This window comes from Protomyctophum bolini (assembly GCF_963924005.1).
Source record: "Protomyctophum bolini genome assembly, chromosome: 13".
NCBI classification, from domain to species: domain Eukaryota; kingdom Metazoa; phylum Chordata; class Actinopteri; order Myctophiformes; family Myctophidae; genus Protomyctophum; species Protomyctophum bolini.
This window is the reverse complement of record NC_137874.1, coordinates 19,913,501-19,985,589: the sequence shown is the minus strand read 5'-3', so window position 1 is coordinate 19,985,589 and position 72,089 is coordinate 19,913,501. Positions and strand designations below refer to the sequence as shown.

Here is a 72,089-nt window from a genome sequence, read left to right as displayed (position 1 = left end):
AAAACGGCGTGCTATAGTATGCCGTACGATATGGGCTATAGCCCATGGTCGAAAATGATGAGAAACGAGGCTAACCTTTTTTTTCAAAATTTCAAAAAACATGGGCTATAACCCATGTTTTTTTATTTTTTTTATTTTTTTCAAATCCTCAAAAATGATGAAAAACGGCGTGCTATAGTATGCCGTACGATATGGGCTATAGCCCATGGTCCAAAATGATGAGAAACGAGGCTAACTTATTTTTTCAAAATTTCAAAAAACATGGGCTATAACCCATCGTTTTTTAATTTTTTAATTTTTTTCAAATCCTCCAAAATGATGAAAAACGGCGTGCTATAGTATGCCGTACGATATGGGCTATAGCCCATGGTCCAAAATGATGAGAAACGAGGCTAACTTTTTTTTTCAAAATTTCAAAAAACATGGGCTATAACCCATCGTTTTTTTATTTTTTCATTTTTTTCAAATCCTCCAAAATGATGAAAAACGGCGTGCTATAGTATGCCGTACGATATGGGCTATAGCCCATGGTCCAAAATGATGAGAAACGAGGCTAACTTTTTTTTTCAAAATTTAAAAAAACATGGGCTATAACCCATCGTTTTTTTATTTTTTTCAAATCCTCCAAAATTATGAAAAACGGCGTGCTATAGTATGCCGTACGATATGGGCTATAGCCCATGGTCCAAAATGATGAGAAACGAGGCTAACTTTTTTTTTCAAAATTTAAAAAAACATGGGCTATAACCCATCGTTTTTTCATTTTTTCCAAATCCTCCAAAATGATGAAAAACGGCGTGCTATAGTATGCCGTACGATATGGGCTATAGCCCATGGTCCAAAATGATGAGAAACGAGGCTAACCTTTTTTTTCAAAATTTCAAAAAACATGGGCTATAACCCATGTTTTTTGAATTTTTTTATTTTTTTCAAATCCTCCAAAATGATGAAAAACGGCGTGCTATAGTATGCCGTACGATATGGGCTATAGCCCATGGTCCAAAATGATGAGAAACGAGGCTAACTTTTTTTTTCAAAATTTCAAAAAACATGGGCTATAACCCATCGTTTTTTTATTTTTTTCATTTTTTCAAATCCTCCAAAATGATGAAAAACGGCGTGCTATAGTATGCCGTACGATATGGGCTATAGCCCATGGTCCAAAATGATGAGAAACGAGGCTAACTTTTTTTTCCAAAATTTTAAAAAACATGGGCTATAACCCATCGTTTTTTTATTTTTTTATTTTTTTCAAATCCTCCAAAATGATGAAAAACGGCGTGCTATAGTATGCCGTACGATATGGGCTATAGCCCATGGTCCAAAATGATGAGAAACGAGGCTAACTTTTTTTTTTCAAAATTTCAAAAAACATGGGCTATAACCCATGTTTTTTGATTTTTTTTCAAATCCTCAAATATGATGAAAAACGGCGTGCTATAGTATGCCGTACGATATGGGCTATAGCCCATGGTCCAAAATGATGAGAAACGAGGCTAACTTTTTTTTTCAAAATTTCAAAAAACATGGGCTATAACCCATCGTTTTTTCATTTTTTCATTTTTTTCAAATCCTCAAAAATGATGAAAAACGGCGTGCTATAGTATGCCGTACGATATGGGCTATAGCCCATGGTCAAAATTTCAAAAAACATGGGCTATAACCATTCGTTTTTTAATTTTTTCATTTTTTTCAAATCCTCCAAAATGATGAAAAACGGCGTGCTATAGTATGCCGTACGATATGGGCTATAGCCCATGGTCCAAAATGATGAGAAACGAGGCTAACTTTTTTTTTCAAAATTTCAAAAAACATGGGCTATAACCCATCGTTTTTTTATTTTTTCATTTTTTTCAAATCCTCCAAAATGATGAAAAACGGCGTGCTATAGTATGCCGTACGATATGGGCTATAGCCCATGGTCCAAAATGATGAGAAACGAGGCTAACTTTTTTTTTCAAAATTTAAAAAAACATGGGCTATAACCCATCGTTTTTTTATTTTTTCATTTTTTTCAAATCCTCCAAAATGATGAAAAACGGCGTGCTATAGTATGCCGTACGATATGGGCTATAGCCCATGGTCCAAAATGATGAGAAACGAGGCTAACTTTTTTTTTCAAAATTTCAAAAAACATGGGCTATAACCCATCGTTTTTTCATTTTTTCATTTTTTTCAAATCCTCCAAAATGATGAAAAACGGCGTGCTATAGTATGCCGTACGATATGGGCTATAGCCCATGGTCCAAAATGATGAGAAACGAGGCTAACTTTTTTTTTCAAAATTTCAAAAAACATGGGCTATAACCCATCGTTTTTTTATTTTTTTATTTTTTTCAAATCCTCAAAAATGATGAAAAACGGCGTGCTATAGTATGCCGTACGATATGGGCTATAGCCCATGGTCCAAAATGATGAGAAACGAGGCTAACTTTTTTTTTCAAAATTTCAAAAAACATGGGCTATAACCCATCGTTTTTTAATTTTTTAATTTTTTTCAAATCCTCCAAAATGATGAAAAACGGCGTGCTATAGTATTCCGTACGATATGGGCTATAGCCCATGGTCCAAAATGATGAGAAACGAGGCTAACTTTTTTTTTCAAAATTTCAAAAAACATGGGCTATAACCCATCGTTTTTTTATTTTTTCATTTTTTTTCAAATCCTCCAAAATGATGAAAAACGGCGTGCTATAGTATGCCGTACGATATGGGCTATAGCCCATGGTCCAAAATGATGAGAAACGAGGCTAACTTTTTTTTTCAAAATTTCAAAAAACATGGGCTATAACCCATCGTTTTTTCATTTTTTCATTTTTTTCAAATCCTCCAAAATGATGAAAAACGGCGTGCTATAGTATGCCGTACGATATGGGCTATAGCCCATGGTCCAAAATGATGAGAAACGAGGCTAACTTTTTTTTTCAAAATTTCAAAAAACATGGGCTATAACCCATCGTTTTTTTATTTTTTCATTTTTTTCAAATCCTCCAAAATGATGAAAAACGGCGTGCTATAGTATGCCGTACGATATGGGCTATAGCCCATGGTCGAAAATGATGAGAAACGAGGCTAACCTTTTTTTTCAAAATTTCAAAAAACATGGGCTATAACCCATGTTTTTTTATTTTTTTTATTTTTTTCAAATCCTCAAAAATGATGAAAAACGGCGTGCTATAGTATGCCGTACGATATGGGCTATAGCCCATGGTCCAAAATGATGAGAAACGAGGCTAACTTATTTTTTCAAAATTTCAAAAAACATGGGCTATAACCCATCGTTTTTTAATTTTTTAATTTTTTTCAAATCCTCCAAAATGATGAAAAACGGCGTGCTATAGTATGCCGTACGATATGGGCTATAGCCCATGGTCCAAAATGATGAGAAACGAGGCTAACTTTTTTTTTCAAAATTTCAAAAAACATGGGCTATAACCCATCGTTTTTTTATTTTTTCATTTTTTTCAAATCCTCCAAAATGATGAAAAACGGCGTGCTATAGTATGCCGTACGATATGGGCTATAGCCCATGGTCCAAAATGATGAGAAACGAGGCTAACTTTTTTTTTCAAAATTTAAAAAAACATGGGCTATAACCCATCGTTTTTTTATTTTTTTCAAATCCTCCAAAATTATGAAAAACGGCGTGCTATAGTATGCCGTACGATATGGGCTATAGCCCATGGTCCAAAATGATGAGAAACGAGGCTAACTTTTTTTTTCAAAATTTAAAAAAACATGGGCTATAACCCATCGTTTTTTCATTTTTTCCAAATCCTCCAAAATGATGAAAAACGGCGTGCTATAGTATGCCGTACGATATGGGCTATAGCCCATGGTCCAAAATGATGAGAAACGAGGCTAACCTTTTTTTTCAAAATTTCAAAAAACATGGGCTATAACCCATGTTTTTTGAATTTTTTTATTTTTTTCAAATCCTCCAAAATGATGAAAAACGGCGTGCTATAGTATGCCGTACGATATGGGCTATAGCCCATGGTCCAAAATGATGAGAAACGAGGCTAACTTTTTTTTTCAAAATTTCAAAAAACATGGGCTATAACCCATCGTTTTTTTATTTTTTTCATTTTTTCAAATCCTCCAAAATGATGAAAAACGGCGTGCTATAGTATGCCGTACGATATGGGCTATAGCCCATGGTCCAAAATGATGAGAAACGAGGCTAACTTTTTTTTCCAAAATTTTAAAAAACATGGGCTATAACCCATCGTTTTTTTATTTTTTTATTTTTTTCAAATCCTCCAAAATGATGAAAAACGGCGTGCTATAGTATGCCGTACGATATGGGCTATAGCCCATGGTCCAAAATGATGAGAAACGAGGCTAACTTTTTTTTTTCAAAATTTCAAAAAACATGGGCTATAACCCATGTTTTTTGATTTTTTTTCAAATCCTCAAATATGATGAAAAACGGCGTGCTATAGTATGCCGTACGATATGGGCTATAGCCCATGGTCCAAAATGATGAGAAACGAGGCTAACTTTTTTTTTCAAAATTTCAAAAAACATGGGCTATAACCCATCGTTTTTTCATTTTTTCATTTTTTTCAAATCCTCAAAAATGATGAAAAACGGCGTGCTATAGTATGCCGTACGATATGGGCTATAGCCCATGGTCAAAATTTCAAAAAACATGGGCTATAACCATTCGTTTTTTAATTTTTTCATTTTTTTCAAATCCTCCAAAATGATGAAAAACGGCGTGCTATAGTATGCCGTACGATATGGGCTATAGCCCATGGTCCAAAATGATGAGAAACGAGGCTAACTTTTTTTTTCAAAATTTCAAAAAACATGGGCTATAACCCATCGTTTTTTTATTTTTTCATTTTTTTCAAATCCTCCAAAATGATGAAAAACGGCGTGCTATAGTATGCCGTACGATATGGGCTATAGCCCATGGTCCAAAATGATGAGAAACGAGGCTAACTTTTTTTTTCAAAATTAAAAAAAACATGGGCTATAACCCATCGTTTTTTTATTTTTTCATTTTTTTCAAATCCTCCAAAATGATGAAAAACGGCGTGCTATAGTATGCCGTACGATATGGGCTATAGCCCATGGTCCAAAATGATGAGAAACGAGGCTAACTTTTTTTTTCAAAATTTCAAAAAACATGGGCTATAACCCATCGTTTTTTCATTTTTTCATTTTTTTCAAATCCTCCAAAATGATGAAAAACGGCGTGCTATAGTATGCCGTACGATATGGGCTATAGCCCATGGTCCAAAATGATGAGAAACGAGGCTAACTTTTTTTTTCAAAATTTCAAAAAACATGGGCTATAACCCATCGTTTTTTTATTTTTTTATTTTTTTCAAATCCTCAAAAATGATGAAAAACGGCGTGCTATAGTATGCCGTACGATATGGGCTATAGCCCATGGTCCAAAATGATGAGAAACGAGGCTAACTTTTTTTTTCAAAATTTCAAAAAACATGGGCTATAACCCATCGTTTTTTAATTTTTAAATTTTTTTCAAATCCTCCAAAATGATGAAAAACGGCGTGCTATAGTATTCCGTACGATATGGGCTATAGCCCATGGTCCAAAATGATGAGAAACGAGGCTAACTTTTTTTTTCAAAATTTCAAAAAACATGGCTATAACCCATCGTTTTTTTATTTTTTCATTTTTTTCAAATCCTCCAAAATGATGAAAAACGGCGTGCTATAGTATGCCGTACGATATGGGCTATAGCCCATGGTCCAAAATGATGAGAAACGAGGCTAACTTTTTTTTTCAAAATTTAAAAAAACATGGGCTATAACCCATCGTTTTTTTATTTTTTTCAAATCCTCCAAAATTATGAAAAACGGCGTGCTATAGTATGCCGTACGATATGGGCTATAGCCCATGGTCCAAAATGATGAGAAACGAGGCTAACTTTTTTTTTCAAAATTTAAAAAAACATGGGCTATAACCCATCGTTTTTTCATTTTTTCCAAATCCTCCAAAATGATGAAAAACGGCGTGCTATAGTATGCCGTACGATATGGGCTATAGCCCATGGTCCAAAATGATGAGAAACGAGGCTAACCTTTTTTTTCAAAATTTCAAAAAACATGGGCTATAACCCATGTTTTTTGAATTTTTTTATTTTTTTCAAATCCTCCAAAATGATGAAAAACGGCGTGCTATAGTATGCCGTACGATATGGGCTATAGCCCATGGTCCAAAATGATGAGAAACGAGGCTAACTTTTTTTTTCAAAATTTCAAAAAACATGGGCTATAACCCATCGTTTTTTTATTTTTTCATTTTTTTCAAATCCTCCAAAATGATGAAAAACGGCGTGCTATAGTATGCCGTACGATATGGGCTATAGCCCATGGTCCAAAATGATGAGAAACGAGGCTAACTTTTTTTTCCAAAATTTTAAAAAACATGGGCTATAACCCATCGTTTTTTTATTTTTTTATTTTTTTCAAATCCTCCAAAATGATGAAAAACGGCGTGCTATAGTATGCCGTACGATATGGGCTATAGCCCATGGTCCAAAATGATGAGAAACGAGGCTAACTTTTTTTTTCAAAATTTCAAAAAACATGGGCTATAACCCATGTTTTTTGAATTTTTTTCAAATCCTCAAATATGATGAAAAACGGCGTGCTATAGTATGCCGTACGATATGGGCTATAGCCCATGGTCCAAAATGATGAGAAACGAGGCTAACTTTTTTTTTCAAAATTTCAAAAAACATGGGCTATAACCCATCGTTTTTTCATTTTTTCATTTTTTTCAAATCCTCCAAAATGATGAAAAACGGCGTGCTATAGTATGCCGTACGATATGGGCTATAGCCCATGGTCCAAAATGATGAGAAACGAGGCTAACTTTTTTTTTCAAAATTTCAAAAAACATGGGCTATAACCCATGTTTTTTGAATTTTTGAATTTTTTTCAAATCCTCCAAAATGATGAAAAACGGCGTGCTATAGTATGCCGTACGATATGGGCTATAGCCCATGGTCCAAAATGATGAGAAACGAGGCTAACTTTTTTTTTCAAAATTTCAAAAAACATGGGCTATAACCCATCGTTTTTTTATTTTTTTATTTTTTTCAAATCCTCCAAAATGATGAAAAACGGCGTGCTATAGTATGCCGTACGATATGGGCTATAGCCCATGGTCCAAAATGATGAGAAACGAGGCTAACTTTTTTTTTCAAAATTTCAAAAAACATGGGCTATAACCCATGTTTTTTGAATTTTTTTCAAATCCTCAAATATGATGAAAAACGGCGTGCTATAGTATGCCGTACGATATGGGCTATAGCCCATGGTCCAAAATGATGAGAAACGAGGCTAACTTTTTTTTTCAAAATTTCAAAAAACATGGGCTATAACCCATCGTTTTTTCATTTTTTCATTTTTTTCAAATCCTCCAAAATGATGAAAAACGGCGTGCTATAGTATGCCGTACGATATGGGCTATAGCCCATGGTCCAAAATGATGAGAAACGAGGCTAACTTTTTTTTTCAAAATTTCAAAAAACATGGGCTATAACCCATGTTTTTTGAATTTTTTAATTTTTTTCAAATCCTCAAAAATGATGAAAAACGGCGTGCTATAGTATGCCGTACGATATGGGCTATAGCCCATGGTCCAAAATGATGAGAAATGAGGCTAACTTTTTTTTTTCAAAATTTCAAAAAACATGGGCTATAACCCATCGTTTTTTTATTTTTTCATTTTTTTTTAATCCTCCAAAATGATGAAAAACGGCGTGCTATAGTATGCCGTACGATATGGGCTATAGCCCATGGTCCAAAATGATGAGAAACGAGGCTAACTTTTTTTTTCAAAATTTCAAAAAACATGGGCTATAACCCATCGTTTTTTTTATTTTTTTATTTTTTTCAAATCCTCCAAAATGATGAAAAACGGCGTGCTATAGTATGCCGTACGATATGGGCTAAAGCCCATGGTCCAAAATGATGAGAAACGAGGCTAACCTTTTTTTTCAAAATTTCAAAAAACATGGGCTATAACCCATCGTATTGTTATTTTTTTTATTTTTTTCAAATCCTCCAAAATGATGAAAAACGGCGTGCTATAGTATGCCGTACGATATGGGCTATAGCCCATGGTCCAAAATGATGAGAAACGAGGCTAACTTTTTTTTTCAAAATTTCAAAAAACATGGGCTATAACCCATCGTTTTTTTATTTTTTCATTTTTTTCAAATCCTCCAAAATGATGAAAAACGGCGTGCTATAGTATGCCGTACGATATGGGCTATAGCCCATGGTCCAAAATGATGAGAAACGAGGCTAACTCTTTTTTTCAAAATTTCAAAAAACATGTGCTATAACCCATCGTTTTTTTATTTTTTCATTTATTTCAAATCCTCCAAAATGATGAAAAACGGCGTGCTATAGTATGCCGTACGATATGGGCTAAAGCCCATGGTCCAAAATGATGAGAAACGAGGCTAACCTTTTTTTTCAAAATTTCAAAAAACATGGGCTATAACCCATCGTTTTTTTATTTTTTTATTATTTTCAAATCCTCAAAAATGATGAAAAACGGCGTGCTATAGTATGCCGTACGATATGGGCTATAGCCCATGGTCCAAAATGATGAGAAACGAGGCTAACTTTTTTTTTCAAAATTTCAAAAAACATGGGCTATAACCCATCGTTTTTTAATTTTTTTCAAATCCTCAAAAATGATGAAAAACGGCGTGCTATAGTATGCCGTACGATATGGGCTATAGCCCATGGTCCAAAATGATGAGAAACGAGGCTAACTTTTTTTTTCAAAATTTCAAAAAACATGGGCTATAACCCATCGTTTTTTTATTTTTTCATTTTTTTCAAATCCTCCAAAATGATGAAAAACGGCGTGCTATAGTATGCCGTACGATATGGGCTATAGCCCATGGTCCAAAATGATGAGAAACGAGGCTAACTTTTTTTTTCAAAAACTCAAAAAACGATGGGCTATAACCCATGTTTTTGAAATTTTTAAATTTTTTCAAATCCTCCAAAATGATGAAAAACGGCGTGCTATAGTATGCCGTACGATATGGGCTATAGCCCATGGTCCAAAATGATGAGAAACGAGGCTAACTTCTTTTTCCAAAATTTCAAAAAACATGGGCTATAACCCATCGTTTTTTTATTTTTTCATTTTTTTCAAATCCTCCAAAATGATGAAAAACGGCGTGCTATAGTATGCCGTACGATATGGGCTATAGCCCATGGTCCAAAATGATGAGAAACGAGGCTAACTTTTTTTTTCAAAATTTCCAAAAACATGGGCTATAACCCATGTTTTTTGAATTTTTGAATTTTTTTCAAATCCTCAAAAATGATGAAAAACGGCGTGCTATAGTATGCCGTACGATATGGGCTATAGCCCATGGTCCAAAATGATGAGAAACGAGGCTAACTGTTTTTTTCAAAATTTCAAAAAACATGGGCTATAACCCATCGTCTTTTTTATTTTTTCATTTTTTTCAAATCCTCCAAAATGATGAAAAACGGCGTGCTATAGTATGCCGTACGATATGGGCTATAGCCCATGGTCCAAAATGATGAGAAACGAGGCTAACTTTTTTTTTCAAAAACTCAAAAAACGATGGGCTATAACCCATGTTTTTGAAATTTTGAATTTTTTTCAAATCCTCAAAAATGATGAAAAACGGCGTGCTATAGTATGCCGTACGATATGGGCTATAGCCCATGGTCCAAAATGATGAGAAACGAGGCTAACTTTTTTTTCCAAAATTTCAAAAAACATGGGCTATAACCCATCGTTTTTTTATTTTTTCATTTTTTTCAAATCCTCCAAAATGATGAAAAACGGCGTGCTATAGTATGCCGTACGATATGGGCTATAGCCCATGGTCCAAAATGATGAGAAACGAGGCTAACTCTTTTTTTCAAAATTTCCAAAAACATGGGCTATAACCCATCGTTTTTTTATTTTTTCATTTATTTCAAATCCTCCAAAATGATGAAAAACGGCGTGCTATAGTATGCCGTACGATATGGGCTAAAGCCCATGGTCCAAAATGATGAGAAACGAGGCTAACCTTTTTTTTCAAAATTTCAAAAAACATGGGCTATAACCCATCGTTTTTTTATTTTTTTATTATTTTCAAATCCTCAAAAATGATGAAAAACGGCGTGCTATAGTATGCCGTACGATATGGGCTATAGCCCATGGTCCAAAATGATGAGAAACGAGGCTAACTTTTTTTTTCAAAATTTCAAAAAACATGGGCTATAACCCATCGTTTTTTAATTTTTTTCAAATCCTCAAAAATGATGAAAAACGGCGTGCTATAGTATGCCGTACGATATGGGCTATAGCCCATGGTCCAAAATGATGAGAAACGAGGCTAACTTTTTTTTTCAAAATTTCAAAAAACATGGGCTATAACCCATCGTTTTTTTATTTTTTCATTTTTTTCAAATCCTCCAAAATGATGAAAAACGGCGTGCTATAGTATGCCGTACGATATGGGCTATAGCCCATGGTCCAAAATGATGAGAAACGAGGCTAACTTTTTTTTTCAAAAACTCAAAAAACGATGGGCTATAACCCATGTTTTTGAAATTTTTAAATTTTTTCAAATCCTCCAAAATGATGAAAAACGGCGTGCTATAGTATGCCGTACGATATGGGCTATAGCCCATGGTCCAAAATGATGAGAAACGAGGCTAACTTCTTTTTCCAAAATTTCAAAAAACATGGGCTATAACCCATCGTTTTTTTATTTTTTCATTTTTTTCAAATCCTCCAAAATGATGAAAAACGGCGTGCTATAGTATGCCGTACGATATGGGCTATAGCCCATGGTCCAAAATGATGAGAAACGAGGCTAACTTTTTTTTTCAAAATTTCCAAAAACATGGGCTATAACCCATGTTTTTTGAATTTTTGAATTTTTTTCAAATCCTCAAAAATGATGAAAAACGGCGTGCTATAGTATGCCGTACGATATGGGCTATAGCCCATGGTCCAAAATGATGAGAAACGAGGCTAACTGTTTTTTTCAAAATTTCAAAAAACATGGGCTATAACCCATCGTCTTTTTTATTTTTTCATTTTTTTCAAATCCTCCAAAATGATGAAAAACGGCGTGCTATAGTATGCCGTACGATATGGGCTATAGCCCATGGTCCAAAATGATGAGAAACGAGGCTAACTTTTTTTTTCAAAAACTCAAAAAACGATGGGCTATAACCCATGTTTTTGAAATTTTGAATTTTTTTCAAATCCTCAAAAATGATGAAAAACGGCGTGCTATAGTATGCCGTACGATATGGGCTATAGCCCATGGTCCAAAATGATGAGAAACGAGGCTAACTTTTTTTTCCAAAATTTCAAAAACATGGGCTATAACCCATCGTTTTTTTATTTTTTCATTTTTTTCAAATCCTCCAAAATGATGAAAAACGGCGTGCTATAGTATGCCGTACGATATGGGCTATAGCCCATGGTCCAAAATGATGAGAAACGAGGCTAACTTTTTTTTTTCAAAATTTCCAAAAACATGGGCTATAACCCATGTTTTTTGAATTTTTTTTTTTTTTTCAAATCCTCAAAAATGATGAAAAACGGCGTGCTATAGTATGCCGTACGATATGGGCTATAGCCCATGGTCAAAATTTCAAAAAACATGGGCTATAACCCATCGTTTTTTAATTTTTTCATTTTTTTCAAATCCTCCAAAATGATGAAAAACGGCGTGCTATAGTATGCCGTACGATATGGGCTATAGCCCATGGTCCAAAATGATGAGAAACGAGGCTAACTTTTTTTTCCAAAATTTCAAAAAACATGGGCTATAACCCATCGTTTTTTTATTTTTTCATTTTTTTCAAATCCTCCAAAATGATGAAAAACGGCGTGCTATAGTATGCCGTACGATATGGGCTATAGCCCATGGTCCAAAATGATGAGAAACGAGGCTAACTTTTTTTTTCAAAATTAAAAAAAACATGGGCTATAACCCATCGTTTTTTTATTTTTTCATTTTTTTCAAATCCTCCAAAATGATGAAAAACGGCGTGCTATAGTATGCCGTACGATATGGGCTATAGCCCATGGTCCAAAATGATGAGAAACGAGGCTAACTTTTTTTTTCAAAATTTCAAAAAACATGGGCTATAACCCATCGTTTTTTCATTTTTTCATTTTTTTCAAATCCTCCAAAATGATGAAAAACGGCGTGCTATAGTATGCCGTACGATATGGGCTATAGCCCATGGTCCAAAATGATGAGAAACGAGGCTAACTTTTTTTTTCAAAATTTCAAAAAACATGGGCTATAACCCATCGTTTTTTTATTTTTACATTTTTTTCAAATCCTCCAAAATGATGAAAAACGGCGTGCTATAGTATGCCGTACGATATGGGCTATAGCCCATGGTCGAAAATGATGAGAAACGAGGCTAACCTTTTTTTTCAAAATTTCAAAAAACATGGGCTATAACCCATGTTTTTTTATTTTTTTTATTTTTTTCAAATCCTCAAAAATGATGAAAAACGGCGTGCTATAGTATGCCGTACGATATGGGCTATAGCCCATGGTCCAAAATGATGAGAAACGAGGCTAACTTTTTTTTTCAAAATTTCAAAAAACATGGGCTATAACCCATCGTTTTTTAATTTTTTAATTTTTTTCAAATCCTCCAAAATGATGAAAAACGGCGTGCTATAGTATGCCGTACGATATGGGCTATAGCCCATGGTCCAAAATGATGAGAAACGAGGCTAACTTTTTTTTTCAAAATTTCAAAAAACATGGGCTATAACCCATCGTTTTTTTATTTTTTCATTTTTTTCAAATCCTCCAAAATGATGAAAAACGGCGTGCTATAGTATGCCGTACGATATGGGCTATAGCCCATGGTCCAAAATGATGAGAAACGAGGCTAACTTTTTTTTCCAAAATTTAAAAAAACATGGGCTATAACCCATCGTTTTTTTATTTTTTTCAAATCCTCCAAAATTATGAAAAACGGCGTGCTATAGTATGCCGTACGATATGGGCTATAGCCCATGGTCCAAAATGATGAGAAACGAGGCTAACTTTTTTTTTCAAAATTTAAAAAAACATGGGCTATAACCCATCGTTTTTTCTTTTTTTCCAAATCCTCCAAAATGATGAAAAACGGCGTGCTATAGTATGCCGTACGATATGGGCTATAGCCCATGGTCCAAAATGATGAGAAACGAGGCTAACCTTTTTTTTCAAAATTTCAAAAAACATGGGCTATAACCCATGTTTTTTGAATTTTTTTATTTTTTTCAAATCCTCCAAAATGATGAAAAACGGCGTGCTATAGTATGCCGTACGATATGGGCTATAGCCCATGGTCCAAAATGATGAGAAACGAGGCTAACTTTTTTTTTCAAAATTTCAAAAAACATGGGCTATAACCCATCGTTTTTTTATTTTTTCATTTTTTTCAAATCCTCCAAAATGATGAAAAACGGCGTGCTATAGTATGCCGTACGATATGGGCTATAGCCCATGGTCCAAAATGATGAGAAACGAGGCTAACTTTTTTTTCCAAAATTTTAAAAAACATGGGCTATAACCCATCGTTTTTTTATTTTTTTTTATTTTTTTCAAATCCTCCAAAATGATGAAAAACGGCGTGCTATAGTATGCCGTACGATATGGGCTATAGCCCATGGTCCAAAATGATGAGAAACGAGGCTAACTTTTTTTTTCAAAATTTCAAAAAACATGGGCTATAACCCATGTTTTTTGATTTTTTTTCAAATTCTCAAATATGATGAAAAACGGCGTGCTATAGTATGCCGTACGATATGGGCTATAGCCCATGGTCCAAAATGATGAGAAACGAGGCTAACTTTTTTTTTCAAAATTTCAAAAAACATGGGCTATAACCCATCGTTTTTTCATTTTTTCATTTTTTTCAAATCCTCAAAAATGATGAAAAACGGCGTGCTATAGTATGCCGTACGATATGGGCTATAGCCCATGGTCAAAATTTCAAAAAACATGGGCTATAACCCATCGTTTTTTAATTTTTTCATTTTTTTCAAATCCTCCAAAATGATGAAAAACGGCGTGCTATAGTATGCCGTACGATATGGGCTATAGCCCATGGTCCAAAATGATGAGAAACGAGGCTAACTTTTTTTTTCAAAATTTCAAAAAACATGGGCTATAACCCATCGTTTTTTTATTTTTTCATTTTTTTCAAATCCTCCAAAATGATGAAAAACGGCGTGCTATAGTATGCTTTACGATATGGGCTATAGCCCATGGTCCAAAATGATGAGAAACGAGGCTAACTTTTTTTTTCAAAATTTAAAAAAACATGGGCTATAACCCATCGTTTTTTTATTTTTTCATTTTTTTCAAATCCTCCAAAATGATGAAAACGGCGTGCTATAGTATGCCGTACGATATGGGCTATAGCCCATGGTCCAAAATGATGAGAAACGAGGCTAACTTTTTTTTTCAAAATTTCAAAAAACATGGGCTATAACCCATCGTTTTTTCATTTTTTCATTTTTTTCAAATCCTCCAAAATGATGAAAAACGGCATGCTATAGTATGCCGTACGATATGGGCTATAGCCCATGGTCCAAAATGATGAGAAACGAGGCTAACTTTTTTTTTCAAAATTTCAAAAAACATGGGCTATAACCCATCGTTTTTTTATTTTTTTATTTTTTTCAAATCCTCCAAAATGATGAAAAACGGCGTGCTATAGTATGCCGTACGATATGGGCTATAGCCCATGGTCCAAAATGATGAGAAACGAGGCTAACTTTTTTTTTCAAAATTTAAAAAAACATGGGCTATAACCCATCGTTTTTTTATTTTTTTCAAATCCTCCAAAATTATGAAAAACGGCGTGCTATAGTATGCCGTACGATATGGGCTATAGCCCATGGTCCAAAATGATGAGAAACGAGGCTAACTTTTTTTTTCAAAATTTAAAAAAACATGGGCTATAACCCATCGTTTTTTCATTTTTTCCAAATCCTCCAAAATGATGAAAAACGGCGTGCTATAGTATGCCGTACGATATGGGCTATAGCCCATGGTCCAAAATGATGAGAAACGAGGCTAACCTTTTTTTTCAAAATTTCAAAAAACATGGGCTATAACCCATGTTTTTTGAATTTTTTTATTTTTTTCAAATCCTCCAAAATGATGAAAAACGGCGTGCTATAGTATGCCGTACGATATGGGCTATAGCCCATGGTCCAAAATGATGAGAAACGAGGCTAACTTTTTTTTTCAAAATTTCAAAAAACATGGGCTATAACCCATCGTTTTTTTATTTTTTCATTTTTTTCAAATCCTCCAAAATGATGAAAAACGGCGTGCTATAGTATGCCGTACGATATGGGCTATAGCCCATGGTCCAAAATGATGAGAAACGAGGCTAACTTTTTTTTCCAACATTTTAAAAAACATGGGCTATAACCCATCGTTTTTTTATTTTTTTATTTTTTTCAAATCCTCCAAAATGATGAAAAACGGCGTGCTATAGTATGCCGTACGATATGGGCTATAGCCCATGGTCCAAAATGATGAGAAACGAGGCTAACTTTTTTTTTCAAAATTTCAAAAAACATGGGCTATAACCCATGTTTTTTGATTTTTTTTCAAATCCTCAAATATGATGAAAAACAGCGTGCTATAGTATGCCGTACGATATGGGCTATAGCCCATGGTCCAAAATGATGAGAAACGAGGCTAACTTTTTTTTTCAAAATTTCAAAAAACATGGGCTATAACCCATCGTTTTTTCATTTTTTCATTTTTTTCAAATCCTCCAAAATGATGAAAAACGGCGTGCTATAGTATGCCGTACGATATGGGCTATAGCCCATGGTCCAAAATGATGAGAAACGAGGCTAACTTTTTTTTCAAAATTTCAAAAAACATGGGCTATAACCCATGTTTTTTGAATTTTTGAATTTTTTTCAAATCCTCAAAAATGATGAAAAACGGCGTGCTATAGTATGCCGTACGATATGGGCTATAGCCCATGGTCCAAAATGATGAGAAACGAGGCTAACTTTTTTTTCCAACATTTTAAAAAACATGGGCTATAACCCATCGTTTTTTTATTTTTTTATTTTTTTCAAATCCTCCAAAATGATGAAAAACGGCGTGCTATAGTATGCCGTACGATATGGGCTATAGCCCATGGTCCAAAATGATGAGAAACGAGGCTAACTTTTTTTTTCAAAATTTCAAAAAACATGGGCTATAACCCATGTTTTTTGATTTTTTTTCAAATCCTCAAATATGATGAAAAACAGCGTGCTATAGTATGCCGTACGATATGGGCTATAGCCCATGGTCCAAAATGATGAGAAACGAGGCTAACTTTTTTTTTCAAAATTTCAAAAAACATGGGCTATAACCCATCGTTTTTTCATTTTTTCATTTTTTTCAAATCCTCCAAAATGATGAAAAACGGCGTGCTATAGTATGCCGTACGATATGGGCTATAGCCCATGGTCCAAAATGATGAGAAACGAGGCTAACTTTTTTTTCAAAATTTCAAAAAACATGGGCTATAACCCATGTTTTTTGAATTTTTGAATTTTTTTCAAATCCTCAAAAATGATGAAAAACGGCGTGCTATAGTATGCCGTACGATATGGGCTATAGCCCATGGTCCAAAATGATGAGAAATGAGGCTAACTTTTTTTTTTCAAAATTTCAAAAAACATGGGCTATAACCCATCGTTTTTTTATTTTTTCATTTTTTTTTAATCCTCCAAAATGATGAAAAACGGCGTGCTATAGTATGCCGTACGATATGGGCTATAGCCCATGGTCCAAAATGATGAGAAACGAGGCTAACTTTTTTTTTCAAAATTTCAAAAAACATGGGCTATAACCCATCGTTTTTTTATTTTTTTATTTTTTTCAAATCCTCCAAAATGATGAAAAACGGCGTGCTATAGTATGCCGTACGATATGGGCTAAAGCCCATGGTCCAAAATGATGAGAAACGAGGCTAACCTTTTTTTTCAAAATTTCAAAAAACATGGGCTATAACCCATCGTTTTTTTATTTTTTTTTATTTTTTTCAAATCCTCCAAAATGATGAAAAACGGCGTGCTATAGTATGCCGTACGATATGGGCTATAGCCCATGGTCCAAAATGATGAGAAACGAGGCTAACTTTTTTTTTCAAAATTTCAAAAAACATGGGCTATAACCCATCGTTTTTTTATTTTTTCATTTTTTTCAAATCCTCCAAAATGATGAAAAACGGCGTGCTATAGTATGCCGTACGATATGGGCTATAGCCCATGGTCCAAAATGATGAGAAACGAGGCTAACTCTTTTTTTCAAAATTTCAAAAAACATGTGCTATAACCCATCGTTTTTTTATTTTTTCATTTATTTCAAATCCTCCAAAATGATGAAAAACGGCGTGCTATAGTATGCCGTACGATATGGGCTAAAGCCCATGGTCCAAAATGATGAGAAACGAGGCTAACCTTTTTTTTCAAAATTTCAAAAAACATGGGCTATAACCCATCGTTTTTTTTATTTTTTTTATTTTTTTCAAATCCTCCAAAATGATGAAAAACGGCGTGCTATAGTATGCCGTACGATATGGGCTATAGCCCATGGTCCAAAATGATGAGAAACGAGGCTAACTTTTTTTTTCAAAATTTCAAAAAACATGGGCTATAACCCATCGTTTTTTTATTTTTTCATTTTTTTCAAATCCTCCAAAATGATGAAAAACGGCGTGCTATAGTATGCCGTACGATATGGGCTATAGCCCATGGTCCAAAATGATGAGAAACGAGGCTAACTCTTTTTTTCAAAATTTCAAAAAACATGTGCTATAACCCATCGTTTTTTTATTTTTTCATTTTTTTCAAATCCTCCAAAATGATGAAAAACGGCGTGCTATAGTATGCCGTACGATATGGGCTATAGCCCATGGTCCAAAATGATGAGAAACGAGGCTAACTTTTTTTTTCAAAATTTCAAAAAACATGGGCTATAACACATGTTTTTTTAATTTTTTTCAAATCCTCAAAAATGATGAAAAACGGCGTGCTATAGTATGCCGTACGATATGGGCTATAGCCCATGGTCCAAAATGATGAGAAACGAGGCTAACTGTTTTTTTTCAAAATTAAAAAGAACATGGGCTATAACCCATCGTTTTTTTATTTTTTTTATTTTTTATTTTATTTTTTCAAAAACGGCGTGCCATAGTATGCCGTACGATATGGGCTATAGCCCATGGTCCAAAATGATGAGAAACGAGGCTAACTTTTTTTTTTTAAATTTCAAAAAACATGGGCTATAACCCATCGTTTTTTTATTTTTTCATTTTTTTCAAATCCTCCAAAATGATGAAAAACGGCGTGCTATAGTATGCCGTACGATATGGGCTATAGCCCATGGTCCAAAATGATGAGAAACGAGGCTAACTTTTTTTTTCAAAATTTCAAAAAACATGGGCTATAACCCATCGTTTTTTTATTTTTTCATTTTTTTCAAATCCTCAAAAATGATGAAAAACGGCGTGCTATAGTATGCCGTACGATATGGGCTATAGCCCATGGTCCAAAATGATGAGAAACGAGGCTAACTTTTTTTTTCAAAATTAAAAAGAACATGGGCTATAACCCATCGTTTTTTTATTTTTTCATTTTTTTCAAATCCTCCAAAATGATGAAAAACGGCGTGCCATAGTATGCCGTACGATATGGGCTATAGCCCATGGTCCAAAATGATGAGAAACGAGGCTAACTTTTTTTTTCAAAATTTCAAAAAACATGGGCTATAACCCATCGTTTTTTTATTTTTTCATTTTTTTCAAATCCTCCAAAATGATGAAAAACGGCGTGCTATAGTATGCCGTACGATATGGGCTATAGCCCATGGTCCAAAATGATGAGAAACGAGGCTAACTTTTTTTTTCAAATTTTCAAAAAACATGGGCTATAACCCATGTTTTTTGAATTTTTGAATTTTTTTCAAATCCTCAAAAATGATGAAAAACGGCGTGCTATAGTATGCCGTACGATATGGGCTATAGCCCATGGTCCAAAATGATGAGAAACGAGGCTAACTTTTTTTTTCAAAATTTCAAAAAACATGGGCTATAACCCATCGTTTTTTTATTTTTTCATTTTTTTCAAATCCTCCAAAATGATGAAAAACGGCGTGCTATAGTATGCCGTACGACATGGGCTATAGCCCATGGTCCAAAATGATGAGAAACGAGGATAACTTTTTTTTTCAAAATTTCAAAACCATGTCGTATATATTGTAGTGTTGCAGTTTGGAAGCACTCGTTTTTGTTAACGGGTCGAGCTGCTGCCTCCTGCATTATGTGCAAATTCAAAACAGCTGGTACGCAGGGCCGTTCAGTGACTTACGACGAGTGCTTCCAAACTCCAGCACTTAGAAAAACTATCATCTGCACAGTATTTCTTGACAGAAAGTAGCTCATAACATGTCTACAGTGGATTTTTATGAAAATCAAGCTCGGCAGATTGAAAGAGGATAATTCAAGCATGGACTACAGCTGCAATGTTGGTGAGTTTAACGTTGTTTAAGACAAGCAGATCGCAAACGCAAATTAGATGAGTGGGGAGTCAATGGAGGGTATTGCAACTCTAGATTCACCCCATTATTAAAATAATCTAGAGTTGCAAATTGCAGCTAGTCTGTACTCTGTAGGCTACATTTGAGTTTTCCATCGAGCAGAGATAGACATTAATCTTATGAATGTGTAAATGCTACAGTTACAACTTGTGTTACCATTATGTAGCCTACACGTGTAAAAGTAAAAACATTGGCATCAAAATGTACTTAAAATGACCAAATGTACTCATTATGCAGACTGTCCCATTTAAAATGTTTTAAAAATAAATCTACAAGATCTACAAACTCACAATGTATGCAACACATACATTTTGTGTTATAATAATAAAGAATGAACCAGAAAATAAAACTGGTCTGATGTGATTGAAAATGTAAATATTTCGTAATTAATAAGAATATATTTCTGTATAAAATCGGAAATATGTGCCTCTCATGCACCTGTTACAAAGCGTTCTTAATAAGAAAAATATTAAAGAGCCATCCTAAAAATGTACATTTCATTTTGGCCAAAATCAATGTAATTTAGAATTAATTATATTGTATTTTTAGCACCTTCATAACATAACAGCAGTGAAGCTGCATACTTGGCTTTAGATAAAGTAGAAAACTATTTAAGTTCACATTCACATGTTCAACCACTAGAGGTCACTCTAGTACATGAGCTCATGTTTAAACACAAAAATAATGTAAATACGTGGCAATAAATTACATTGTAACCAATTACTTTTAATTGTAAACTTGTAACAATCGCCCTTTACTCTGGCAAGGCAACTATTACTTAAGGAAAAATTAAGCGGGATCGTGTAGGGTTATGTTCAGAATTATTTATAGAGAGTTAGCCAGACCTGAATGACAGAATCTACAGTAGACAGTACAATTCGCTAGTAACGCCTCTCCCTGTCTCTTTCCCTATTAAACAAAATAAACAAGCATACAAACTTAAACCCACAAACAATAATTACTTCTCAAACCCCCCCAAAGTCAGCAAATAATAATGTCCGCGTCCCCCTCACGATGAGGCGCGCGCACGCGAGCGTCTATATAACATTGTCCCAAACTTTCGACGCAACACAAAGTTCCTCTTCTCCAAAAAACGGTCCAAAGTAAATATCAGAATGCTCGGGGTACCCCTATATTTGTAATCCAATCCACAGAACAACCTCGGAACGGTCTCACCGGTAGCAGTAGTAGTAGCCCTGATAGCCTCCACTCGCCGGCTGGTTATCCTCCGTTCCAACTCCGGTCCCCCTCGGCAGCGGCACCCGTGATGCCCAGTCCGCTGGGCCCGACTGTTCTTTACAACGACAATGGCTGCAGATAAGCTTGTTTACACCTTAAATCGCGGTCGTACTGTAAACGCTATCTGGCGCCTCTCCTCCTCTGTGCAGGCCTGCACTCTGTTTGTTGTGAGATCCCCTGTCCCCGTGTCACTCCCTCTATTCATAACCTTGGGTGGTGACAATCAACCAATCACAGACAGCTGTCACTCACCCCTGTACAAGGCCCATTACCATGCTTGAGAAACAGAAGATAATATTTAAATACTCAGCATCACATGTTACCTTTCTTCACATAAATAATAACATGCATTTGGCGCAAATAAAGCAGAAAAACATTGAAATGTGCTTCGTCACAAACTAATGTAATACTAGAACTGCACTCTGCCGAGTGCATACTTGCTTGTTGCACACTAGTAGGCCATAAATGGCCTACTAGTGCGCAAGCAGAGCGCGCAAGTACTTTCGACCGCTGGAAAGTATCACATCTCAGTATCTCTGTGAAGGAACGTTTGAAATGTATAATCATTATGTGTAACTATTTGCTACCTAACTACTTTTTTACAGAAAAATGAATCATTGATATGTGATGAAAAAAAAAGGTATATAAACTGAATTAAAATATATTATACAGTATAATTATTTTATTACTTATTATAAATTGTCAATTGTCATCTGTATAATCTGGTCCCAGCAGATACCACATTACGTCATCTTTGAGAGCTGGGACCAGAGTACACGGTGTGTATATGTATGACTAGCTCTCAGTGATGACGTAAGAGATATGGTCATCTGTGTAGTCTGGTCCCAGCAGACCAGGCACAGATTTACAAATTACAAATCACATTACAACTACATACAGAGTATGTAGTTGTAATTTGATTAGCAGTATACTGTGGTTACTTGGTTCCAAAAAGTGAAGCCAAGTTTTTTTCAACCGTAAGTCTGTGCCTGGTTTGCTGGGACCAGTTACAACATTACGTCATCGTTGAGAACTGGGACCAGAGTACATGGTGTGTATATGACGTAATGTTGTAACTTGTAACTAGTCCCAGCAAACCAGGCATACACTTACGGTGTATGACTAGCTCTCAGTGATGACGTAAGAGAAATGGTCATCTGTATAATCTGGTCCCACCAGATACCACATTACGTCATCTTTGAGAGCTGGGACCAGAGTACACGGTGTGTATATGTATGACTAGCTCTCAGTGATGACGTAAGAGATATGGTCATCTGTGTAGTCTGGTCCCAGCAGACCAGGCACAGATTTACAAATTACAAATCACATTATAACTACATACAGAGTATGTAGTTGTAATTTGATTAGCAGTATACTGTGGTTACTTGGTTCCAAAAAGTGAAGCCAAGTTTTTTTCAACCGTAGGTTTGTGCCTGGTTTGCTGGGACCAGTTACAACATTACGTCATCGTTGTGAACTGGGACCAGAGTACATGGTGTGTATATGACGTAATGTTGTAACTTGTAACTTGTAACTAGTCCCAGCAAACCAGGCACAGACTGTATGTAGTTGTTCTAGTTACAACTACATACAGAGTATGTAGTTGTAATTTGATTAGCAGTATACTGTGGTTACTTGGTTCCAAAAAGTGAAGCCAAGTTTTCTTCAACGGTAAATCTGTGCCTGGTTTGCTGGGACTAGTTACAACATTACGTCATCCTTGAGAGAGTACATGGTGTGTATATGACGTAATGTTGTAACTTGTAACTTGTAACTTGTAACATTACGTCATATACACACCATGTACTCTCTCAAGGATGACGTAATGTTGTAACTAGTCCCAGCAAACCAGGCACAGATTTACCGTTGAAGAAAACTTGGCTTCACTTCGAAGAGACCAAGCGAAACGATTACTTGCGCGCTCTGCTTGCGCAAGTAATTACATGGTTCAAATAAGTTCCCCAACACCGCCAGGTATTATCAAGACCGCAAGGCCTATTTTCAGTGATATCCTTTTGGACTAATGATGAATTGCATTTTTTATAGTGCTCAAAGCACTTTACAATGGTTCATTCATTCATACATTGGGAGTGTTTGACTGTACACTGTGTACACTGTACAGTAACTGTTTACATTTCTTCCCAGTGCCTAATAAAGTACTCAATCAATCAAACCTCTAGACACAAAGTGAGTGTAATCCACACATTGTGATACGTATAAATTGAGACACTTTATTGAAGTATAAGGGTGTACAGTGACGAGTCTGAAATGAGGATTGCACTACAACAGGCCTGTTTACTGTACTGGGAGAAAGAGAAAACCAACAATTTCATCAGATGCCAAGATAATTCTCTCTAGACATTTTTATATTGCTGGCTACCGTTTTGGATATAGGCTACTACTGTGTGGTAAGGTTAAGATAAAGTGGTTTGAAAATAAATCTGGCTTTGGAGATGTGTGGTAATTTGTGGCAAGAAACTCCAATGTTTCAATTATGTAGCTACAGTAGCTTAATACACAAAAAGCACAAGTAAATAGGCCTACACACAAGCCTTTTTGACTGACATTTCAGACCAGTACCAATGTGGAAATCCGGTACACAATGTTCAATAGTACCAACAATGGACTTAAAGGGAATACAGGACATACTTAATTTAGAATACAGCTACTGTAGATTTAATATTTTTATTGACAGATAAAAATTGACAGAACAGGGGGAACAATGGAGCAATACATTGATTAATAACTGTGTTAACAATGTGTTAACATTCAATAAACCATAGATTACAATGTAAATATTGGAAACACCATTAGAGTGAGTATTTTGGACCAGGTTGTTTGATTTTGCCCATGCGAGTGTCCATCTAGCCTGTATGACTGCATCAGAATGACAAGGGGATGAAATTGTTAATAGTGCATTATTGCGTGTAGAATGTTTCCCATTCACAACTGGTACAATTACTGTATACTGCAAAATGAAAACAAGTAAGGATATATGGAGGTAGAATCAGGAAGAATAGGATGACAATTATAGCTACGTACTGTGCTGTACTGTACACCTAGCTGCACCTGTTGCTGCAGTAGACTGGGCAATGGTAAAAACAAGGATGAGACATGAAATTATCAGCAGCAAAAAAAAAAAAACATAGCGCCACTGATTTGCAAACAATAACATAAGAAAAAAAAAAGGAATGGCACTGGTGTACAAAGTATGACAAAGAAATGCAAGAAAAGGAATGGCACTGATGTTACAACAATAACAAAGAAATGCAAAAAAAACAACAACACAAAGGAATGGCACTCATGTGCAAACAGTGACAAAGAAATGCAAAATAAAACAACACAAAGGAATGGCACTCATGTGCAAACAGTGACAAAGAAATGCAAAAAGGGAATGGCACTGACGTGCAAACAGTAACAGCGTGCCTTAATTAGTGGTTTGCAGAGTACGTGGTTCCAAAAACAAATGAGGGCCATCACTCCACCATAGGCATAGGTTATTATTGGCTCATGTAGTATTCGCTGCATTTCACGTTGAAACTCGTTCAGTTAGCAAAGTGTTCAATAAAACATAGCAGATAGTCACTCATGGAATATTTATAGAATGGATGGTGTGATCAGTCTAAAGTACTATTAAAACCAGAATAAGTATAAAAAAATAATCCAAGAGGAAATAGGAGCATCTCACAGTAATAAAACAAGACAATGGCTTCGTAGGTGATCTTTTTTTCACTTGACTGGAGTTTTACCATCAATCACGTCTTACAACATTAAGACATCTAAGTTAAGGATGGAATGGGGGGATATAACTCGTTTCACATTGGTAAATATTGGAGTGGGGTGCGGAACAAGTGCACAGAATAATACAGGCAAGTACCAAAATAAAGGAAACGCCAACATCAATTGTGTAAAACTCTCGTGGGACATTACCAAAAGTTTGATATGCGGTACACTGACTGTACATGTACAATCCAATGCTATCAGCCTCTTTTATACTGAGTTGCGTTCTGGTGTCGTGCAGATCTACAAGCTCACCACGTGTCACATAACGTGTGGTGAGCTTGTAGATCTGCTATTTAATGCATGCAACACCAGCATGCAACCAAGCATAAATGCGGCTTTCAACCATCGAGTTTCATTTGTTTTGGTAATCGCCTGTAATATCAAAGAAATCTCAACTCTGCTATGTTCGTTCTTTTCTTACGGAGATATATAGGATACAATGTGGCATTAGGACGAGGAAGGGGCTCAGGCCTTCAGGACTGAGTCGTACACCTGGTAGACATACTGGGACACCTCAGGGGCACGGCACTTCAATGACAACTACAGACAGAGAGAGAGACAGAGAAAGAGCGAGTGAGGCAGAGAGAGAGATTGGATGGAATCCCAAAACGTCCTTTTACATCCACGGTATTTCCATTTTTATTCACCAAATATCATGTTAGAGGAGCCCAACTGTGTGCAATCAAATTTAAACCATTAAGAACTGAGGCCGACTCTACAAATGCCTTCTCATCAATATAGACGGGAGTTCCAACCGCGCCTCTAGCCTATAGCAGGCCAGTCTGGTGCATCTCAGAAGCAGGACAGGACCTTCTAATCAATAGTTCACAATCAAGATTGTCTTTAGCACCGCAGCATGCACTGTGCGATTGTAGATCTGCTATTTTTGAATAGCAAACGCCAATATCTAAAACGAGTCCAAACGAACATGATTTTAATAGGTTAATTATAATTAATCTAACATGCAAAAGCATCAAGTAATTGAAAGGTCTAAAAATTGGTTTTGTGAACTTTGATGATGGAAAGTGGACACAAACGATAAAACTGACAAACGAGCATTAACTAGTGTCCCATGGTAATGTATGTTCCCTTCCCAGACATGACAGCTGTGAGAAGATGTCAGCACCCCAAAGGTGGACCCTTACCGTGTAGTTGGGATTGCCCGGCTGAATTCGGAGCTCAGCCAAGATCCAGATACCATTGGTGAGTTTGAGGGACTGGTAGAGCATGTCCTGTCCTTCCACGTTCCTCTTGGCAATAGTGTAGATATTGTTGCTCTGCAGCTTCCCCGACACAGTATCTATAAGACCAGAGTCATGTTTATTACTGTGGCCCCTTTTCCACCGGTTGGTTCCCAGTGGGAACCGGTTCAGTTCTTTTTGGTTCTTAGTCCATGAGCCAGAGCTCCAAAATTGAAACGTTAATTATGAATTGAGTGTGCAAAACCATACCTATATTAGATTGTTATCACCATTAAACTTCCCCAATTGAGTACTTACACGAAGACAATGATTTATTGTATTACAAATTTTACATTTTTAAATATGCAAATGAGGCATTATGTAGGAAAATATGCAAAATAATCAAAAATAAATAAAAGCTACTACTGTGGAACGATAATCATGTATTAATTTACTTGTATTGATCTTATAAACAATTTAATATAGGGTATAGTTTGCCCACCAATTTTGGAGCTCTGGCTCATGGACTAAAAACCAAAAAGAACTGAACCGGTTCCCATTGGGAACCAACCGGTGGAAAAGGGGTCTGTGTGTATATAGAGATAATATATATATATATATATATATATATATATATATATGCTGTCGGGAAGAAACCACCGAACTCCAAAATATGATATTTTTCAGAAAATGAAAACCATTTATTTTGAAAACAAAGCAACACTGCCTCATCAAAGTTGGTGTTGTGACTTTATATATTTGCGAACGCAGTGAGCACTTACTATGAGACCTAGCAGATCATGTCTGTCCGTGCGTGCGTGTGTCTGTGTGTCCCCCCTTTGTGCCCATATATGGAGCTGAGTGACACTCCATATTTGGACGTATAGCTACTTACTATGACGAGACCTAGCAGATCATGTCTGTCCGTGCGTGCGTGTGTCTGTGTGTCCCCCCTTTGTGCCCATATATGGAGCTGAGTGACACTCCATATTTGGACGTATAGCTGCTTTGGGGACTCCTTATATGGTTATGGCTAAGTTAAAAACGTAACTTAAAAATAACTTAACTTAAAAAAATTATAACTTAAAAATAAATCTTAAAAAAAACCAAATATGTACGAGCTGCGTTCGCTTCCCGCGTTTGCGCATCTTACTGGTGTCAATTACTTTAATGAGAGGGGGTGAGGTGGTGGAGTTAGCCGTTTTAGCAGACCGTTTGAGGGTCTAATGGAGTAAAGAGGTTTTGTCCGAAGCGATTTTTACTACTTTTCATTGGTGCAATATGTTTTTAACCAACACACAGACTTGAAGGGTGTTCAATAGCACTGAAAACAATTCTAAAAAATGGAGTTAGGTGGTTTCCTCCTGACAGCAACATAAAATGTACTGAGTTGATTTAAATCGGAAGAATGTACAATTGGTACATTATCTGGGTTAATATTCCGGATTTGCCAGTGTATCGACTGACACTATTTGGGGACTAGTCTGACTCAACTGACTGGTCTAGTGGGATTTGGGACACACGACTGGTCTATACTAATGGGATTTCAACCACACATGCTACAACTACCAGAAAACCTGACTGTGGAGCCATCTGTGGCTGTGTGCTATATAGCAAGACTTCTAAGAACTGCCGCCATTGCGTTGGCGTCCACTGGTTGTGGACACTAGCAGGATTATGAGAGGCTTCTGAAAGGAAGGAGGGGGTTTGAGCCGGCTCCTTCAGGCATAGGAGAAGTGAAAGGTCACCAAGAAGACATGCATGCGGATGGAGAGAGAACAGAAGAAAAACTAAATCAAGCTGGTGTCTGACTACAGGGATCCCTGTTTGTCCATCATTGTTAAGTACTGTATCTCTGCAACAAAAACAACTGGTAAGACTATAATAACTATTGTTTATTCAAACAATTGTTACCGTAATTAAAATGCTAATGAAATGTATGTACTAAAAGTAATTAGGACAGCAAGTAAACATTATAGACAAAGTTATTACTTATGCAATCACACTTTCCAATACAGACCAAATGCCATGTTCATTTCTTCAAATAAAACTATGACTTTGTCATGTTCGTCGACTGCCTTTTTTCACTGACGAAGACTAATAAAAACTAAGCTATGATGACTAAAACTGAGACTAAATATATTGACAATTTCATCAACAAATAAAAACTAGATGAAAATATTAGGGAGGGAATAGTGGAGAAGAGATCCAGTAAAACTAAAAGACAAATCATTATGCTTGGTTGCATGCTGAAAATAGATCTGCAAGCTCACAACACATCGTACTGCGACACGCTGTGAGGTTGTATCGGCTATTTTACAACTACTTTACGGCATTAAGATGACAAAATATTTTAAAACTAGACAGACTAGACAGATTTCAGATGACTAAAATATGACTAAAACTAAATAAAATGTTATTCAAAATACAAACCGAATAAAAATTTGCTGTCAAAATCAACACTGCCACACTCATAAGATGTTTCCTATATAGACTATCTGTATACAGAAAGACATACCTGCATTTAGGTGACACTCCTTAATCTGGTACTGTAGCTCATTTTCGTTGGGGATGTCCTTCCAGGTGGCTAGGAACACCTGGCGCTCTGGAGAGGAAAGAGACAACATGAGAGAAAAAAAAACAAAAGAAACCTGCAAATTAAACAATGAAAACATAACTTGTGTAACTCGTGAATGGGAGGGAGTGTTTAAAGGAGAATTCCACAGGAGCTGTTTTGTACTGACTTCTGTTGATAATGTATATGTGAACCACTAAAAAAGAGAAAAAAAACGGCTGGTCCGGAATTCGCCTTTGAACACACGATGATCAACAAAGATGCGACACTGAAAACTTGTCATACCCATTTTTCCATCTTCTACAAAGAATATATTGAGAGGAATAAGCCCACTGAAGTAGAAGACATCTATGTTGTTCTTCACTGCCACCTGCAGATGTGGTAAACAAAACCATTATATGAAATTGACATTCTTCTCAGACTTAATGTTGCTCTCATTCATAATGCATACAGTACACAAACTGCACAATAGGGACAGTTTTTGTTCAATATGACAGTGTTGTTGCATTGAATTGTTCTAAGGCGAGTGCATGCTACTTTGTTTAACAGTGTGTGTGTGTGTGTGTGTGTGTGTGTGTGTGTGTGTTGATTTAATTTAAACATTTCAGTTTAATAATGTTTTACCTTTCATGTCCTGTTAGCTGCTACACTCGTTTGATTGGGGTTATGGATGCACCGAATATTCGGCCACCGAAACTATTCAGTCGAATAGCCGAATATTCGGTTCGGTTGATTTTAGAGCAGAAACCGAATAGCCAAAGAACAACTTTCCTAAAACTGATAAAAAAATATATATATATAATATATAATAATTTCCCAATGGTGTCATAGACTCATTGGAAATTGTATCTTTTGCCCATAATACGAAATAACATACAATATACACAAACAACCTGAGTCTATTGATGTTCCTTGTGTGAATTGATAAAGTAAGTGTATATAGCAGCAGGCCAGTGCTGCGGTCATACCTGCAGATTATTGAGAGGGTCCATCTTCATGACAGGACCGATGGTGTTAAGAGGAAGGGAGAGGTCAATGCTCTGACTGGGCATCAGTGGAGTGTGGACGGGCAGAGGGCTGGTGGGTATCATCCCGAAACTAGACACACAAAGCAACCACAAAATCAGTCAGACTGCATTCAATCTGCAACTTTTGTCAGAGATAGAGCGCCGAAGTCCTGACGTCACTCGCTCGGTTCGCATAAAGTCTTTCATTATGGAGAATAATTGGGTCATCTTAAAATCGTCTCATATAAGAATTGTGGTCCAAAAATAAACAAACTGCCTCTGCGATATTGTCGGGGAAGTGTCTCTGTATCGTTTACGACAGTCAGTTACTCATATTGCAGCAGCAGTAACATTAGCGTTTTCTCGCTATCCATGAGTGAAACCACCTGGATAATTTGTTTATTTTTCAAATTGTTCTTATATGAGGCGATCTAAAATCCCTGTAAGAGCCATAAGATGTGTACTGATTTTAAATGGTATATATATTGATGACATCACAGCAGGGCATGGGTGAGGCCAACGTTGCCATGGTTACCCAGGGTATTTAAGCATAGTCCCTGATTGAGCACAGGTGTTGCTGACAGGCAGAGAGAGGCAGACCGTTTTAAACTGATTTTCTCTGTATGCGTTAATGGCAGTTTATGTTTATTTCATTGTATTTCATTTCTAGACTGAAGTATAGGGCTTTGGACTTTGAATAAATATGATTTAATACCAACAAAAATCAATTCTCTAGAATTGATTTTAAGGTCCTTCTGCTGGTTTTTAAATCTATCCATGGAAATGCACCTACATATTTGTCCGAAATGCTCCCTGGGTACGTGCCTGGAAGAGCTCTTAGATCCTTGGGAACTGCTCTCTTAGGTCACATTCATACCAGAGAGCTTTGCTGCGATTAAAACGAATCCTGCTGCACATTTTCAGAAAGTGCACTTCGTTTGGCAGGTGTGAAGGCTCATTCGAATCGTAATGCGTATCAAAGAACCGCATTATACTCGAGCAAAAACGGGGGTTTCGCTTCGCTTCCAATCGCACTTTATTACGATTCGGTGCAGGTGTGAATGCAATCCGCAGTAAATAAAGGAAATGAAGCAAACAATGTGGCGGGTGAGGAGCTGAACACAGTTGGAGATGGAGAAGGCATATTTTATGCAGCGCAAAGATGTCCCGTTACCGTGGATAGACGTGGTCGAATGAGGAGACTGAAGCCCTGATCGAAATGAGGACGAGTACATTAATCAATTGCTTAAGAAAACACATAAATAGTATGTGTATTAGTATTAGTATTATAGCCTACAGAATATTCTGTCTGTCTGTGCGTGCCGTAAACATGGAGTGCTGTCACTGTGTGGGGACTAGTAGGCAGTAGGAACTTTCATCTCGATAAACTTGTAAACATTTTGCGCTGCCGTCAGTTATATCAGTGCGGCTCAGCGCTGTGCCTCCATGCCCAAAAGAACAGTGCGTGGCTGCGTGCGTAGTATAGTGAGACAGCGAGAGAGAGGGGGGGGGGGGGTCCAGTCCCAGATGGCACGACACATGCACGTTATGAGTATAATTTTATCACCATAGATCATTATTATTATCATTTCACTGTGTAGGCTAGTTTATGAATGGAACACATTGATAAAGGTCCCCCCTGCTGCGTTTCCAATTGCTGCGGATCATGACAGTGTGAAGGCAAACAGCAGCAAATTAAATATGCAAGAATCCCATTTCTCCGCCCATAGTCTACCGAAGTATTAGGTGAGAATGTGACCTTAGAGCCTGCCAGTTAACCTGCGGCTCTCTGAATCCACGGACATTTTTAAAAGAAACCTTAAGACATACCTTTTTAGCATTGCTTTTAATTGGCTCATATGATTATCCTTGTTTATGTTTATCTATAATGTTTTCTTTATTTTTCCTTCTTTGTTTTCTATCTCCTTTAATGTCTTTTTATATTTGTAAACTGTGAAGCACATTGAGTTGCACTTGCTGTATGAAATGTGCTATACAAATAAAGTTTTGATTGATTGATTGATTGATTGAACTGAATGGGAACGTTTTGGACTTCAGTTCTTCTACACTCTTTGCTGTACAGGGTCCCTGACCCCAAGATGGACCTCCAAACACAGTTTTGACTAGCAACGATATCCTCAAAACCACATTTCCAGATGGAGCTAAAGCTACCTGGGCGTGTGAGATTGGCCATCGAATGATTGGGGGCAAGCGGAACCAAACGTGCAACACTGGAACCTGCAATGCGAGAGGATAAGCTGTAGCTCAATTCCGGAACAGGACAATGGAAAAATAGAATATCCTAATGATGGTAATCAGTTTGGTGACGAGGCTGAGTTCATCTGCAATCCTGGACATAATTTGGTAGGTGGTCAAAAAAGTTGTGAAGCTGGGATGGCAGATTTGGAAGATGTGAAGTGGAGACATGTGAAAAGCCAGAGGACATTTTAAACGGCAAATACAGTCCAGTGACTGAGAATTATGTTTATGGAGATGTTGTCGCATACAAATGCAATAAGGATTACACACTCAATGGATCGAGTCTGATAGACGGTGAAGCTGATGGGCAGTTTCATCACCCATCACCCATCCCACCACCACCAATCGTGTGGATTGTTTTAGGGGTTAGTTTTGTCATCATCATCATCGGAGTGGTTGCCTATAAGTATAATAATGTGGCCATAAAAGATGAAGAGGGGGAGTTATAGCACTATGGCTCAAAGTGTCATATTTCTACTGACAACGGACCATTATAACATCCTATGACGTTCTAAACCAAGATGGAAGGATGTGGCTGGACCAGCCCTTGAATGTACAAGGCATGCTGCGGAAGGCTCTGGATGGACCTTGCAACCTCAAACCTTGCAACACAGTAATAATTAGTGCCATCATCTGCTTGTGCTGCAAGGGTGGCAAGCATTGATTGGCTGGCAGTTGTTTATATCTTCTGTGTACTTCAAAGTCCACTAATCAAAAGATGTTTCACTCCTACGCCCTGATTCAGCTTTCTGATGTGTGTCGGATCTGCTTCACTGCTGTTTTGCTAATCTGTAATTAGGAAGGAGGTCCTCCTGACTCGAGAATCCAACCAGCAGGTCCCAATCTGTACATTTTGGTACTGTAGATTAGAAAAAGTTATTTTTTGCCCCGTTTGCCCATACTTCAGATATAACATACAATGATAATTGGTTATTACTGATCATATTTGATATGTGGGAAAAATAAATAGATACCTTAAAAATCCAATTACCAGTAGATTAATTCCTGTTATGCACTACGTGGAGACACGTTTTTTGTCAGCTTTCAAACAAATCGTTGACAAACTCACTGATGCACCCATTCTTGGGTTGTAGGCCTACGCAGGCATAAAGAATTCCAATGTCCACAGGTAGAACTCATTATTGCTTTGCTTTAATAGAAATAAAGTGCATATGACATTCTGCTTTCTCTGTGCTGCTGGTAAAAAACGTGTCTCCACGTAGGTGCATAATTTCTCCAACACACCTGTCCATAATTATAGCCTAGGCCTGGGAGGCGTGCCCGTTTGTGCCCAAAACTATAATTCAATTAGCCAATAAATTCATTTAAATAATACTCTCAAAACTACTAAGGCTAAATAACGGAAATAAGAAAATACAAAAACAGTTAAATGGCTTCTACACCCCCTATGGGGATTATAATACAAATAAAAAAGTACACAAACCCGTGTACTTAGAGCCCTCTATCGATATTGACATCAGCCTTCATATCAGTGCTCTATTGGAGAAGTCAAATTATATTCATGCTTATGTGTGTTGCTTTTGTGATATATTCCCGTGTGTTAGTAGTAGTGTCACACACCGAAAATAGTTGATCTACAAGCTCATCAACCTTTGCGATGGGTTTGAGCTTGTAGATCGGCTATTTTTGACAACATATATGTGACTGAAGAGGTTAACTACACTATTATGATGATGCCGTTTCAGTTTGTTCCCCAACATTGTTCGATACTTGATGCACACAAACCTATTCTTGTTGAACTGGACAGCGAAGTCGGTCATATGTTGCAGTGCCTTATTGGTGAATGTCATGTCCATATACATGTGGCCTTGGCGGCGAGAGAAGGTCCCAGAGATTTCTAGCCCCTTGGCTTTGACTGCTGGCAGCCACACCTAGTGAAACGGACCAAAGAAATACTCTAGATATAAAAATCTATCTAGTGCCATATGACAACAGCGATTCTGATTGGATCGTGAATTTGCAAATGTACAACCACACTTTGCTTGTTTAACCACATGAACCCAAGTGTCCCCATACTACTACAACATGCATGTCATAACATAATTGATGAGCATTCGGCAGTCACAAATGGCAGATCTGCAAGCTCACAATGAAGAAAACATACATTGTGCAATATGTTTTAATATATGTGTTCTTATATTCTTAGTATTTTATGTCTTTTTTTTAAATGCACTGAGCTGGATTGCTACTCAATTTCGTTGTTTCGTACAATGATAATAAAGATATTCTGAATCGCAATACATGTTGTGAGCTTGTAGATGGGATATTTTTGGCAAAGAGATTTGATGTAGAGGGGGAAAAAGAAGGAGGCCGAATAGACCCCAGGGTCAAGGAACTATTAGTGTTCAGTGATTAAAACCCTTTTACAGCCTTGCGTAGCCAGACAACAATTCCACAATTTCCGAATGCTATATAGTCTGGAACTACACCTCAAAATATCTTTAGACTGTATATCTTTAGACTGTATATCTATATAATATTTTTTGACTGTATCATAGCTGTGTGAACTCACAGATTTAGGTGCCGCATAGCCTCCTGTGGTGATGGCCATGCCTGTGGAAAGCTCAAACAGATCGTTGAGACCGCTGCTGCTGGCTGCCGCTGCAGGTGCCGGCGTGGGAGAGGGTGCAAATGTGTTGGGGACAGACGAGGGGATGAAGTTCTGTCCCACCTGAATCAACAGACAACACACACTAAATGTCAGCGTTAAAAAGATACCTTCAATGTGCTTGACTGGCACACTAGCTACTCAAGACGATCTGAAAGAAATTGGATCATTCAATAAATAAATAAAAAACATTATTTTGCTAACAGCATTATTGACCACAGTCTGGTGACAGTGGTGAGCTACTGTACATTTCATAATGTGACTACTTTCACTTATCAGGCCGAGCTCCAATCCCATACTGACATGAATGACTTGCCTGCCAGGTGTGCACATGCACACCCCAATCAAAGGCCATGGAAGGCCAGAAGGTGAGGCATGCGTGACTGGAATGACACTACGGCTCCTAGGGTGGCTGTCTGTGGTGGGTTAAGTTAAAGGGTAGCGACTAAAAAGCATGCAGCATGCAGATAGGCGAGCAGGCGGCTAAACGAAAGGGCTCAACTTACTGCTGGACTTCCCCCAACACCTCCGCCCAGGTCTCCCCCGAGCTACAGGAGAGAGGGAGAAGAGAGAGGCGCCCATAGCCAGCGTCCACAACAAAAAGACAGGACAGATGGATAACAGACACAAAAGACAGACCACAAAAGCACCATTAGGAGTGACCCTCAACTCGACATGGGAAAACATCACCTCCACATATTGTTAAGACACAAGGATAAGAGTACAGATCTGTCCAAGCTGCTCCATCAACAAAAGCTGAATGTTAGTGGAAGACAATTAAAAATACTTTGGTGTGAGTGAGCTAGATGTCAAAGGATAAAAGTTTGTGAACGGTCAAAGGTCTGGGAAATGGCCAGAAAAATACTATCTGTTGTTATTTATTAGAAGTAATCCTAATAGAAACCAGATTTAAAAGATTTTACATTCTGCACCGATATATGTAGCCCAGGATTGTCCTAATCCTCCCGTAGAGAACCTCCATGTGCCCTTATCCCCCGACGCACAATATACTGTACATTGGAAAGTAAAGAAACACAAGTTAATGCAGTCAAACAGCTGATAAAATAAAAGGAATTGTGTTTGTATTAAAATGTACTTAGTAATGTGTTGTTCATGCATGGGAGCAGTAGGCTTTTGCGCCTTTCTTGTTGTGGTGTGCAAGCCAGAGGAAATCATGGATTTTAAGAGAAGAAGGACACATTTATGGGTCCCCTTAGTTTTTGTTTCCTACATTTGGTTAAAAATTATTATTACTTCAAAACATTTTCTAAAAACATTCCCAAGAAAGCAAAACTTTTCATGAATTAATAACAAAATCCAATGATCTTTTCAGTAATGTCATGAAGAAATTAAAGAAAAAACGAAGAAATTCCATAAATTAGAACAAATATTTAAGAAGTAGTGCAAATAGCTACAAGCTCACAACTTGGCACAAAGCGACATGTGAGCTTGTAGATCTGCTGTTTTCACAACTGACATTTGGAGTTGATACTGTACATTTGCACTGTGTCAAAATGCAGTGTGCACACCAGAATCTACTTGAGTTTTTTACAGGGGCATCGCGCCAGGCTCGCTCACAGCCATGATCTGCCCCTCAAACTGTTATTATGCATAGCGTGACCTCGAATGAATGTTTTATTAAGCTCTAAACATGGTCCTTTTATCTCAATCTGAGCCCTAAAATGCTTTAGATCGCGTGCGTGCGCATGCACAAGGAGTTTTTGGATATTCGATGACTACACAGTACACACCATGGGCGCCACCGGACGCCAACGATGGATGCTAAAAACGTTAAATAAAATACCGTATTGGGCCAAATATAAGACGACTCTGATTATAAGACGATACACCTTTGGCTTTATATTCAGACCAATAGGGTACTATTAATTCTGGATTAAACAAACCTGAGATTTATCGTGTTGGCAAAGGAGGTTGCAAGCACAAATCCAGAGAAATCTCGGGTCTAAACTAACTAATGATATACAGTTATACACTGACTTATATATACAGGTATATACTGAATATATACTCAATATTAAATTGTAATAATTACTCAAATCGCTATCGGACAAAGAAGGTTGATTGGGACATCCCTAGTGAACGTTAAAGGAGAATTCCATGCTAGAATGCTTTCTTACCTTTCTTTGTAGTTGTTACGTCCCCACCAAAGAGGTCCAGATGTTTTTTTGTGCAAAAACTCCTTATTGGCTATTTGCCCTCAATGAATTGCATTGCATTGAATGGGAATTGAATGGGGCTATGGGGTGTTATGCTAATTAGCTTATTTCCATCTAAATAAGTATAGTAAAGTGTGCCGCTTGGGATATTATTTACATTATGAAGAGAGGATATATACAAAGAAATTATAATTTTGAGCGATGGAAATAAGCGAATTAGCACAACACCCCATAGCCCCATTCAATTCACATTCAATTCAATGCAATTCATTTAGGGCTTATGGTAGGGGAAATAGCCAATAAGGAGCTTTTGCACAAAATAACACCTGGACCTCTTTGGTGGGGACGTAATAACTACAAAGAAAGGTAAGAAAGCCTTTTAGTATGGAATTCTCCTTTAATATGATGGATTGGAACATGATTCATTGGAACTTACTTTACGGAAATCAAACTCAACCATCTGCTGAGTAGTGACTTTTTAACATTTCCAAAAGAGAATAACAATAGAAACAGAATACTCTTTGAATATGTACGGGTTGTGGTTGTTACGGTACATAAGGACCAATTCTATTCTGTGTGTGTGGTGTGTGGTGTGTGTGTGTGTGTGTGTGTGTGTGTGTGTGTTACTGTCCACATGTGTGTGCGTGTGTTCCCATGGATTAAAGCGAAATAAAATAAAATAAAATATAAAACTGAAACAGTTAGTGCCATTCCCTAAACAATTACACTTCTGAGCATAGTCTGACCACTTGAAATGCTCTAATCTTAAAATAAGCAAAAGTAGTCTATTCTACAAGCTCTCAATGCGTCGCATCCAAATGACTCAGACTGAGAACTTTTTTTCAAATGTTTTATCCCACAATTTTGTAACACATTTTTTTCACCCAGTGTCAATTATCTAATGTAATCCTGGGCGCTACACTTCCTCTGCCAACCTGGGGGGGCAGCGGACTGACCTCATGCTTCCTTCTATGCATGAGGAGTCCAAGCTGCTTCTTTTCACCTGACAGGGGAGAGTTTCCCCGGCCAGACGTAGTGCGTGGAAGGAACACGTTATTCCGACCAGTTCCTTTCCCCTCCATCAGGCGCCCCGGCTGGCCAGGGGGAGGCAGTTTAGAGACCAGGATTGCGACTGAGAACTTGAATCCATGTGTTCCCTCCCCACTCACCAGACTGTCGAGGCCTCCTCCCAGCAGGTCGACGGCACCCATCTGCATGGAGGACTGCTGGGGCACGTTGACAGGGGGTCCCAGGTCCAGGTTGAGCAGGTCCCCCAGGAGGTCCCCCTGGCTGGGGATGACGCTGGGTTGCTCCATAGTGGGGGCGGCCGGCCCTGCGCTCACGGGACTCTCACCTGTGTCAATGCTGCCATGGGGAGAGAGAGATTATTTTTAAAGAGCATCTCTAAGTAGTTTCATTCATTTCCAAAACAGCAAAGAATAGCCCACCTATAATCTCACAACATGTCTCACTGCAATGTGTTGAGGGCGTGTAGATCTTCTAATTTCGCCATCTAAAATCCTAGAAGATACGTATCTAGTCTCATATAATGATATCAATATAATATCTACTGTATATTGCCCTGTCCCAGACCAGACAACAGGAACAGACACCCCAGATTATGGGCTCAGTTGCGGGCTGCGCACTGACACACATGCACATGTGCTGGGTTAATTAAGAAATCCAATTAATTTCACTGTACAACCATGTCATCCTAACTACCGATACTGCCCATCGTCAGTTGGAACCAGCCCTTTTCAAGATAACACCGTGCCCGTGCGTATGACCGGGCATTAGCAAACGGCTAACCAAATCCATCGTGGGACGATCACCGACCACCCGAGGCATGAATTATTTTACCGCAACTAGCAACGGGACCGCGATGGGCCGTCGCGTGTTTTCTTTTGAGTGACTAGTTCGATTAACTGCTGCACCCATAACTGGCATGATGAAAACAAAGCAGAATAACAGTGACCTGCTGTGCTGGATGGGGAGGTGCTTGCGGTGGATGCCGTGGCTGCCTTCCACGAAGGCGTTGGGGGGCTTGTGGTAGACGGAGGCCAGCGAGCCGATGTGGCAGATGAGCTCGTCCAGGAGCGTGGGCTCGATCAGGTCCGTCTCCTCTGAGATGAGCGGCTTCTCGGACAGCACCACCTCCTTGGCCGTCACCGGGTCGGTGGACAGCAGGCGCCAGTAGATGTAGCCCCTGTCGCGCAGGTCCGGGTTGTCGGAGTCCTGCGGAGGAGACGAAGAGAGCAGGCGCCAAAGGAGATGTTGTTTATATTTGAGTGGTGCAACCACTCCAAGGAACAGCAATGTCCGTGTTCAACCGTTCATGTGTTCATGTGTGTGACTATGAGCACCAGTACCAATGAGTACCAAAAGTGGTGCCGTTGTGCCAGAAACAGAGAGAGAGAGAGATAGTGCTGCACTCACTGTTGCCTGTTAATGAGAGAGAGGGGGGGATTTGCAACACTCAGTTCACACGGGTGTGATTTTTAAGTGGTGCAACCACTTCTACAACCAGCTTTCAATCCGTGTACCTGTTTGTTTGTGATGTAGGTACGTCAAATGAGCACGAGTGGTGTGCGCATGCGTGAAATTGGAACGACAGAAGTATGGGCGCACGCACCCGCGTGTGTGTAGTGCCGTGCATGTGCGCGTGCACCCGCACCCGTGTGTGGATGTTGTTGCTAGATAAATAGTGTCAATGCTAGCGAGCTAAAATATAGCCATCGTTGCTCTAGAAAGCACCAATGTTTCCATCTATACCACCGGATTATCAGCAAAAACCTCCGAAAATCGCGCTAATGGACCAAACCATGGAGAGCTCCGTAGATTAGGAGTTATTCAGCTTTTAGAGAGGGGAGTTGCGCCACTTGGTTCACACAGGTGTGATTTTTTATTATCATTCAGTTAATTTAGTTTATGACAGTGCACTCTATTAACATTGAATTGTGAAAAATATGTGCGGCGGCCATCGAATTTCAAAGCACTCATAATGCCTCGAATACAAATGTTAATTGAGAGCCCTCACAGGACTTCCTAGGAATGACAGATGACCGTCAAAGTGGCTGGCGCAATAGCATTTCCCTACCCGTTTGTAGGTGCAGGTGTATATGAATTTGTGTGTGTGTGTGTGTGTGTGTGTGTGTGTGTCACCTGAGTGGCAAGGCTGAGGACCTGCTGCACCAGTTCCTGGGTTTCAGACGGCTTCTTGAGGAACAGTTTGACGATGGCAGTGAGAAGTGTGAGCTGGACCTGAAAGTCACAAAGACCCATTCGCAACATACTTTATTGTCATGTACACTACACAGTATAGACTGTTTCCCAAACAGTGGGTCGGAATCCATTTGTGGGTCGCGGGCGCAATTGTATGGGTCCCTTTGGTTTTTGTTTCCTACGTTCGTTTTTAATTAACATTATTTCAAAAACGTAAAATGAATTGAAAACCCTCTTTTGGGTCACGGGCTAAAAAGTTTGGGAAGCCCTGGTATAGACAGTAGTCAAATTGCCCATAGAACTGAACCAGGTTGACACGCTGTGACTTGTTTGGTCACGTCCGTGGGTCTCACCTGGGTGCTCTCGTCATGGAAACCCTCCAGGAAGCTCTCCAGCAGCTCGTCTGCGTTGTCGATCCTCTCGGCGTACTCGCCCACGATCCATATCATGGCGGCACGCGCGTCCGGCTCGTCCAGGGAGTCCAGGTTCTCACAGAGCGTGGCGATGATGCTCTCGTATCTGAGGAAATGACAAGAGGCAGTCAGAGTCAGGCGGCCCCTGAAGCCCGCTCAGTGGTAATGCATGGAATGAAGATGTGACTGAAAATGTAATGTTTTAGGTCGCGAATACAAGTGGCCGAAATGAGTTTTCTTCGACGGGTGGCTGGCATCTCCCTTAGAGATAGGGTGAGAAATTCAGTCACGCGAGAGAGTAGAGAGTAGAGTCGCTACTTCTTCGCTTGGAAAGGAGCCAGCTTAGGTGATTCAGGCATCTGGTTAGGATGCCTCTCCGGCGTCTCCCTATCCTCGAGGCACGTCCCACTGGGAAGAGACCCCGGGGCAGACCAAGGCACAGTTGGAGGAATCACATCGACTCACTGGCCTTGGAATGCCTTGGAAGTTATAATATTGCTCTGGAGAGGGAAGTCTGGAGCTCTCTGGTGGAGCTGTTGCCCCGCGACCCAACTACGGATAAGCGGTTGAAGATTTTATCTTTTTTTACTAATTATTTCAAAAAAGAATTCTCCACCAAAAAAAATTATGAATGAACAGAAATCAAACATAAAGGTATGATCCTTCGAAACTAACAGCAGACCAGTTGTATTCTAGTGCTTGTTTGATCACTTAGTTCAAATACTTTCATTTTAAAATAACGAATGACCGAAAATAGCTCACTAATGACCGATAATAATGTCGATATGTTATTTTCGGTGTGCAGCATGCTTTCACAGAAGAAGCTTCTAGGGAATCCAAATGACTGAAATCAGTCGTGGCGACAGAACTTTAATCCATGAGTAATGTGTTGCATTCATTCTCGCACATTTACAAATTCCTAAGAACTTGTTCCGAGTCTATACAATCAAAAAGGATATCAAGGTGTGTCGGGCAGCTGTTCCACTTACTTGTTGGGGTACTTGCGGAAGATGTCCCTGATGACCACGATGGCCTCCTGGACCACATAGTTGACCTTGGTCTGAATCAGGTCCAGCAGCGTGCTCACACAGCGCTCGGCTGATTGCTGAGTTGGGTGGAAGACAAGTCGGAATGAAAATATCTATAACTATGGAATAGAGCAAAAATATAAATCTTGACTGAAAGTTTACTAATGATGTTTAGGTACTATGGTTCTTTGTCACTGCCGTTCCACATAACAGCCGACCAGTTGAAGAAATTTAGGCTTTAGTTTAAACCTTCGCTTTTATGACATTTCTGAGACAATTCATGTCTATGTCTGAATAAATAATAAATAATCCTAAAATAACTAAACCTAATCTTAAAATAACTAGAAATCGAAAATAGCAGATCTATAAACTCATAACATGTTGCAGCGTGATGTGTTGTGAGCTTATAGATCTGCTATTTTCAGTGAACGATATGCTTCCATAGAAGACATGCTGGCTTCTAAATGGAATCCAAATGACTGAAATCAGTCTTGGCGATTGAGAATTTGAATCCATGTAACTATCTTGAGTGCGGTACCTTGATTTTAAAGGTACACATTATTAATACACATTCCCAGCGGATCACGACTTTCCTGACTTAATTGATAAAGAGATCTTTCCCTGCGAATGACGACATTCCCGACTTTTGTTTTCATTGTTTAATCCACTGTTTATGATCACTTTCAAGAGATACATGGTTTCCAGCGGACACAGTAGGATATGTCACACGTTTGGATCACGTGACCGGAAAAACAATCAGTCACATGAGTTTCCCAGGGCTTCTGGGAAATTGAGGCGCAATGCAAAGTCTATGAGGGACAATGGCCGTGCCCGTGTGCCCCAATTCCCTCCGCAGTCAACGTGTTAATAATATACTATTCTGTAGGCTGTAGCCTGAATGTTGTGTGCTCTGTATATACTATATTTACAATTTAGGCATTTAGCAGACGCTCTTGATCCAGAGTGACTTACATTTAAGCAAAAACAAAAGCATGGCATACATCACATATATAAAAAGTAGTTACCATGAATCATGTATAAACTAAGAATGTAACAGTGGAGTATCTACGTCAACTATACTATATTATACAATATACATGTGTACTATAAAGTAGGCTTACCTCCACTTTGATGGCACAGCGCCCGATGGCTCTGACTGCCTTCCGCACAAAGTCCACATCCACTTCTGTGGCATACTCCTTCAGTTCAGCAAGCACCTGGAATATGGAGAGCACATAAAGCAATGCAGGTGGAGAGAAGTCATTTCAACGATGACCGAACTACACTGGGCAGAAACCTCCATCTCCATATTCCAATTACTGTATTTGTATATTAACGCACTACTTGATCATACTGCAAAACTGTAATACTAATAATTTGAATCCTAATAATTATTTTGGACATTAATGAATACCATATAGATATAAACAACGTGAACATTGCACTGTTCTGTGACATGTACACTCTGAGGCCCTCATTTATCAATCGTGCGTACGCCAAAATATGGGTGCACGCCGAAATTGCCGACATTTTTGACATTTACCATTTCCGGCAACGCTTGAAATTGAACGTGACAACGTTGAAAATCCACGTTTGCTCCTCAGCTGGCGTACGCATTTTTTTCTTTCTTACACAAGCGGAGCAGCCTTGTCTGAACTGCTGACACTGTCACAGGCATCTAAACATATGTTTTCACTCCTAAAATGTTAATATAAAACGGTATGTGTATGTAAAAAACAAAAGAGAGATTTCCAACTTTACAAGTAATTAAAATCGCGCAATTAAAAACAATATAACATGTTTACAATGTATTAGTTTGTGCTTAATCAAACACTTGTTATGCGAGCGCACTTGTGAGATGATTTTGGAGCGCATGCGGACGCGCGGTGATGCGGCATATGCGATTATGATATTATTATTTTTTTAAAGGCATGAATGGACTGCACGCCTTTATTTCCAAGTGACAATGACAAGCACAATACAGCTTGCCTATTTGTAGTAAGTACTAGCAGGCTATAGGCGTAAGGGGCTTAATCATTCACCATTTATAAGTGCTTAGACAGTTTTGACAGTTCAGATAAAAGCGAGATCATTTTCGGGGCTCGGGAGGACGGGACCGCGGCGTGCGTCGCCAACACATACCAGCGCAAGCGGCAAGCCTTCATCCATATGTTTATGATTCGTTCATCAATGATCAAATCACTACATAAACGTTGATTGTGAGCTGCCTTGACGACATGATAGCCTATCTCTCATGCAGGCATGTCACCCACAGGACTTTAATATCACAGCAGTGCGCAGTATCACGCCTTCGCCGTGCACTGCGCACGAATGGGTAAAATTAATATAGGCCAGCCTACAAAAACTAATTCCATTCATGGCGATGCGATGTCGATGTGTCATGTATATGCGTGCATGCGTGGACATGACAGCAAAGCAAGCGAGGTGAGAGGAAAACAGACAGGGTAGGCCTACAACTTTATTTAATTCATGCAGGTGTTCGTTCTTTATTTAACAAGACACCAGTGGGCTTGCAAGTTGCGTGTGCTTCTGCGTGTGTGTGTGTGTGTGTGTGTGTGTGTGTGTGTGTGTGTGTGTGTGAGAGAGGTGCGTGAGGCGGGCAAGGCACGGGAGAAACCTTTTTTCCATAGTAAAAACTTGTTTCCATGGTTCCCACAGGTCGTAATTCATGTGTTCAGTCGCAAAAACGAGGGCGAGGCTTGATTTCATAGGGCGTGCCAGATAGATTTCAGCCGTCACATTTATTAACGTGAGAACGAAATTAAGGAAGGATCAGCTGTTTGCGATCACTTTATAAATGCCGTGGCGACGTGGGTGTACTACGAAACCTGCACTCGAATCTGTGGCAGATTTTACACTCGATTGATAAATGAGGGCCTGAAAGTGTACAAATTGACACAAAAAGACCATGTGGTTCCATATACAGTATGTACGCTCCGAGTTAAATAAGTACTATGGATTTGATTAATTGTGTACTTGCAAACGGTACCTGGGCTATGTTAGCCTGTGAGGCCAGGCGTATCATAATGTCCAGCTTCTCCAGTTTGACATAGATGGGATCGTTGTACTTGACAAAGAACACCTTGATCTCCTGCTTCAGGATCTCAGGCCTACACAAGAGAGAAACAATATGACAATGTAATTTTACCCTCCAGTTATAGTAGTTGATAGAAACTGCACGGCATCTTCAGGGCAACTGTCTGAAGCACTGTTTCACAAACAGTGGGTCGGGGACCCATTTGTGTGTTGACACATTGTTATGGGTCCCCTTATTTTGTTTCCTACATTTAGTTTTTAATTACTATTATCTCAAAACATTCCCAAAAAAAACTAAACAAAAAGCTAAAGAAAATCCAATAATTGCTTTCCAGTAATGTCAAGAAGACATGAAAGAAAAATCTGAATTAGAACAAATAGATTTCTTCAGGAAAGTACTGAAAAGGCTTAAATGTTGTTGTAATGGCGTTCTGACCTCTTCTGGACGATGAGGTTGATGTTCCTCAGGGCCACGTACTGGACCTCTGGCTCTCCAGACAGCAGGGTGACCAGCGGCGGGGACAGCTTCTTCAGCAGGGTGTTGTAGTAGTCCGAGTCCTTGGGCAGCAGCTCCAGGAACTTCATCAGCACCTTGACCGCAGACAGCACCACCGCAGAGTTGGCGTGAGACAGCCGAGGGGTCACGCGCTCACAGATGCTTTTTGAGGAACGAACAACAACAACAAACGGGAAATCATTAACGATACATTTTCAAGCATCCGTCTCCATGACGGCGTTCTCCGTTCTTAACTTAAATGACAACAATAAATGATTCATGTTCAGACATGAAGTGATATTGGTGCACCCTAAAATGGTAGTTACAAATCCTCATCGATTGCTATGAGGGGATAACAGTGGATGATTTGGTACGATTGTTAGAGTTAATCCAGTGGTCTTAAAACTAATGGTGCTGGTCAGTTCAAAGTCAACCACAATAAATAAAATACTTTATAGAGGACATCAGTCCCCGTCTTTATCTTGTAGTGTGATGTAGTGGGCAGAAATCTACTGTGCACTCTCTCTCCTGAGAATGTCCGAGCCCCCACATTCTCAGAAGTACAATCCTTGATTTATTGCCTTGCATTTTATGAAATAACACTGTTCCAAGGTTTCTTAAGGAGAAGCAAAAAACAACAGATGTTTTGGCAAGGATAATAGTCCTCACAGGACAAGACAAGTCAGATTAAGGGACCCAGGGGACACACTGGGTACAGATGGCGTGACAAAAGGAATATAAAAAGCCATGTTTGAGTTGAGTTATTTTAGTAGTCTAGACCAAGTATTTAAAAATCAGGTGCTTAAGAAAGCCAAGTCCATTTGTACGGACAACTCCCATCCCCTCAGCTCTGAGTTCAAGCTGCTTCCCTCTGGCATTCACCTAAAAGTTCCAGGGGCCAAAAGCAACAGGTATAAGTTCTCTTTCGTGCCTGTAGCACTAGCTATCCAGGCTCTAAATGCCGATAGGAGGAGGTAACTTGTCACCTGACTCACTTTTGTGTTTCATGTTACCTGCCTGTGTTATGCCTTGCTGTAAACCAAATCGCCCCACGGGGACAAACAAATAAATGAACCTGAACCTGAACCTGATGGTGGAACTGAGAAGGAAGCACTATCCTGAAATCCGCCGAAAGCTCTGTGTCTGTCTGCTTAAACCTGCTTTGCTATGATGTCTTATATGCATGTTAAATAAATACTATACTAAGCTTCCTCGACGGGACTGGTCATTCTGCACCTTTAAGAGAATCCTTGAGTCATCGGATTTCTAACCACTACAGTGGCTTCTACATACGGTACCTGGTCGAATACCAACAAAGTCACCCTTTTACCAACTCGCGCCGGGCGTACAATCCGGCGAAACTGCTCAGCCTGGCAGTAACCTAAGTAATTTATGCTTAAACGGTTAAACCTAACCTTATTCCCAACCCTAAACACTAAACTTGGTAGCAGCCGGCTTTATGAAAGCAGTGACGCACAATGAATTAAGCAGCCCATAATAAAAAAGTGAAACATCCGACACTAACAAATCAGCAATTCTTAAACAGAGCCTGACACAGGCAGGCATTAATGACAGCAGCGAGACGAGCGCTTGCTGCGAGGCGCACGCATGGCTCGCGGACCAAAAGCGGACGCTTTTTGAGGAATGAAACGCAATAGAGTCTAGACTATCAGCGCAATCAGAGCTGTCTGGGAGAAATGCGAGGCTTAATAATTAATAAATGAATATACAAAACTATACAATTATTAATTATCACATTTCTATCTATAAGGACAAACCTTATTAGAAAAAATATTAATAGCATATGAAAGCCTTTTGAAATGTGTATAGGTTTGTGAATTGCAGGTGCTGCAAAATAAGTAATTACTAGGCTACCTCATGCCAGTCAGTTGCGCAAATATAGGTCAGATCAATTAGCAGAGCGGAGCAGCTTCTCACTCTGCAGCACAATGACCAATGACCAACCTAAAGTTTTTAAACATTATACCTTTGAGCCTCTCTTTCATCTTTAGGGTTGTAGTTGGACAGGCAGTCCAGGATGAAGATCTGGCCCCACTCCGTGCACTCGTTGAGGGCCGTCAACAACTTGTTGATATTCTGGGGGTTCAGGTCCAGGAGGTTGCTGTTAGGGTGGGATTCGCTGATCTCCGACAGGGCTGCCACAGCGTTGGCTACAACCTAGAGAGGATGGAAGCATGCACCAAGCGAAGTCAGTTAGATCCAATGTAATTGTTTGGGGGATAATTCATTGTTTGGGGGATAAATAAGAAAATACAGTCAGTGCCCTCCATTCTAAGGGCCGATTCATACTCCTATTTTAGAGCCGAATAAAAGTCAGTTCGGCTCTGTAGAGCCTACAATTTGACGTCATTTGAGGTTCGGGGGGGGGCAGGTACCGTCCTAAAGTCGGCTCTTCGGTGCTACTGAAAATTTTTGACGAGCCGAAATCATTTCGGCACTACAGCGCCGAAACAGCGGTAAAATAGGAGTATGAATCGGCCCTAAGTGTGGTCAGTTGGCATACAGCTTGACCAGGAATCTGGACAGACACACAGACAGCTAGGCCCTTTTTTAAACTAGCTCCTCGCCACTCGCCCTACACACTTCCACTCGGTTTGAGCATAGACATATAAATAATCGAGACGCAATGCAATGCAAGTGGATGGGAGGGGGATTCCAGTGCCGTCTCTATTATTTATATATCTATGCTCAAACCGAGTGGAAGTGTGTAGGGCGATTTTAATCACATGAATCATGATGAATCTAATGATATTTAGCTTGCACGATGCATAATACCGTAGGGCAGGCGGTAATATGTCAACATTGGCCCACAACTCACTATTCTTCACAAATACTTGAATTATTACAGTGAGACGCCGGTTAAATACTGAATCATTCCTTTTAATGTACTCGGAAGTCAGAAGTGTCCATCGTACTGCTTTATTATCTGAATAGGACAATCGGATCGGGATGTGATATCAGCAAATAGTATACAGTAAGTAAGCCTTGCCGAGCCATGAGGCCCATAGGGCAGGAGCCCATCTCCTGATTCTGTAGCGTGAGGCAGCTTGATGTACAAGTACACCCCCTGGACATGACGCTAGTAAATCACAGGGACTTACCCCCAATCCAACCGTTGATGCTGAGTGCCAAGCAGGGAGGCATTGCGTCCCATTTTCAGAGTCTTTGGTATGACCCGGCCGGGGATCGAACCCCGACCTCCCAGTCTCAGGGCGGACAAAGGCCACTGAGCTGGCAGATAGTATACTCCATATTAAAATGACTCGCATCGGGGAAACTGTTAAATACATAGCATCATCCATTCCTAGTACATACCATGGGGTTGGAGTCAGCAATGAGGTCTCTCAAAGAGTCCAGGAAGCCCTGGTCTTCCACCATCTGGGCATTGATGTCATGGAGTTTGGCCACGCACACAGCTGCTGTCTTCCTCACATACGGGTCCTCGTCCTTCAGACATTTCCTCAGAGGTTCACAGAGGTACTCTGTGATCTTATCCACTCGGATGCAACCCATGGTGCGCACGGCCAGAGCACGGATCAGGGGGTTGGGGTCCTCGCAGTCCTGCATATTGGCAGAGAGAGAGTTAGTGGAATAAAGCAAAATAAAATCTCATGACTGAAAGTTTATTAATGTTTAGGTATTATCGTTCTTTGTTGCTGCCGTTCCACATAACAGCCGACCAGTTGAAGAAATAACAGATTTGAGGCTTTGCTTTTATCACATTTCTGAGACCATTCATGTCTATGGGAGATGCTTCGAAGATCAGTTCAAATACTCTTAAAATAACTAAACCTAATCATAAAATAACTATTAAACTAACAATGAAAAATAGCCAATCTACATGCTCCCATAGAAGACATCCAAATGACTGAAATCAGTATTGACGACTGAGAAGTTGTCAGACAAATTAATTCACATTCTGGCTTGAAACGCAAACTATTTCAGAGCTCAACAAGCAGTCGGACACCAGTGCGGGGATCTTACCTTGACAAAGCTGTTGACTGCCATGATGGCCATATCAGGCTGGCTCTTGGCATAGTTCATTAAGTAAAGATAGACCAGCTTCTTCAACTCCAGGTTGTCTGTCTGCATGCAGTTCACCACATCCGGAAACAAGGAGCTGAGGGCAGAGGATGAGGTCTTAGTCAATGATCACTTAAAAAATATGTTACACTAACATAAACCACTGGGAAATTGAAATATGTGAATGTGCGAGTCTGAAGTGTTTCTCCCTACAGTACCTGACGTCCTTGCCCACGGTCATGGCTGCGATGACCTTCTTCACCGCCTCCTTCCTTTTCTCCTTCTTCTCATTGTTCAGTTCTGCCTTCAGCTCAAAGATCTCCCCTGGAGGAGGAACCCCAGTGTTAGTACAGCAGTAAGTAGTACCAGTAGAATATAGGCTACTAATATACCGTAAAATATTGTTCATGTGAACCAATCAGGAAAGGAGCATGCATAAAAAATAATACAAACTCTTACCACCCCCCAAAAGTTTATAAAATACTGAAATGAGAAAATCTAGAAGCTCACACAATCGGCTAGTCGGAAGCTTGTAGATCAGCGACAGCTATGTTTTCTATTTTTGCCTGACACCATTGTAGAACGAAGTATAAAATAGGGCTTATGTGGTGTCGATCAGAATCGATTTATAAAGAAAAGAATGACTTGAATGTATTATGCGTCGATTCATTCATATATAAAAATGAAGACAATTTGATTAATCAAAACATTTAATTGTCTATTACAGGAATAAAACTGGACTATACATTTCATGGACAATAAGTCTTAAGTCCAAAGTTGTAGAGTAGCACAATCCTGAAAGAGCCATCTTAAAATGTTCTCAAGTTCATCTGATTAGTGATCCAATTAGTATTGTCTCTATCCCTACACATCTACACATTTTCAGTGTGTATGTAAAACAAAAACACCAATGGCCATAAAGTGCATTTGCTTCACATTTGTCTTGGCTTGTGTAGGTGAAGATGTGATCAATCATTGACAATGTGTTGTACCACTGAGAATGTGACTTTTATACTTGTAATATCCTTCACCCTACCATCTAAGGAAAATGTGTAAAGTTTGCATAGTCCTGTCCAACATGATATTATAAATGCCTGGTGTGCACATGAGGTGCACACTCCGATTCACAGTCACAGTAAGGACTACAGGGATTTTCCCCCTGCAAATAGGTGAGAAATGGTTATTGCCTCGTTTGTAAATACAAAATATGGTTGCTTAGGGTGGAAAACTTGTATGATCAAAACCGTGGCATGAAATGAAAACAAAAAATAAAATAAAAATAAACACTATTTAGTCACAAGCTCTAGTCTAATGCATTGAATTGGTTAACCACTTTTAACATCCCTTTTTTGGGCACGTCATCATCGGTTATTTTCCCTATTTAAACAAAACAGGTTTTCCACTTGGATGTTGGGTAAACAGTTCTATTGTACCTGCTTTTGGCTTTGATGTGAAGTGGTTCTCTCATTATCACAGGTATGTTATAAATAGCCATGGCCCTGACTAACAAGTTGTGTGCCAGAAATGGCCGATCTACAAGCTGTGACATGGTGTGAGACATTGGTGCGCAACTAAGTACAATTCACCCCTAATATTTTACACCATGCTGTCCTTCTGTCCTCAGCGCTCACCTTTTTTATTTGTCGTGAAGTATTTGGAGTCAGTCATGACTGTGGACCTTCAAATCTGTTAAATAGAAATGTACATAATTAATACAGTATGGAAGACAAACCCTGTGCATTTAATAGAATAACTGAAATGTAGAGTATATAAAACTGATGATCTTCAACAGACTGCAGAATAACATGCACAGCATCCAAAACAAAACAAATCTCAATATAGGGCATCCATAAATCTAATATGGCATGAAACCTAGCCATTTGGTCATTCAATATCATGCAGCAAATTTGGTACATATTCAAATAGAAGCTGGAAGGCACCTTGTTGAGAATGAGATGACTGTGTTACAATACTAAAATTGTATTATGACTGGACATGCTCAGGCCAGCACCACAATACCAATCACAATACAATGCAAGTTGACCAATTATCAGTAATATTTGAACTGATTCACAAAAAATACCATGGTGGAAGATTAACGGTTACAAAAATCTGACAAGGGTGTTTATGTGGCATTACTGGATTAATAACTTATACTGCTATAACTAAGCAATCATTATGACATTGTAATTGTTACAAAAGACAATATATATTACAGGTACATCAAGGCACAAATGTTACAAAATCTAGACAAAGACATCCATTAATTTATTCTCAAATACTTTCTCTGCAGACTACAGTCAGTCAGACTTTATCGTTAATATTTCATTTACTTATTCTATGTTCTATACTGTAATATTTTGAGTATCAAGCAGCCTATACAAATTTAAAAGTGGAGGTTATATTTCCAGTCGACTTGGCTAGTGAAGGTACAGTACACTAAAGGGAATTCCTGCAGCCTTGCCTTAGACAAATTTTCATTTGACAGCCCGACCTATAATGGGTATGCAGTAGGGAGGGATGTCAATTATAGATTAATTCATTAATTGATAACCTTATCGATCGATTAACCGGTTAGTTAATAAGCGGCATTTTAAAAATATATATTAATTTCCCTCAATGTCTAACATAAACATCTACATTTTGCTGATATACAGAAAGAATACAAAAGGCATAATATATTCCCTAATCAAATGTTTATTTGACCATTTGAGATACAGGGCCAGGCAATGTATGAGGAATGGAATTAAATGAAAAGTGCAGCATATTTTCTGTCACATCACATGCACAAGCAGAGATGTTTCTGTGGCTACTAAGGTAGGGGGGACATTTTTTTAACCGGCTCACATGTGTGTTCCTCAGCCACGGGCAAAGACAGCACTACATTCCCAGAAAACCGTCCAATCATAGAACCGCAGACTTTTTAAATAATTGTTAACAGTTTAATTGAAGAATTTCTTAACAGCGATTAACTATGAAATAATAACATCCCTACTAGTATGCAGCTAGGAGTACCAAGACCTTAGGAGTAGGACATAATGCCAACAAGCATGGGACTGATTGTCTGTGGGGAAATTAATTACATTTAGATATAAGTTGTATTTGAGGTAGTTTATTATGATTATTATTCATTATTAAAACATAATGGCCAGACATGCCAAGTTGCCAACAAAACAGAAAGAGCATACACCCAAGGAATCAATTAATTATGAGTTATATACTGCGTTAGTACCAATTCTCAAAACAGATCCATTATAGCCAAAACCAAAGCCCATTTTCCATTACTGCTCGTCCTCCTCGTTCCTACATGCATTCAGACATTCAGTCATTACTTGACAAAAAGTAGCCTCAGAGCCTACATTTCTATCATTTTATCCCACGATTTTGCAACCCAGTTTTTTTCACCCAGTGCCAATTATCTAATGTAATCTTGGGCACTACACTTCCTCTGCCAACCTGGGGGGACTGACCTCATGCCTCCTTCCATGCATGAGGAGTCCAAGCTGCTTCTTTTCACCTGACAGGGGAGAATTTCCCTGGCCGGACGTAGCGTGTGGAAGGAGCACGTTATTCCGACCAGCTCCTTTCCCCTCCATCGGGCGCCCCGGCTGGCCAGGGGGAGGTCGTTTAGAGACCAGGATTACTGCATGTTTTTGTGGGGGTACCTACCCGAGGGGACACGGGGAGAACATGCAAACTCCACACAGAAAGGCCCTTTCGCCAACCCCACCTAGGGTATGGGCACTGATGACGCGGAGGAGAGAACATGCCTCCAACCCCCACAGCGTCCCCAGCTGGAATCAAACCCAGGACCTTCTAGCTGTGAGGCAACAGCACTACCGACTGTGCCACCGTGCCCCAAGAGCCTACATTTCAATAGGACATTTAATTCAGATTGTTCAAATTCAAATGTCACACCTGCACTATTACAGTATACCAGTAAGACGCGCAAACGCGGGAAGCGAACGCAGCTCGTACATATTTGGGTTTTTTAAAGATTTATTTAAGAAGTTATTTTTTTAAGTTAAGTTTTTTACTTAGCCATAACCATATAAGGAGTCCCCAAAGCAGCTATACGTCCAAATATGGAGTGTGTTGCATCAATCACAAACAAATCACTCAGCTCCATATATGGGCACAAAGGGGGGACACACGGACACACAGACAGACAGACAGACAGACAGACAGACAGACATGATCTAGTAGGTCTCATAGTAAGTGCTCAGTGCATTCGCAACTACAGATTTCTGTTTACTTCCATGCCATTACTGTTTTTCTATTATGAAAGGTTTGAAATGGTGCATTGTGCCCGGGATGAATGAATAACCAACAAGTGAATTGTAGATATAACGGTCTAATGATTACTGGGAACATTAACATATGAATGTACTTTAACCATGATCCATCATAGATATGCAAATGTCAGAAGAAATTGATAGTCTTGATCCAAGACTGACATGATGTAACATTAGCCTTAATGGTAGTTTGACAATATATTTGTACTACGTACTACATACAGTAGTACTACATACAATACGTAGTAGTTTAATAACTGATTTCACAATAAGTCCCCTGCCTGCCTTGATGAATGAATCATGTATCCAAGCACTCCATCCATCGCTGCTTTGGCAAGCGACGCGGATATTAGCTGACGCTAGCCTGCGGTAAAAAGCACCGGGTCGCACGGGTGTATTCATGGAATGAACCGGAGAAGAGCTATATAAACATGTTAAATAAAGACGATGCAGTCAATGATTGTGGCAACGACACCAATGTTATCCAGCGTTTATCAGCGGACCGTGCACTGCTCTGTGTCCTTGCGGGATAAATGTCACAGTATGATGCGCTGCTACTGTCTGTCAAGCAGCGGCCTCCTCCTGCCTTCACTTCAGATGCTGCTTGTTGGTTAACATTAGCCTGTCAGCTAACAGCACAGCGAAACACGGCCATTCACTGTGAATGGGTGGTGGTGGCGGCACATACTTACTTTGTTTATAGTCTCAACGCTAAACTGCCGCAGAAGGTGCCGGGAGTATGCCTTGGTCGACTGGTTTTCTCTGAGGGGAAATGTTGGTTATTTCGGACTTGACGTTTTGCCGCAAAAGGAGAACTGTAGAAAGATGGAGAACGGGAGAATTCCAAGGTCTACAATGATGGTGCGTTCGGGTTACCCTCGGAAATTCCGTTTTACTTCCTAGTCTCTTGTGCTGTTTCATGACGTGGTGTCGTGATCCCGCCGTCCGGTGGGCTGCCAGCCGTTGCCACACTATATGTGTAATTGATATTGGACTTTAAGTTATGAACGTTCATTTTCCTGCACAATTCCTACCGTGGTTAAATCACAGGAGTTGGTTTGAATAATGTTAGCTTCCTGACTTGAAGTGACTTCTCTTCTGCAACGTCGGACTCCTCGTAGTTCCTGATTTACCAGGGGACATAAACACACCATGTGTTGAGAGAGGCAGGGTGCTGCCCTAATAACTTGTTTTGATTGGTGGGTCACTCACTGTGTGGTGACTGCTGCTGCCATGGAATGGATGTGGGCACTGGGTACCCACCTTTTCCATGGATGTTATGTATTTACTATTTACTTATACCTCCTCAATTGGGCCCTTTTTAATGGATGTTAAGCTTTTCTCTCATAAGGTCCTGACTTAAAAACAAATCAAAAAAAAAAAAAAAAAAAACATATTTGAACTGGGGACGTCTAAGATAATCATATTTCACATTCCACTTTTTTTGAGAGGCGCTAGCCCCTTGCCCCTCCTATACACAGGTTTAATGTTTGTCTTTAGTTCAAAGTTTGTTTAGTAAACGCATTGACAATGAAGGAAAATGTACGCCATAATGTGTCGTTTACGTCATATTGTCTCTTTATTGTTAATGGCATTTAATGTTTGTGTTGGCACAGTTTGTTTTACATCACCATTACATCACCTAATTAGAATGAGTTAGAATTAATATATTAGCGCCCCTCACTTCACACGGGTGTGATTTTATAGTTTGTTGATTACTTTTGATGCCGTAATGGTCTTTTTTATTTTCTTCCTTCATTTTGTATACATTAAAAAGGTGTTAAAAGTCCATGAATTGTTAATAAAAAATAAATCATATGGGTAACTTGACCCACAGGTTGAGAACAGGGAATTCAAGAAATGTATGAATCAATAAAGTCTAATATAAATGTATAGGTGTTTTGGGGATAAGACTCTGCATATCAACAGGTATATGACCCAGTAGGCTATACAATACATGTTGATCAACATGACATAAATTATTAGCAATTGATCATGCAGGCTAGAAAACAGCAGATACTTTTCCATAATGATTTGCATGAACGTGCCAAAGCATTTGCAATTTGTTGAAAATAATGGGAAATTGGTTATGATGCACATGTATATAATATAGGTAAGGTAATACATTGACATTGAGGAAGAGTTCCCTGTAGCCAGCGGGAACCACGTATAGCATCCCTATTCTGGGGGGGAACATTCACCAAAAAATATTTTTGAGGGGTGCTAGCCCCATATATACAGGTTTAATGTTTGTTTTTCCTTAAATAGCAAGCTTTTGGTCAAAGACCTTCTTCAGACATGAAGCAATCAGTGAATGTGACAGTATATGTAGGTTCATGGTGTCATCCCTTGATTGATCAATGTGTCACACCTGTGCCACAACACACTACTGCACAAGCAAGCTTGTAGAAAGGTAGTATTTTCCCCTCTGGGGCAAATAAGTACATAGAGGTTAAGTGATTAGAAGAATGTAGGAAGGCTGCAGGCAGGGTGCTCACTGGGACAAGAAAAAGCTGAACATATCTAGTGTTCAGCATTTCTTACCTCCATGGTCTAATCATTAATTTATTTTTATTCAGGTGAAAAATACAAAAGATGACAGACGTTAGAAGGTTCATGGAGCATAGACAGATTTCAAAGTGTTATTCCCAAGCTGTTTGAAGCAATCAAGTGAAATTACATTGTTCCATTTTAAAACAATGTGTAGACAATTCCATGTGTGGACTGTGGGGGCATAATACTGAAAGGAAGCCTTACTCAGATAAATCATGTGTCAGTAAAACACATGTCAGTAAACTGAGATAATCAGGCAGTTTATTGAGCAAGGTTTGTAGATAAGAACATTGTACTGATGCTTCCTTTTAAAAACGAGTGATGGCCAAACTACGTATTCATAGACTACAGGGATGTGTGTGTGTGTGTGTGTGTGTGTGTGTGGTTGCTAGGGCCACCAATGCAAAAGCTATGTTAAAATCTTCAAGATAAGACAACAGGGGACAAGTGAAAAAGAGGACAGAAAATCCATTTCTGTCCTCTTTTTCACTTGTCCCCTGTGTAAAAGACAAAAGCATGAATCAGCTTTGATTAATGAGAACATAATGATCACAAGGTGGGATATTAAAAAAGGTTGTATGTCAATCTGTTAGTGGCATACAGACCATTGATACAGGCTGAGGCTATCCAATGAACAGGAGGTTCAAGGTTCAGTAAACTTTAATCGTTTATAATTGTTTCATTTCCTTTGGCAGAATACAGTTGCTTACAGGATGCGGCAGAATACAGTTGCTTACAGGATGTGGCAGAATACAGTTGCTTCTTACTGGATGTGGTTTTCATGTTAAAACAGATTTGACCTAGATTTGGTATGTATTACACAGAATATACAAGATAACAAATCCAACACTTATTGCAGAACTAAAACAAGTGCACTTGTCTTTTCTGAAATCCAAGAGGAAAGAACTGGACAACATTTTGGTCATTAATCTCGTTTGGAATGTTATGACATGCTCTTACATTTCCTTTCTTGGGTAAGCCTACTCTTAATGCCACATGTGTCGTCATTGGCACTGAAGCTCGCAAACAAAACATGAAGGTTTCAAAGGTGAATTGATGAAGTTCACAAACATACATGAATAATAATACATGTAATAATACATGAAAAGCTGTGGTATATTGTCTACATCATGGTATAGGTGTTAAACACCAGTAACGCTATTTACTATTTTCTATAAATGTAGTTGAATTTTGGAGACCATCAGGGCATCCACCACTTTGGTCAGTAGGAATTTCTTAAACGTGTTTTGCTGTCACAATGTACAAGATCTGCCATGTTTAGTGTAACCTGCACATTTGCCTCAGTCATCAACCTTTTGATCGATACATAGCTAAATTAAATTAGATTATTATTTCATTGCAAAACTTGACTTTTCTGCCAAAATAAATTCAAATGCATAACATAACATCAAGTCATGATATACCATGACCTCTCATGTATTATTGCTTCTAAAACATGGTGGCTGGCGACTAGCAAAAAGCTTCACACACAATTGCAACTGAAAATGTTGTTGCTATTGCTAACCACAACCTAGAGCAGCAGGGGGTTATTCTATATGGGGAGTTCCAATTCAACTGTGCCATTAAGTGACTTCACAAAGCTCATATTCAAGTCAAACCCCATTTCTTTTTTGACCAAGCAGCTACAGTTTTTTATGTAACAATGTCACAGTAAACATATTTTAAGTCTTTAAGTCAACATGCTATTGGAATATTATAATCACTTTTCAGTGACTACATAAGCATACACATTGGCCAACAGGTTCCGGCATGAAGAAAACAACAAGACAAGATAAACCTGGAACAAAGTTGAGTTGTTTTGGATTGTGCCACTGCACTGGCAATGGCAAACCGACAGATAACCTGGTTAATGGCTAAAGGGGATGAGAAATCTTGGCAGTGGTTAGAGTGAAAACCAATATATTTTCATTTCTGCTGATGAGGGAATGACTATTCAAATACCTGCTGAAATATAAACCGATTACATACACACATACACATGCATATACCTATACCATGCTATGTATGGTCTCCTAGCGTACTGTGGATTGACTGTTCATATAACCAAACTACTGGAAATACAATGTCTATGTACATTTATATCTGTTAGTAGCTCATAAGAAATGCAAATCCCAGGCGGTCCAAGTGTGGAGGGCCAAGCAAGGAGGATCTCTGTTTTTGGTACTTTATTCCTAGTACCACCCAACATCAGCTATGCAGTGGCTGTACAATCCCCTACCAATGTTATTGTTTCCAATTGGATGAGGTCAAAACATTGCAAGATACATAAAACATAATGTCCATTCAATAGTTTTTGCTTCCAAATTTCACTGTAAAAAAAGAATAAGAACCTGGAGTTCCTGCAAGGTAAAAAAGGAAGTCCACTCTACATAGGAACTCAAAAGCTCACCAACTACTGTATATGGACAAGACACTCTAGACTGGTATTTCTGCTCTGCACACACATGCATGTATTTCTCTTATGACATGTAGCTGTCCAAAATGTTTAAGTGAAAAGATAGCAGATAATTTACCGTTTTCTATGTTCTTCCTAATTTAGCCATTGCCACCCCCTCCCATGTCTCTGTCTGCCAGTGCCCGTGCTGTCCTGGGTAGGTGTAGATACACATGGAGACACAAGCTGTTTCTTTTCACCTGCGCAGAGTGACGTTTCTTGTGCTCTCTCGCCCATCTGCTGAACAGGCAACTCAGTAAGAGTCACCAGTGCAGCAACAAGGACACAATCCCCCAATGGGCCATACGTATACCATCTATAAATGCACCAAGTCTCTGTACGCAAGTCTGTAATCCCCGTAACTTGAGCAACCTGTATCGCAGGGAAGGTGGAAGGCACGCTGCCACTCAAAGTAACTACTGGCCAATCACAGCACGTTATCAATTCAGAGGAGCATTATTGGCCAGAGAAAGCAAATGTTTACATTGTCTCCGATTGGCCTAGAGAACATCCCCTTCTGTGACTCACACGGAAGCTTGCCTTGATGCCTTCCCTGAAATGGCGCACAAGATACAGAAGCCCCAAAGCCAAAGGAGGCGTCTACCTTTCTATGTCTATGATCTAGAAAGGTAACCCTAACATGGAGAAAAACTTAGACTAAGCCAATTCTAAACACCAAAACCTCCCATTGAAAGAACACATCTCAGCCAAACAAACCCTAGTTCACACCCATGCATGCGAGTGACTACCGAATCATTTTCTGACAACAGTGGGCCAATCAAAGACAAAGAAAAAACAATAGGGAGCTGTTTAGCCTGGATGAGGACAGTGGCTACCTGTCCCAGTACAACAGCTGAACAAGGAAACGAGGAAGAGCACTACACCCCGACTAAACTGTGTCAAGAGTCAAGGGCACAGACTCGTTCTCCATCCAAATCTAAGGCAGACAGCCCGTTCTGGAACTGTATTGACATCTATGCCTAAAATGTGTCACTGGAAGAAACATTTCGTTCTCTTATGCATTTTATGCATCCACTGAATGACAATAGATATCTATCTGATCTATACTATGTGATATCAACCACATGTTATTGCATATCATAAAGGATGGACAATTCACCTCATGCTACAAAGTTTGTAGTTAGTTTTTTGTGTGTGAAATGGACAAAAAACAAGAGCGCTAACAGACTGAAAGACACCTTTCCACATTGTATGGCAGCTGCAGTATGATCTGGACCTGTAATGACTTGTTAAACCACTGGCACAAACTTGAACATACTGTATACAGTAAAAGCAGTCTTTGAAAATATGCTTGAGTCCCCCAACACAAGCACAGTATTTGACGCAAACTGTTTCAAGAAGGCAAACATTATAAATAAAAAATATTTTAAGGCTCCTGTTGGACAAGTATAAAAATGCTACATCTCTCTCTCTCGCTCTCTCTCAAAACAAAAAACAAGGATAAAGTGCTCCTCACTGATTGTGTAAACTTAGAGTCTGGCAAGCTCAATAACAACATTTTGGCTTGTCATAAAGACCTGAAAAGGGCCACGCCCAGACAGTGTGGTTTTAACAGTCTCACTCAGGTCTTCACCACAATAATACTAATTTAGTATTAACATGAATCCTAAACGACATAAAACTGTCCAAAGAATCATACATTCTGACCTCAATAAATTAGTGATTTCCAGCTTATTGACCCTCTCGACTGTAACATGATGAGCTCTGGAGTGCTCCGCTTGAGAGTCCAAGGAAGGCATTAGCAATGACAGGAACTGATCAAAAAAAAGGAGAGATGGCTTGATAAACATGGGATACAAAATCAGCTGGTCAGTCAGTTGCCCTCAGACGGCATGCAGGCCTCTCTCCTGACCGTCCAGCTGCACTTTGATCTTGTGCAGCTCCTCGATCTCCTGGTGGTGGCGATCCGTCTTGTGGCGCACCAGCGTGCGGTAGAAGTGGATGGTGAACACCACGAAGATCACGCCCACCGGCACCATGATAATGGTGGAGGCGAGCGCCGCCTGCCAGCCGGTGTGCTGCGGCGGGGCGGCAGTCGGCCGCGGCTGCTGCTGTTGCTGCTGCTGCTGCTGCTGCAGCATGCCAGAGTCCACCGGCAGGAACTTGATCCAGCAGAGGAGCACCACCTCGGCCAGGAACAGCAGGATGCCCAGGGCCGTGGAGAAGCCCCAGGCTAGCTCGATGTAGTGGTGCATGCGCTCGTGCGGCGACTCGCTGACTGAGTTGAGGTTGTGGATGTTGCTGACGGCCTCCACGTTGGGCAGGATGCACGTGCTGATGAGCAGGGCAAAGAGGTGCACGGCCACCAGCACGGTGGTGCACACACTGAAGGCGATGAGGAGCAGGCGGGGATAGGGATAGTTCATCTCCAGCTGCACCTCCACCATGGCCACCTGGCAACAGACAGCAGACCGACTGACATCAGCACTGTGGCGTGGCTGCACAGTACGGTACAAAATCCAGTGTTCATTTAACTAATTTAACTATTTGGTTTACTGTCAGGAGCTCACCATGCAACTAAGTAAGAACACAATACTGTTACAGCAGGCGTCTGCCTCTGCCACAATAAACAAGCCACAGTAGAGTCCCAGCGGGAGGCATACCGTTAGAGCATTCATGTCAACATTTATTTCCTGCCAAGGACCATTATGCTATTTATATCATAATGGCAGTGAGGGAACTGATTTTCCTGCCAAGGTCCAGTTCAGTTTCTCAATAAATTTCCTTCAAGCAAAACATGGTTTCAACAATTGCATTATTCCCATGAATAATAAACACCACTCACTGCCGTTATGTTTCTCTAAATTGCAGATGCATTTAATCTAACATAAACCCTATTCCATCTGAGGTCCAGTAATTTAATTTTGGCTGGACCACAACAGTGGGCCCAGGCCCCAGTCGTATAAATGCAAATGTTGCCAACTGACTGACTGTCTGACAGAGTTTCCCCATTGGCCATCATTGTCTTTCAAGATGAATCTGTGCACAACAGGTCGTCAATTATGACTTCATAAGTAATTTTAACAGTTACACCTGCAGGGGTCTTCAATTAGCTTATCCAAAAAATGTAATAGCATGCCAAGATCTGAATATTTTCATGCTCCTGGAAAGTATATCCTGGATAACTTAATCACTCGCCTCAGCCAAGTATGGCGGCTGTGGCCACAGCCTTCATCAGTCATTTCAAATTGCAAGCCCCTGTCATTTCATATATTATCCAGACCTACTTTCAACGTCTTTTATCAATAATAAAAATAATAATTGGTGCTCTTTGGGAGCATCAGTGGTAACAATTAATTCTCCTTAATCTTTTAAGTTGAGAATATCAGTGCTACCAAGATACATTTCAAGCCTTGCCAGGTGCAGAGCGCTGGTCCTGCTCACGACAGTGGTGAGTGCCGTTTACGTAGAACGAACACGCCATTGAGAGTAAACAGAGCATTACTCATGTGTTAACTAGAGTTTAACACAGCACTCGACTACTTTTTACTTTTACTCAAGTACAATGGGCTGTATGCACACATGCCATTTTGGAAAGAACTCGGGCCCCTTCCCTACTTCCTTCCTTCACAGGTGTTACTGATGATACTAATGAAGGCTGTGTTCCATTCTGGTCAGACAGAGTCAGGGTGCTGCTATTGTGCGTGTTGGTTCACTGGAAACACTTCACGGCCCAGTGGATTTAAAAGTGTCCAAATGGCCCTGTACGGGCATCAGATGTAACTCTGAGAGTGTACAAATCTGTCCATTTCTAGACTCTGATTTTACAGGTCCATTTGTACACTCAAAGTTATGAGGGTCCTGGAAATTAAAACGTTTGAGAACCACTGCACACTAAACGGAACAGAACCTTAATTAGTATCATCAGTAACTAACACCTGTGAAGGAAGTAGGGAAGCACCAGGAAGTAGGAAGTAATCCGATCGTTGTTTCCGCATGTCGGATAACCGTGAGCAACCCATTATGTGTAGCCACTCTTACTTGTAACAGAGCATTTCTATATTGCAGTATTTTCTGCTACTACTTTTTCCACCACTGATAGACAGTGACATAACGTGTCGTCGTGTCGTATGACCCACCATTGCAAAGCCAGAAAGGAGAGCCGATGTCCGGCTGGAGGCCTTCAGCTTGGCTCTGCTCAGGTAGAGCTTCCTCCAGGACAGGGCCTGGACAGAGTGGTGATTGGAGCTGACGAGCTCCAAGTAGCTACGACGGACCCAGTCCCGGTAGTCCATCCCGCCGCCATCCTGCATCCTCTCCGAGCATCCGCCGGGGGCTGGGGAGCCCATGGGCACATTTAGCTCACTGGACATGGAGACTAGTGGGGCATGTATGGTACTAGGGATAAGAGGACACTCGGTAAATGGTTTTATTTTATCCCATACGTCAGTGGTTCTCAAAGTGGGGTCTCTTGAGGGAGTTTCCAGGGGATCCTCAACCACTTTGTACTACTTTAACCTCACAACACGCTTTGAGAGCGCTTGTAGATCTGTCTGCTATTAGTATTTTCAAAGGTTCTGAAATTATTATTTTTTTAAGTACACCCCACGTCCCCACCAATGTTACCATGTAAAAGCTTTTATCGCAGTGATCATTATTGACTATTAATATCGTTTAATTTGTTATCATCATGTTATTTTGCTAACGTTGAAAGATAATCCTATCCCATAATAAAATAAAATAATACAAATCTGATTGACCTTTCTGACATCACATTATCTCCAGGTTTGTGGGACAGCAGCACTGTCAAAGCATCAATCAGGCTACATATCATGTGACTATTAAAACATAGAACCCAGTGCTGAGCCAATAGCTTATGTCACCAGGCATAGACTGCATTAGCCTAATAGAAAGACTCTAGACAGAAATACATGTATGGAAGTGAAAACTGCCGGTCGTCTGTATTACTGCTAACGCTGGTCGGTATAAATTTAGCTTGCTACCAAGTCATTAGTACTACAGGCTTGGGCTTCTAGTAGTCGGTACTCATCTTACTAACAGAAATACACGAGAGTAGTTTTTGGGAAGTCCTGCTGCACCGCGGAATACATTGTTACACCGGTATATGGCCTTATCTAATTATGTGACGCCAGAGGTCACTGTTTCGCAATTGAATCGAATTAACGGGTATTCCTCTTAGAGTACCGTATACTCAACACAACACACAAACAAGGGACAAAATTATTTTCGCTCCTATGCTACCAAAATGTGGAACGCCCTAACAGTCAATCCCTTGACTCCTTCAAAACTGCTCTCAAAGGGCACCTACGGACGGCTGCAATTCGAAACTGTTCCCCGTAAAATCTGAATCCCCCCCCCCCTTTTCCCCCTCACTGTATACGTTTCTTTTCCCTTTTTACCTCCTTTATGATGAATTCCTGTTCTGTTCTTTGACTATAGAAGTGTCTATTTATTTTGTACGTCTCTAAATGTTTCGATAAATTGAACATGGTGGACCCTCTTGTAAACAAGTGTAATGCTTGGGTCGTCCACTCACAGTTAACAGTCTTTGTATTGAGTTTGTGCTTGAAATGTACTGTAATTCTGCAAACTGCAAAACTAAATATTTCAATCAATCAAACCATGTTCAGTTTAACAGCAGCACTCTCTAGCGTCAAAGAAATTAAATAGGTCACCAAATTCGGCGCAACATAGGTACCGAGTCTAGCTGGCATTTCCCCGACAGAAAGCTCGTCATTATTCGCGTCTTAATTTATAGAGAGACGGTTGAGTTATAAAGCTACCATTAGCACGAACGCAAGTTCTGTAACGTAATTTGTCCCCAATCATCACCGGGAAGGCGGGAAGGCACGCGAACAGTGACATCAAAATAAATAAATAAACAAGACGTCCAGCGGACTGACTCACTTATTAAACTAATTAACACCACAGTGATGTAACCAAGAGTGTCTGACTGCAGGGCAGGATTTTAGTACGACTATTCACATGTGACATGTTGCATTATTTATCTTACCTTGACTGCAGAAAAAACACCCGTTCAATTGCATACAGAGGATTTGATTAAATGATTAAATTAAAGGCAGACAGAAGCCAACCAAAGCCGCGCAAGAGAACACGACTGCAACGTTGTTTGTGTTCGTCAACTTCCGCCTTATATATATTATGCGCCTCTTCTAGTTTTTCTTCTGTTGAGTTTTGCTGTGGGGGAGGGTGGGGGCTACGGTCGATGTATACTTCGTCGCACGTCGGTGTCGCGTCGAGCTTGGTGCGAAGCTACAAACCTATATCGCGTGGCGGATGCGACGCGCTGAGGGCTTGTTGGTCTGCTACTTGTATATATACTCTAAGGTCTGCTATTGTCTGCGCGCGGCACCGTCGTGCGACGGAGCATAAATTAAGCTTTATATGGTTGGTTGCAATCCATTAAAGTGTTGCATTACCAGTTACCACCATCTGCTGGAGCTGGATTGTGTACCTATGTCTATGGATTGTACTCTCACTAAGTTCATAATGGCTTCCTGAAAGAAGAAATACAGTAAATCTACCCAAATTCTTTGTGAAGAAATGCATTTGGTAATGTATAGCCAATGTGAAAATACCCCCCCCCCCCCATGGAAAATAGGGGGGGGGGTAGAATTTACAACTCTTGTTCTTCACGGGGGCGATAAAAATCACACCCGTGTGAAGTGAGGGGCGCTATATATACATATTTTATTTTATTATTACGTAAATTATCAGACAAAACAAACATTAAACTCTGTCCATGTCAATGGCGTTTGTTTAAAAAAAGATTTTGCAGAGGCTGCCTTTATTTTTTATCTGGGTTCCTTTTGGCTCCAGCAACCCACCCAAGTCTACTGGCAGATGAGCAGTGTTTTGGTCTGGTGGGACCGTGGGAGGAGGGGGTTATCATGCACAGGGGCCGTCGGGATCGGGAGCACACTGCCAGACTGGGTTACCAGCCAAGGTGCCTGGACCATTGAGCCATGGCACAGGCCCCGAAAATATACTTCTAATCAGTGTTTTCTTATTGGAAAAAATGTGTTGAAAATGATGAGCTATGATAAAAAGTTGTCAAAATGTCCCACCTACCTCAAAAACCCCTTTTTGATATATGGCTCTGGGCGAGATTGTGTTAAGGCAAATTCACTAAAATACATGAATAGACATGGAAGTCTGAAATTTGTCATGATCCTGACACAGACATAGGGGTAAGTAGAAGAATAGGATTTGGGGGGTTGCTCTTAAATATGACCCACATCATCCTCAAAAACAAAAAATATGGTTTCCGCTTCCGCTTGACTAATAGCAAAGATGGTTATTTTCCAACACATTATGGTGAATATCACTGCCTCTATATAAAACTTCCTAAACTTCAATTTGAGCCCAAGCCTTTCTATCTTGTAATTACTCTTTGTCGCCAAAATTCAGAACTGTACCTCAAATCCGTGAAAATTGTATAGTATCAGCTATACATTTGGAATGAATGAATAGCTGAGTTTGAACTGACTGGAATTAATGGAATATTGAACAGAATATTTCTTACATTTCTTTCTCACATTTCAAGGACCCTCATAACCCTTACGGGTCCATTTGGTTCCATTTTGTACATTCAGAGTTGCACAACCAGAAGGGGCCCTGGATATCCACAGCTTAATGGCCTTGTGGTCAGAGCATTCGCCCTGAGACTGGGAGGTCGGGGTTCGATCCCTGGCCGGGTCATACCAAAGCCTCAGGCCAGTACCTCCCTGCTTAGCACTCAGCATCAAGGGTTGGATTGAGGTAAGTCCCTGCTACATACTAGTGTCATGTCCAGGGGGTGTACTTAAGTTGTACATCAAGCTGCCTCATACTACAGAAACAGGAGATAGGCTCCTGCCCTATGGGCCTCATATGGCTCTGCAAGGCTTGCTTACATAACCCATAAGTCCATTTGGTTCCATTTTGTACACTCTAGAGTTACACACCCGTAGGCCCTGGATATCATCAACAGCTCAGTGGCCTTGTAGTTGGAGCGTCTGCCTTGAGACTGGATGGTTGGGGGTTCGAATCCCCAGCTGGTTATACCAAAGCGTTGCTCCTGCCCTATGGGCCACATGGTTTGGCTAGGCTCAGAATATAGAGCTATTTCAATTGTGAGTCTTCAGTGAAAGAGTGGTGGGGGCAGATGACTCGCCTTCCTCCATGCTACTCTGTTCATTTTTTCCAATAAGAAAAAGGTACAGGCGTCAGCCTCTCGCCCTCTCCACATGACAGCCCTCACTCAAATGAACCATCAACCATTCCCTTTATATAGTCTACTACAGACTCCACCCATGGCTAAGTAATAAAACCAACCCCAATGTACAGTATTAGCACTACAATCCCCCCAAGATGCTCCCCATAACTTAATCAGCTCTTCAGAATGTTACCAGCATACAATACAGCATAAAATACAATAAATGTGTATTGTTGAACATCATAAATACAATGTATGTGTATTGTTGAACATAGGCTGCTCTTTCACTGCATTGGTTTACATTTTCTCTAAAATAAGCTTATTTTCCACAAGCAACATTGTGAGCCTGGAAGATATCATGACTGATACAGAAAACTGAGTAAAGTAGGCATGATGGGGTACGAATAGACTGAAAACAAGCACATGTAGGCACATCTTCATCTACTTCAACAGTCAGTGACATCCTGTATTGGGCACATGGTGTCAGAAACACATGCTTCACAGTTTAATCACTTATTTTATACTTTGTCATTCAATGGTGTCCTGTGGTGATAATAGCCAATCTACAAGCTCACAGTGCATTATGCGTTGCATTTTAATTAATGTTATTGTTATATGATGTTATTATAAATGTTAATGTTAATGCCTATAACGATATGCCCAAAAGCAGGGATGCCAGGTTGGAAGTGGTTTAAGAGTGATTAAGTACTGTATTTGTTATATGATTACATTCAGATACTGGGATGAGGGTCAAGCCTTGTGCATGTTCCAAGATCCGCATTACCAGTGTCCCATTGGCAGTCAAGCTCCTTGACTGTGAAATCCATTATGTGGGAACAACCAGACAGGAATCTTCCCAACTGCAACCTTTTGTAGGAGAAGGGCACATCTGTGCAGTCAAATAGTTACTCTTTTGTCATACTTCACCACACTTGAGAAGATTCAACTTTGGGACAAAAGCACCAGAATCCACATAGAATTCTAAAGGCTTGTAATAGTGGGGGCTTGATTCATTCACAAGAAAGTACAGGTTGAAATCAGGTGAAATGTGTGTGGCATTTCTGTATCCTGTGTGGGTGTATATGAGTTCTTGTGGAGGGTGGGGCGATCATAATGCTAATGTGTGGATGGATGGGGTTTATAATTTGTATTTGTTTATCTGTTTATTTTAGCATATAAAACTATTGTAATTTGTATGTTTGCATATATTTCATTTTGTGTTTGTTTGTTTTCTTTTAACATGAAGCAGTGAATTCAATATGTGTGAAATTTGCTACTGATTTGACTTAAAAATCAAAAGTTCAGACTGTGTTCTTTTTTATTTAAATAACTTTTTATTGAAGTTTTACGTTTTCACATACATGAGTAGATTAATCATGAAAAGGTATAAATTATTATTAAGCACAATACAATAAAACAGACAAAAAAAAACTAAAAGCACAGAAACAAGACAAAACAAACAAACAAAAATAATAATAAAATGGCGAGCAGCACATACCGTACACAATACAGTCAGTATTCATTAAGAATATATATATATATATATATATATATATATATATATATATATATATATATACAAATATATACACACATACATACACAGGATAACACAACACACATGGGCATCAAAAGGCAAATTGCAATAGTACAGCTGGGGCTCTCCAATCCACTGAATCACTTCCTTTATAAATCACCGTAGATAGATCCCTGGGCAAATAATCGATCAGCGGCTGCCATATATTCATAAAGTTATCTTCTCTCTCTTTTAATTTGGCACTGAGCCTTTCCATTGGAAGTACTCTATAGACTGTGTTCTATTGATAGACATACCCGAGATTCTTGCTCTCAGCCACACTTTGAACATGGGTGTGGTTCGCCTTTCCTTGGGAATTTCCTTGAACGGAATTATCTTCCCATCAACACTTTTGACGAATGGCGCTGCAACCATTTGTCTCATACTGTATGTGTGAATGACTAGTATCCACTGCCTACAGTGCTATGGATTCCCTGTGTGGGAAAGCAGCTACAATGACTGAAGCGACAGTATCGTTTGTCTGGCTTCTTTTCCTCAGGCCTCGTCAAATTGTTTACACAAAGTGTAATGTGACCAATGGAGCGTAGAACCGGCTGCGTGATATACTGTCTACTGTGTCAGCAGACGCATTTGAATCCGTCTAAAATACTTTAAGGATGGCCTAGAGAGCATCCTGTGTACAGAATACACAATTCCGCTCTTTGTATTTGACATTCTGAAATGTCAGTCAAACTGAGGAATTATTGGCCAATGACATAATATTGCACAAAGTCCCCCTCCTTAAGGGCCATCCATCAGAATGCCCATGAGCTAGATGCAATACACTCAAATGTCATTACACTCACTGGCTTTTCTCTCTTTTTATCGTGGAGTGACCGTGTTAAACTAGACAAGCCTAGTTCAACACGGCCATGAAGTTAGGAACAATGGCTGGCAAAAACTGAAACCTGTTCTGTTCTGTTCTGTTCTGTTCTGTTCTGTTCTGTTCTGTTCTGTTCTGTTCTGTTCTGTTCTGTTCTGGGCAGTGGACTGGTGAACTGGCAGTTGAGTCATTCTTTAGAAAAGTAATCAAAACATCTAGATGCGAAGAACCTGATTATAACCTAGACATATTGCAGTAAAATATTATGGATATCTTATCTGTATTACTTGCACTGACTTTGACTGAGATGGTATCATCATCAAATTGTTGGACCACCTCCTTGAGTGGTTTGGCACAGGCTGGCAGCTGTGATCACATGCAGTTTTACAAATACAGACCAGATTAATAATGCAATGTGTAGGTGTCATAGATGTATGCATAGGCAACAGTAAGAATGGACAACTAAAACATTTACTGACACCATTGGGAAAACTAATCACAAAATTGGACCAAGTGAGCACATTCCTTAGCCCTGTCTTTTTTTTTATCTGTTAAGTGCTTGGATACTGTCTGTGCTACTTGATATGAAATGCCAAAACATTACAACAGGTTGTGTGGTATAATGAAGATGCATACCTATTCATGTTGTGTGTCACAAGGAAATGAGAAACCACCAAACCAGCACATCGCAGGTTGTTTGCACTAATGCACTCTGCATGAGCACACAATAGGCCTATGTTGTTGCAGGCTCCAGGATCAGGCAGAAATGATTCTCTGTTATTAAAGGCTAAAGGGGGTTGCTCAAGGCAAGGTTAGCATTTAACCCCCTGAGAGAATGGAGAGTATCACTCCTTTTCATTTTTTATTTTATCTATTAATTGTCATTTATATTTTTTACTTTTATTAGACTTTATTTCACAAGTACAATGGAAAGAGACAGAGTAGGGGAGTGACATATAGCACATAGCCTCTCTCTGTCCACTTGGCCAACAGTTTGAACCTGGACACCATCAGACTGTTGAATATGCGCTGAGCACCACCTGTCCCCAGCTCCTAGGCTGTCCTGACAACTTACTTTAATACTTTTTCTGTGTATAAGCCCGCAGGTCTACTACTCTACTGCCGCTGCACTGTCTGGAACTGCCACTTTCTTTTGTACCTGCACGCCCAATTAAGGAACTATGTTTCTATATCCGTTATTTTTCTAGTGTTCTTGGAATTATGCACCTTATGTATAAAACATGAACTATATCTGCTGCTAATTTAACTTACTCATTCCAATTCCAACTTTATTTTAACCATAGGCCTATGTATTTATTTATTGTATTCATATTAGGAATATTGAGACTCAAGTTCTCCCCCCCCCCCCGTCAGTCAGTGTGACTGGAAAATCTGCCTTAATATGGTTAGTCCTATTGGGTAAGAGAGGCCAAGGTTCCTCATCAGAGTTTGGGAGCAGCTCTGGGAGTCCAAAGTTCAATTTACACTTTGGGCGACAATTAAATGTCAAACATATAGCCAATAGCGTGGGTGGAGGAAATAATAATTAAAAAATCACACCCGTGTGAACCGAGTGGTGCAACTCCCCTCTCTCTCTCCCCCTCAAAGTACAGGTAAACATATAGTACAGGTAAAAATCTGAGAGAGACGGCTCGCCCCTCTTCACTTTTTGAAAAGGCAACAGTGCAGCACTGTCTCTCTCCCTCTGTTTCTGGAAAACAGCGCCCCCTACTGGTACTCATTATATGATGCTCATTAATTAACACATAGGACGGACATTGCTGTTCCTTGGAGTGGCACCACTCAAAAACAGTCCCGGCCAAGCAGGACCACTGTCCACTGCATCTTGAATAGTACGAATGGTCTCTCGTGCAGGAGAGCTAGACCTCGGTTCGAAATATATGTATGTATGAAATATTTCAGGTTTAATGTACAGCACAAAATTATACCTGACCTGCTCAAAATGTATTTTTATATTTTTCATTCTGGCTATTAGTATGCAAGGAAGTATACAAGGAAGCCTCAGTCACAAGTTGTTGTTCTTCCACTTCCAGCTCCACAAAACAAGTCTTGCTGCAATAATAAAACTATTCATCCAAACTGTCCTTTGGGGGCACCCTGTGGTATAAGGGTGTTATATCACTTATCACCAAGGAGACATACGTTTGATTGTATTTAGTTTGTGTGTCTGTGTGTGCGTGCGTGTGATAAATACATTAAGCAATTTGTTAAATGCACTGAGAATCAATTAAATGAAATTTAAAGCCTATAAAGTGGGACCAAAGATATGTCTGTTAAGAGTGGGAAACCTGCCCGTTCATTTTCAGGATTTAAATAAAGAAAATAGCAAAAGTAGCTCAAAACGCAGATGGAAGTAGATCTGCTATGATGAAGTAGGGCAGCAATTTCAACTGTAATATAGTTGATCTATTTGAAAAATATTCAGGTATTTAGTTCCATTGCATGTGCACAAGAAATATGACACTGATTGGTGAACACCCCCATCCATCACATCAGGATCAAAACCTTAAAAAAACCAAAAACAAACACCTTGATAAACATTATGCACAGTAAACAAAAATGTCAGTCCTCAGCTTTCTGCTGCCTTTATTTACAGTCATATATGAGAGATTCCATAGCTTGGAATGGTGCCTCCCCGCCCCCCCCCCCCCCCCTGAATTCTATACAGCTTTAGGAAATGATTACACGCCTTAACTTTTAAAGTCATTGGCCATCATGTAATGTTAAAACTTTGACTAGTCCAACCAGAAACTGAAAATTAGTAGCACACACACACACACACACGACCTCTTAAAAGCAAAGATGAAAAACTGAAACATAAGCAGTCCATTTGTGCCACACCAAATGTCATGGCACTCGTTGGGGAAAAAAAAAGTTCATTAACTCCAGAAAGAGGCATTTAGACAATTACATGATTGTTTGGTTGGGGAATGTACAACAAAATTGAGAGGAGTGTTGATGGTGAAACAGCATAATGGTTAGTTTCTAGACCCTTACAAATGTCCCTTTCTCTGTTTTTTTATATTTAAACATCTGGACTTGGTGTAATCCATACTGTCCAGACCGGCATAGGAACCCCGTTTTTGAACCCCTCCCGGAATGTGATCTGGTACACAAACACCCACCAGATGAGGGAAAACAATCAAAATTAGCAATTAATTTGAAATATATGAAATACTCAGCAAAAATGAAGATATACAACACTTCTGGTACACTCAGAAAACTGTCAATGATATTAAATCAAAAACTACTAGGATAGATGAGAAGGCTGAGCACATTCAATAAAAAAATCTAGTCATTGTGCAAACAAACCTACACTTAACTGACAGATGTGTTTATGTGAACAGAATCAAAGATACAATAAATTGAGTGACTGTGAAACTGCATTTGGTTAAAGGACCGGCAGGCATCACACAG

General features: G+C 39.4%; 2 protein-coding genes across 4 annotated transcripts; both read right to left on the bottom strand.

Annotated features, from left to right (window-relative positions):
- Positions 1–23,549: 23,549 nt before the first annotated feature.
- On the bottom strand, positions 23,550–54,071 carry ap2b1 (adaptor related protein complex 2 subunit beta 1). 2 transcript variants are annotated; one of them, XM_080780446.1, is made up of 22 exons: positions 53,737–54,071; positions 50,381–50,435; positions 48,968–49,073; positions 48,711–48,846; positions 48,042–48,287; positions 46,693–46,883; positions 44,646–44,867; positions 44,163–44,283; positions 42,274–42,369; positions 41,114–41,229; positions 40,065–40,230; positions 39,652–39,750; positions 38,465–38,724; positions 37,659–37,854; positions 34,819–34,860; positions 34,217–34,375; positions 33,430–33,575; positions 29,386–29,515; positions 28,703–28,787; positions 28,361–28,447; positions 25,807–25,961; positions 23,550–25,201 (listed from the first exon to the last, which is right to left on the bottom strand). In XM_080780446.1, exons 2-22 carry the CDS (start codon positions 50,415–50,417, stop codon positions 25,127–25,129), a joined length of 2,871 nt encoding a protein of 956 aa, XP_080636572.1. In that variant the 5' UTR covers positions 50,418–50,435; positions 53,737–54,071; the 3' UTR covers positions 23,550–25,126. The 2 variants fall into 2 exon arrangements, with proteins under 2 accessions (XP_080636572.1, XP_080636573.1); XM_080780447.1 differs by lacking the exon at positions 34,819–34,860.
- A 2,088-nt stretch (positions 54,072–56,159) lies between these two features.
- On the bottom strand, positions 56,160–64,219 carry orai2 (ORAI calcium release-activated calcium modulator 2). Of its 2 annotated transcripts, none has more exons than XM_080780855.1 (3): positions 64,048–64,219; positions 62,153–62,349; positions 56,160–60,466 (listed from the first exon to the last, which is right to left on the bottom strand). In XM_080780855.1, exons 1-3 carry the CDS (start codon positions 64,079–64,081, stop codon positions 59,897–59,899), a joined length of 801 nt encoding a protein of 266 aa, XP_080636981.1. In that variant the 5' UTR covers positions 64,082–64,219; the 3' UTR covers positions 56,160–59,896. The 2 variants fall into 2 exon arrangements, with proteins under 2 accessions (XP_080636981.1, XP_080636980.1); XM_080780854.1 differs by having other exon boundaries at positions 62,153–62,411; positions 64,048–64,184.
- Between the last annotated feature and the right edge of the window lie 7,870 nt (positions 64,220–72,089).

Coding starts and splice junctions, on each gene's coding strand:
- ap2b1 (XM_080780446.1), bottom strand. CDS start 50,417: ATGACTGACTCCAAATACTTCACGACAAATAAAAAAG. Junction 34,376..34,818: donor GTGTTGGGGGAAGTCCAGCA/GTAAGTTGAGCC, acceptor CTGTTGATTCAG/GTGGGACAGAACTTCATCCC. Junction 33,576..34,216: donor GCTATGCGGCACCTAAATCT/GTGAGTTCACAC, acceptor CCGTTTCACTAG/GTGTGGCTGCCAGCAGTCAA.
- orai2 (XM_080780854.1), bottom strand. CDS start 62,386: ATGTCCAGTGAGCTAAATGTGCCCATGGGCTCCCCAGCCCCCGGCGGA. Junction 60,467..62,152: donor TCCTTTCTGGCTTTGCAATG/GTGGGTCATACG, acceptor GTCTGTTGCCAG/GTGGCCATGGTGGAGGTGCA.